The sequence below is a fragment of the Ips typographus genome, unplaced genomic scaffold (genome assembly GCF_016097725.1).
Source record: "Ips typographus isolate SLU unplaced genomic scaffold, UJ_Ityp_2.0 IpsContig82, whole genome shotgun sequence".
NCBI lineage: Eukaryota > Metazoa > Arthropoda > Insecta > Coleoptera > Curculionidae > Ips > Ips typographus.
In genome coordinates, this window is record NW_028098581.1 from 276,081 (window position 1) to 348,169 (window position 72,089).

At 37.3% G+C, this 72,089-nt stretch overlaps 1 protein-coding gene and 2 long non-coding RNA genes across 4 annotated transcripts; 2 read left to right on the forward strand and 1 right to left on the reverse strand.

The window, feature by feature from the left end:
* Window positions 1–11,110: 11,110 nt before the first annotated feature.
* On the reverse strand, window positions 11,111–12,650 carry LOC145739966 (uncharacterized). Of its 2 annotated transcripts, none has more exons than XR_014181310.1 (3): window positions 12,501–12,650; window positions 11,613–12,415; window positions 11,111–11,558 (listed from the first exon to the last, which is right to left on the reverse strand). It is a non-coding gene; the product is annotated as an uncharacterized LOC145739966 (long non-coding RNA). The 2 variants fall into 2 exon arrangements; XR_014181309.1 differs by having other exon boundaries at window positions 12,472–12,650.
* A 559-nt stretch (window positions 12,651–13,209) lies between these two features.
* On the forward strand, window positions 13,210–28,704 carry LOC145739965 (uncharacterized). Its single transcript, XR_014181308.1, has 4 exons — window positions 13,210–13,513; window positions 13,603–13,798; window positions 26,731–28,501; window positions 28,566–28,704. It is a non-coding gene; the product is annotated as an uncharacterized LOC145739965 (long non-coding RNA).
* A 2,317-nt stretch (window positions 28,705–31,021) lies between these two features.
* Window positions 31,022–31,709, forward strand: LOC145739964 (uncharacterized). Its single transcript, XM_081995288.1, has 2 exons — window positions 31,022–31,221; window positions 31,338–31,709. The coding sequence occupies exon 2, from the start codon at window positions 31,338–31,340 to the stop codon at window positions 31,701–31,703; it is 366 nt and encodes a 121-aa protein (XP_081851414.1). The 5' UTR covers window positions 31,022–31,221; the 3' UTR covers window positions 31,704–31,709.
* Window positions 31,710–72,089: the final 40,380 nt, after the last annotated feature.

Genomic DNA, 72,089 nt, shown 5'->3' on the forward strand with positions numbered 1-72,089 from the left:
TTTTGTTTTTTGTTTATCAATCCCAATCCTCTGACCGGTTTCGCCGTATTACGGCTCATAAGAGAGGCTATAGGGCTTGATAACCAAAGAACAAAACCTTCGTTCCAGTATAGTCAACTGGATGCCAGAAATGATAGTTGTGTGCAACATCTGGTGACATCTGTACTCAACTCTATGAGTTAGAAAATACAGATGGCGTTCCAAAATCTAGGAACAGCACCATTAATGCCGCATCATTCGGTAAACACCGATCTGATTGGTTGAAAATGGTGAGGTTTTGTTTTTTGTTTATCAATCCCAATCCTCTGACCGGTTTCGCCGTATTACGGCTCATCAGAGAGGCTATAGGGCTTGATAACCAAAGAACAAAACCTTCGTTCCAGTATAGTCAACTGGATGCCAGAAATGATAGTTGTGTGCAACATCTGGTGACATCTGTACTCAACTCTATGAGTTAGAAAATACAGATGGCGTTCCAAAATCTAGGAACAGCACCATTAATGCCGCATCATTCGGAGAGTTGAGTACAGATGTCACCAGATGTTGCACACAACTATCATTTCTGGCATCCAGTTGACTATACTGGAACGAAGGTTTTGTTCTTTGGTTATCAAGCCCTATAGCCTCTCTGATGAGCCGTAATACGGCGAAACCGGTCAGAGGATTGGGATTGATAAACAAAAAACAAAACCTCACCATTTTCAACCAATCAGATCGGTGTTTACCGAATGATGCGGCATTAATGGTGCTGTTCCTAGATTTTGGAACGCCATCTGTATTTTCTAACTCATAGAGTTGAGTACAGATGTCACCAGATGTTGCACACAACTATCATACTTGAATATACTGTGATGCATTATATTAATTTCTGCAAAACTGATCGCGGTCTGAACATTGGATTTTATTTCATTTAGCACGCGAAGATTGTTTTCAATATTATCAAGTAACGTGATAACGTATAATGTTGTACCTGTAGACTGGGTCATACGTGATAATTCGTTAATCTTGATTTGTATATTTTGCTGATTTATTTTTATGTCGCTTAACTTAGAGTCAACGTCTTCAGTCAGCTGCTTAACTATAGTTTGCGTGGCAGTTATGTCTTTATCAATTGTTAATTGATTTTCATGAAGAATGTTAATATATTTGTCATATCGGTCTCCATCATCTGCGTCTAATGTACCATACAGATATTTGTGAGCTTTTCCTAGGAAGTTGAATAAACCTCTTTTATTTCTATTACTAGGAGTAGTATAGTGATTTACAAATGATTTAATTGAATTCACTTGATCAAACAAATCGTTAATTCTTATCTTTAAAAGGTTGTACAAAGGTTTGTTTGAATTGTCTAAGGTTTTGTTGGTTTGTAAAAGTGTTTTTTCAGTTGTCCTTAAACATTCTTTAATGTTGGTGAGATTGATATGGTAATAAATATGGTAATTACTTATCACTATATAACTAGTTCCTTGCGAAATTGGTAGTAATGGATTATTTAATTCTTCAATCCGGTACTGAGCGTTGGTGAGTAACGGTAGAAATATGAAGAATAGTCTCTATTCTGTTAATGTTTATTTAGGTTGTAACTTCTTTTTCAATTTTACTGGTTTAGATATTAGTTGTTTAGTACCTACGGGTATTTCAGGGTCATTTTCGCGTTTTTCATTTAATTTACTCAAAACGTTTGCCTTTTTTGCATTTAATTTTGACGTAATGTTTTTATTAAGTGTTTTAAATGTTTCCGCTAGTTCGTGAACATAGTCAGTTTGAATTTGATTTAGGTTTTTCTCAAAATTCAATTGATAATTTAGATTTCCTTTAATTATTTGAAAGGGTGTATATTCGTGTGAAGAATGTATACTGTTGTTATAAGTAAAATGTAACTCAATTTGATATGTTTTACATAAGTCTTGTACTAAGTGACTTTTAAATGATTGTGCATTGTCAGTAGTTATCTTACTTGGTGTTCCATGATGTGAAAAGAACTTGATTAAGTTTTGACATATTTCTATAGCATTTTCATTTATTTGGTATGCCATAGCAAATTTAGAAAAGTTGTCAATTATCGTTAGGAACTTTTGTCCTGATACAGAATATGTATCCATGTAAATGTGTTCAAATGGTTTTGTTCCTATCGGTGTTGGTTTAAAAATTACTTTGTAAGGGTGTCTTTCGTATTTTGTACGTTGACATACTTCACAAGTACTGACGTAATTTATTACATCTTTTTCTAAGCTAGGCCAATAATATGTTTGTTTTATATTTTTAATGTTCTCTGTCATTCCTCGATGTGACGTTTTGGTTGTATGATACCTTTCGATTATTTCTTTTTGATCATTTGAATTTGTAACATCTTCGAGTAGAATGTTAGAAATGAATAGCTTGAACATATTATGTCTAAATGTTTCTTGAAAAATCCTGATAATTACTGGCTCTAATTCTTTATTAGGGAAGTGTAAACAGTAAGTATCTGGTGGTAAATAATCTCTGAAAAGTTCTTGTATTTGTTCAGTAATTGGATCTTTGTTTATAAAGATGATTATTCGATTTTTCGTATCAAACAATTTAGTTTTGTTAATATACGGTTTTTCTTTATCTGTCCATTTGAATATTAATTGATTTGTGTAAGTATTTAAACTCTTATGGACGTAAGGTGCTCCTAAAATAGGATTTTCATGTGATGTGTGTATTGTTATCGTATCTGAGTTATCTTCTCTTATTGGATTTTCAGTGATTTCTTCAGTTATTCCTTCACTAGCTGTGTCTGTTGTTGATGAATTTTTGTTTGTTGGAATTGGGGATCTTATTTTAATATCCGATATTATTTGAATTTTTGGCTTAGGTTTGATCTTCTGTGGGTTTGAATTGAATACATTCTCTTGAGTTTCAAAGAAATGTTTTACTCTATCAAGCCATAAGTATTCATCTTTAATTTTGTCTTCTTCACTTTTATCGCATGTAGCAGACATGTGTGTCAGTGGGGAATTTGTCACATCTATAGGGTAAATTTCCTTAGGTGGGCGCGAAAGTGCATCCGCATTGGAATTTTGCGTTCCTTTTTTGTACTGAATAGTGTAATCGTACTCTTGCAGTTTTAATCTCCATCTGACTAACTTTGAGTTTGGCTCTTTTATAGAAAATAACCATTGGAGTGGTTTATGGTCAGTTACAATCATAAATTTACGTCCGAATAGGTATGGTCTAAAGTATTTAGTAGCCCATACTTTCTCAATCGTAGAATAGTTACATTCAGCTGGGTTTAGAGTTCGACTGGCATAGGCAATTGGTAAGTCAGTTCCAACTGATCCTTGGGATAGAACAGCGCCGATTGCATAGTCTGATGCGTCCGTTGTTAAAATAAAAGGTTTCTGAAAGTCAGGGTGTTGTAGTATTGGATCATTTGTTAAAATATTTTTACATAAATTAACAGCGTTTATGAATGGTTTATCATGAACAATTTTTACGTTCTTTTTTAAACAGTGAGTCAAAGGTTTGGTAATTTTGGCAAAGTTTTTTATGAATTTTCTGTAGTAACCTACAAGACCTAAAAAAGATGTAATTTCTTTTGGAGTACTTGGTATTTTAAAATTTTGAATTGCTTGAATTTTGTTTTTATTGGGTTTTATTCCTTCGGGAGTTACAACATGTCCAAGAAATTTAACAGTTTTTCTCATGAATTCAGATTTGTCTAATTGAATTTTTATGTTAAAGGAATTAAGACGATCAAATACTAATTTTAAAGAATCTAAATGTTCTTGAAGGCTTGTGGAATATATGATAATGTCGTCCATATACACTAAACATATTTTTCCTTGTAATCCGCGTAAAACGTTATCCATTGCACGTTGGAATGTAGAGGGTGCATTTTTTAGTCCAAATGGCATTCGATTATATTCGTAATGTCCATGTTCTACGTTAAAGGCTGTTTTAGGGATACTTTTTAAGTCCATCTCAATCTGGTGGAATCCACTTGCTAAATCAATGGTGGTAAAGTATTGACATCTCCCTAATTTATCTAGTATGTCAGAAATATTAGGTAAGGGGTAGTGATCATCAATAGTTTTTTCGTTTAGCTTTCTGTAGTCAACTACTAATCTCCATTTTCTTTGATTAGAAGCGTCCAATTTCTTTGGTACAATCCAAACTGGTGAGCTCCAAGGTGAGTTAGATGGTCGTATGATTCCGTCATTTAACATTTGATTAATTTGTTTATTCACTTCGTCTTTATGTATATGTGGATATCTATAACTTTTGGCATGTACTGGTATTTCATCAGTAGTGTTAATTACATGTTTTACTTGATTTGAAAATGTTAATTTGTCTCCAGGTTTATGTAAAATTGATTCATAATTTTTCATTAATTTAAAAAGTTTAAATTTTTCTTCTTGATTTAAATGGTCATGTCTTATTAGATTATTAAAATCAATATTACAAGAAATGTTTTTTTGCTGAATTGATTGATTGAATATTTCAAAATTAAAAATTTCAAAATTTTTAAGATTAATAGGTTCTAAGGGCATGTTTTCATTTATATCGCAATTTACCGTAAGAATTTTATTCGTATGATTAAAAACATCTAGCGTATAGCTTTGGTTATTAATCGTCACTAAAGTAGGTTGAATTTCAATTTCACTGTCACAATAATAGGGCATAGTCCAAGTGGTGTCATTTGGTAACTTGGTTTTGAAGGTTGTCCGTTGAATAGTCTTAGGTGGAATTTCAATCATGTAATGATCAAAGTATTTTCTATATTGAAACGGAATTTGCAAGTAGTGATTAATTAGTTGATTATTTTTTAAATCAATATTTAATTGCAACTTTCGCAAATCATTTAGTCCAAGAATTCCATCAAAGTATTCATGAAAGGGATAAAGAATAAATTCGATTGGTTCTGTTATACCGTAGCATAAGAATAATGGAATTTTTGCTTTTTGTGTAGCTTTTCTTGATCCTGCACAAGTTTGTAAAGTGCTCGTGTGAGTAACAATTGCTTCAGAAAAATGTTCTTCGGCTATTGAGGGTCTAAGAAGGGATGCATGTGAACCAGTATCAATCAATAATCGAATATTGTAACTAGGGATTTCGACATATGGTAGTTGATTGATTTGTAAGCTATTTAAGCTTAAACAACATTGGTTTCTTCCGAGGCTTGTAATTGAAAATTTTCCATCTGTTCTACAAGACTTTGTTCTTCTGATGATTCATCATCAAAATTTTCAGGGTAATAATTCTTATTAAATTCATCATTTGGATTAAATAACAAATTTTTACAATCACGGTTTTCTTCGCTTTCTACATGAGTTAGCTCTTGAAAAGTGAAGTTCGGATTTCCGGTTTTTTGGAAATGAGATTGAAAAGGTCTTTGGGGTGCAAAATTGGATTTTTGTGGCAAATTTCGATTAATCGTACTCACTCCAGACATTGGTTGTGGAAACGATTGTTTGAAAGGTGGTCTTTGCTGATTTGAAGTTGAAGGCTGATTTGGTGGTTTGAATGTTCGTTGAGGTTGCGATTGAAATCTGGGTTGAAACATTGGGGAATTGTGTAGATTTTCTCGCCCATTAAATGGTTTTGCAAAGTTTGAAACGTGTGGATGCTGCATTGGCTTTGTGAAAGGATTATGCGTTGTTTGATTAGAAGATTTATTATTAAATTTGGAATGATTTTGGATGTAATTGTTTTTGAAATTTGTTTGACTAGTTAACACTTCGTAATTATTAATTATCTCAATTGCGTTTTCCAAATTCTGAGGGTTTTGAACTATCAATAAGGTTCTCAGTTCACTGGAAATATTTGCTAACAAATTTTGAGTTGCTGTTAACTCATTTTGAGAAATTAAAATTGCTCGTGCTTCAGCATTCTGAACTTCGGTACAAATCTTAGTGTTTACTTTCGTGACTAAGGCTTTGAGTTTCTGAATGTAATCTTGAGTAGATTCATTCTTCCTTGACAAGAAAATTAATTGTTGCTGTAAGTTTGCTCTAGTGATCGGGTCACTGAACTTTTGTTGTAATGCTAACTTAATTTCAGGCCAGGTTTTTAAATCTGGTCGAGTTAGTAAAAAGTCTTCGGCTGATTGTACAATTTTGGATCTAATAGCGAGCATAACATACTCTTGCTGAGATAAATCATTATTAAAATATCTGCTATGAAAAGTGTCAATTTGATTTAAAAAGAACTCCAATCTGGAAGGTGTTCCGTCAAAGTTTTTTAATAGCGTAACAGTTGATCTCAAAGCGTCGGCCATGTTTGTTGGTCTTAAATTAGTTTGAGGACTACTGTCTAAATTAAAATCTACGTTAGTTATAGGTAATGGATAATTTATAGAAATATCCGAATAAATTTTCTCAATATCAGAACTTGAAGTTGAAGCTTCTGAATTGAAACTTAAATTATTACTTGTGTTTTTTGTATAAGAGATTTCCTCTAGAACTCTTTTAGTTTGAGCTTTAAATTTGCTCATTAAAACTTAAATTTAAATTCACTTCCTAAATAACAGGTTGTACAACTATAAGAAACAATCAACTCACGGATTGATTTCAAGTCTTCTTCCTGTGTCAAACGGGACGTCGCTAAGAAGATACACTCCCTAGGTTGGTTGCAGTGGACACTAGCATAGGCCAATTTGTCCAGGCTGGCTATCTCGTTATGGTTGACCAAGAGCGATGTTGCCAGGAGTCACAAGCTATCTCTCCGCAGGGGTTATCACAAGGGTGATTCCTTTCTTAACTGTTGAAACAGAAGGCACAGGTCACTCCGCAATCCAAGATGGATAATTCCGAACACAACACAGCACAAAACTATCGTTGCACTCCGACACAAAATAACCGTACTCTGAAAGGAATCCTACCGACTGCGCCAATTTTATTTACTTTTCGGCAACTAGCGTTTTTTAAAAATAAAACTCGAAAAGCAATATGTGTATTACCGCACTGGTTAAGACAGAAATTATGACTAAAATGTAATGCTGTGCTGCATCATTTATATAGATTACAGTAAATGCTGACGGTGCAACGTCTGAAGAACAATATTATAATGATAAAATAATATAAATGGTCATATAATTCTTCCTTGCATACATTATCACGATTCACCAAATCAAAACTAGTATTGTATGCATTAAATTGCAAATGTAATACATGTTTAGAGATTTGTTTGTTTGTATGTATGTATACATACAATGTACACAATAACTAAAATATACATTTACAGAACACATTAGTAGACCCTCTAGTTAACGGTAAATACATGTTTTCTTAAAGTTCGAAAAAAATAAGTTTTTTCAGACTATTACTAAGAATTTTGTGAGACCAATGGGACATGTAAACTATCTAATACATATAGTACTAAATTTTATTTATTCTTATTTAAAATTAAACTGTAAGTACAAGTTTTAATTATTCAAAAGGGAGGATCATTCATTTTGAGTATCACCAAGAATCTTTTTAATTTTTAATTTTAGGTACATCATTTTGTTTTTTACTGTAGATATTTAAAAAAGATATTGGTCAATGAATTTAATAAAATATTTAAATTATATTCACAATTATGTGTATTGCAGCTATGCCCCTCAAATATTCAAATATTTGATAAGTTTAACAAAGTATATGTAGTTAAAATGGATTTTTGGGAAGTACAAGTAAAAAAAATATTCTGCTTCTGCTTCTTCTACTAAACTTTTTATGGTTAAATATGTAAAATCTGTATACAGTACTACATCTTTGTTGGGGTAGCAAAGCCCACTATTCATAAAATTAATGGAACAGTCCTCTTCTTGAATTAAATAGACTTTGCAATACTCACATTTTGTTTTTTTTATTGCAGCGTGAGCAGCATAACCTGCTATGTATACTACAAAAGCTTACATTCTTTCATCAATGTCATCCAAATGATCTTGATCTATTTCTGTGACGGTAATGTCTGGTGTAGTCCTGACCAAATTCAATGTAACTGTTGGAGGATCAATAAATTCCAATAAATCTTGTCTTGAAATTGGAATGGATCCAAACTTCCGTGACTTCCGCGGTATGTCACTTTGAACCCTTAATTGGCTCTCTGATTCTTAGATTTGTCATAATGACACATGGTAGTTGGAACCAGATTGATACCTAATAGATAAGTAAAATTGGAAGTAAAGCATATGATGGTGTTGTTTTTTGCCCAACCATCAGTCGGCTTATTTTCATTTTTTATCCAAACTTTGTCATTGATAAGTAATGCTTACTTACTGTTCTTGATACTTAATATACTATTACAAATTTAGTGAGATGTGTACAAGAAACTATTAAACTGTATTATTACATTGACAGAAATGGTTTCAATAACCTTGATGTCCAGTATCTTATTTACTGTTAGGTCATCCACCTCATCAAATAATCGCGTGCAGTTTTGGATGACCCAGTTGTCGTATTTACGTCGTCAAAACCAAAAAAAATTAATAAGTGTGGAGGATTTGTGAATAGCATAATGCAAAATGTAGTGTGGAATAATGTACAGGGTTACTGATTGAATATAGACCACCCCAATACAAGTTTTATTTTTAGTATTAGAGAAAAACTTTCAATACGAAAGTGATACAAAGGTACTGATACTACTACTGTCGGATGTGTTTTCTTCGCTAAACAAGAAGAAACATACATTAGCGATGTGTCTAGATTTATCAAAAGCTTTCGATACCGTAAATCTTAAAGAACTATTGGAAAGATATGGGATTAGAGGTCGTGCACATGAGCTTATCAAGTCGTACTTGACGTGTAGAACGCAGCAGATAGTAGAACGTGATCATGAAGGGCAATTAATAAAATCTAATAAAATTGGCATTTAAAGGGGGGTGCATACTGAGGCCACTCCTTTATATTATTTAGTTTCTGGGGAAAACACCGACTTATATGCGGATAATACTACGCCAATTTTTAGCGAAAAAAAACGGTGTTGACTTCTGTTGAAACGGTTATAAACAGGTTTAATGACTATTTTTGCAATAATGACTTGGTCTTATATGAGTATGAGTCTGATAGAGTCATGTAAGCCTGTATTTGTATGTAACCAAATTTTGACTGTCACTTGTTTGTACATTATGGAGTGTGTTTTGTTTGTTTTTAGAAATAATAAGGATTTGTTTGAAGCATTTAGATGTGGACCATAGCTATAATACTAGATATGCGTCTAATCTTATTTGCGAAAGATATGTGTTTAGTTTTCTTCAGAGAAATGTTACATTTACAATGATAAAGATATATAATTTGCTTCCTGAAAAATAGCGCTTAATGACTTGGAATAGTGTGAATAGTATTTTAAAACATTTTTTACAAAACAAAGAAACATGTTCAATATCATTCATTAACATAATAATTTGTCCAGTTTTACTGCTAACTTTTTTTTTCTGGAAATCCGCTATTTCTAAATACCTATCCTGAAGTTGGTTGTAAATCCGCTATTTCTAAATACCTATCCTGAAGTTGGTTGACTTCAGCAACCGGGTTTTGAAAAAAAAAGCATTGGGAGGAGTTAGTTGAAATTTTTGGGGACGAGAAACTTAATGATGAGGAAAAGAGAAAACTAGGTAATTAAAATAACCTACCCCCAGAAGAATATGTCAACACTTTATTATATATTTTATATATGGTACTTTATTTTATCTAGTTTAGATGCAATTATTCTTATTTCTTGGAAAGTAGAGAGAAAAGAGAAGCTGAGGCGGAAGGAGACTCAGATCTTCTGTTAAAATATTTCGCACAGTAGTTGGTGCAATGACAAGCTCCACAGCAATAGGAGTACTATTACATGGGAAGTTGACTTCTGCCAAACTGCAAACTGCCGTTTCGCGCTGCTCTTGATTTTCATTTCGAGGATGACGGATACTTTCGGGAGGCTGCGGAAAATCGTGATCTCTACATTTGGTACAGTTTTGGGTACACCCAGTATTTTCAAATCTATGGACCATATCTTTAATTGTCGTACTCGCTGGCACAGGTCGATTTTCAAACATAAATATGAATCTTCCGATAATTTCCTCCACTGCACAACCAGAATAGTACCATTTAATAATTTGTACTCGTTCTTCGACGGAAAACATCTTGAAAACAAAAAATGTTGCCAAAATAGTATATTTTCGACGACTTACTTTGAAAGTACCTCATGTACGCTTCCATTTAGAAGCAGAAAGGGGTTATTTGCCGCGCGCGAGCAGAAAGAGAGATTTTCTGCTCTAGAGCGTTTTCGCTTTCTACTAACAATCTACTCACCAACTTTTTTCGGCGTTTCCATAACAACGCTTGACATACCTGTTTGAAATAACCACATTCCGTCAAAGTGATTTATCGGTGACAATGAGTTCGAGCGACGAAAATGATGCGAGTTGTCCTTCTAATCCACCCCACAGCAGTCGTCGAAAAAATATCGTCTATATTTCGAGCCAAAAGTACTTTTGCCGAAAGAAAGCGAAAACGCTCTAGAGCAGAAAATCTCTCTTTCTGCTCGCGCGCGGCAAATAACCCCTTTCTGCTTCTAAATGGAAGCGTACATGAGGTACTTTCAAAGTAAGTCGTCGAAAATAGTATATTCTATATTCATTATCATTAAGTCGTCGAAAAATGTAATTTTAAAAGCATTTTAAGCCTTACCTTTATCTGGGGCGCAAACCGTTAATTAGGTAATTTATTTCACTAATCTAACTAATAAATATTCAGTAATGTAATATGTATAATAATAGTGTAATAGGTAGTAGGTGGTAGTATAAGGACGTAATAAAACAGAACAAGAAAACTTCAATTTGCAAATACAAAATGTTTATTTGAAAAACAAAGGATAAACGACATGTCATTTGAAAATAATCCCGCGTTGATTTTTGAGTTGGGCCGAATACTTTTGACAGGCTGCGTTCAGAATTTTTGATTATCCGTAATTGTTTTATAATGACTATGATTTCGAGTTTGCGTACTAAAGAACTAATAGAATACTATTAAGATAAGTGGTCTAAATGATAATGTATTAATAATTCAATTAATTGTACCAAACTAGCCTAGTCTAGATTTTTGAAATTTTGAGAGAATCCTGCTACAAAATAAAATTTTAAATTTTGTGGCTTTTTTAATAAAACCCACACTTTTACAAACAATTTTAATACATTTATTTACATACATACTATTTAAAAGAACAGATTTTTACTTAAAGACAGTTCAATAATGTTAAATTAAATATTTAGTAGCATTCCATAACTTTCTTACATCAGTAACATCAATAGAAGGAAATTAAGAAAAATATTAAGTAACATTTATTTTTATAAAACTGCCCTTTGATTCTCCTCTTGTATGTTATAAACATGGTGGGTTTTACATTATACTGTAGATTGTCAACACAAGTTCCTTTAGTTATACTAAACAGCATGTTTTTAAACAAAATAGAAGTGTATGTTTCCATTCATTAGAAGGTCAAAAATATTCTCAGTGCAGACAAACATGTTCAATAAAAACACAAAAGCATGTCATTAGTATTACATACATACATACATTATTACTGACCAATTGCTACTTGTGTGGAGCAGCATGTATGGACATGGTTTGCTACAAATATCATGCTCATAAAATAGCAATACATATTTAGATTTTTTACTATACCTACTATCTGGAGCATAGGTGAAGGGGGGCATGCTTTTGGCACATCTGAAGAGCGGTTGCTTATGAGCAAGCCATAAAGTACATAGTGTCTACTTAAAGCAGGCATGCCTATTGCTAGGAAATGTGAACAGCTGAAGGGTACAATGATTCTTGGCATATGCTAAGAAGCAGGCCTTTTTATGAGCGTCTGCACCTTCACTTTGGGTACAGTGGCAGATAGATATGTTGATTGAAAACTTTTTGTTATTGTATTTCCTATGATAAAACACACTATTATACTTACAAATAACCATATTACATTATTTTATGAACTGATATAATTATAGACTTGATATAATAATTATTAAGTACATCGTTGGTTGCATTCCTTAGCAATACAGATAGTGGGAGAATGAATTCTGTGTTACAACCTTCTGTGTGCATGATCTGAAACTACAACTGTAAATTAAAAAGCACAGTCATTAGCCAACTTTACACTTCATTTTACAGCAACCAAGTTGGGTTTACAATTTAATTAAAATGGAGCACTGATCTAAGTATTATATCTTTTGGCAAATTGATTGAACACAACCTGAACACTGGATCAGATGGCTTGTATATTGTCTAGTGAACTGAAGCTTTTAGATGTTTCACACCTTATTATATCATTGTCATTCAACTAAGTAACTTTGCTAATAACAACAGAATACTGTACACCCCATTTGTTAGCTGGTTCCTTAAATGTGGCTTTGTTGGTAACTGGACTCTAGACTCAATAAAAGTTGCGATGTTGTATGGCTAAGCTAGCAAATCGGCTTTACTACCTAAAAATAACTTATTAATAACACTACACTAGAGGAGTCTCTTGCTATTCTCTCACTGATGAATTGTCTGGGGGGAGTTTCCTACCTTAAATTGAGAAGGCCACCAACTAGAGGAACTCTTACTATTGTGTAAATAGTGTTATTTGTTCATGTTTTCCTAAAATCTTACAATAATAGGACTAATAGGAGTACATTCTGGTATTAATATGCCTGTCACTATAAATGATTTCTTGTTTACTTTTAATTTGACAATTGAGGTTAGATTTTAATCGCAGATGACAGATGAAATATAGGGAGGTGTGGTAGCGCTATAGCAATTCGACTGCTAAATGAAAAATAAATAATTTCATTCAAATTGTTAAACAAATAGACAGAAATCGGACTAAATACAGCTCGCTGACCGAAGACAGATTATCCAAATGTTTCTCTGTCCGTTACACGGTTTTCCTATGGTCGGTTTTGGATTTACCATACGTGTATAAGCCATAATCTACATGTTAAAAAAAAAGAAACAACTCGAAATTCGTGGATACCTAAAGTTAACAAGACCCAAACCATGGACAACGGCTGTTCCCTCTGGCTCCCCTTCAACCTTCCACCTGGGTTTTAATTGCATATTGTACACCCGAGCACCCACTGTGACGTCATGCAGCGTATCGCTTTATCCCAAACTCGGCTGAATATCTTCGATCTGTCATTTCTGTTGTGTTGCGATTTACGATGTCAACTAAAGGCGTGTTTTGGCTTGGCGTCAGTGTTTACTGGAGTGTTTACAATGCCTGTCTCATTTTAACTCATTCTGATATAAAAAGACGCCCTATGCTACTACAACTTAAAACTCAGGTTAGTAGTCCGTCAAAATACGCCTTAAACTTCCAACTTGTCAGCTGTCAGCTTGTCACTATGCATTGCTAGCTTTTTGTCGTGTTGTCATGAAAAAAATTGCCATGCATGCAGCATGCAGCTTAAAATAATTGTAGTTTATTTTAATTTATATTACAACTATCTAATAATTGACGAAGATTATACACTAAAATCAAGGAAATGTAGAGTTTTTGATATGCATAAGCACAATGGATACAACGGCTGCTTGCCCAGGTAAGATAACACTGATTACAGTGGCAAATTGATACATAACCTGTGTAACCAACATGGCTGCATTACTACAAATTTAACAAATCTTACAGAATCTTATCCCCTATATGCTGAATACTTCCCCATTTTTCATCTGGATGAGAAAGCACAACTTCTTTGAAGAAATTGTCCTATTTGAGGCCCATATTACCCACCAAGAAGTGCAACATATCAATAAAGTTGAAGAGCCAAATCATGTGCAATTTTTGCAACTACATTACAATGGTGGATAAAAAAGTAAGTTTTAAGGTGAGTTAACTGATTTTACTTAAATTAAAGGTGGGTTTATGCAGACGTTAAATTAAAGCAAATTAGAATTATACTAAATGAAAGTAAGGTTTGTAGTTACATTCAATTTTCAGTGCAATTTAGATGCCATCTTATTTTTAGTTCTTTTTTGATGAAATCCATGTCAGATTGTTTATTTAACTTACTTTTACCAAAATAAGGGTGGATGAATCACTTTCACACAGGAAAAACTCCTATGGCATTCTCCATACTAAACATAAATGACTTGTTTTTGAGCGGTACCAGCACCACCCGCCTGATTGTTGAACATTTTGTTTGGTGCCTAACAACCCTAGCAATGTTGTCAAACAGAACTGTTTTTCTGTTCAAAATTAGTAAAGTAATTCTAAAAATTGATTTTTAATTTCTTAAAATGTAAGTTTCCATATTTTTTCTCTTTTTCAGATCTTAATAATTATTGCTACATATATGAATCGGCCACTATGGTTAGCACTAGGTTACCATGCATCTTTTTCAATACATTTACAAAAAATAAACATTGCCCCTTGTACTAATCTGACACTAAGGTTAACATTGTCAACTGTAATTATAGATAGTAAAGTGTCACTTTGCATGTAAAAACTAAAAATACTTATTTAATTTACAAATTTTCAAGTTATTTAACTATTAAACCCTTCATGTACTTGGTGTAACCTGACCACTTTCAAAGGCATTTTTTTACTATTCTTTTCCCAACAAACAGCTCCAACCACCCATTTTTGGGTGGAACTAAGTTAAATAAACAATATGACATCAATTTCATCAACACAAACAACAAAAATATGGTTGCACCTATATCGCACCAGACCCAAAAATATACAGGGTGTTACAAATTTGAGTCGTTAGCATTGCTATCTCAGAAACTATAGTTGCGAAAGCTTTGGTAAAATGGAGGCAAAGTTGCGCCAAAAAATGGTCATTACTTCGGGAGATATCTGATAAAAACCACAAAAGTAAAATTTCTATTTTATTTTTTTACTACTTTATTATTGATTATTTTGGAAAATCAATGGCACCTTCTGGAGACACTTTTTTATGCTCTTCAAGAAAACAGCTTTAGTTTTCAGCTCCGACGTTTCGTTTTTTAGATACCATCAACAACTTCATTTCTTCAAATACGGACCTGAACTTTTTATTTCATTTTTTAGGAGCTACACTTACTTACCTCCCAAAACTAATGATGTGCCACACTTGTCAAAAAATTATACCTAGTGTACTTAGGTACTTGTTTTTTTTTTTTTAATCCATTTGTAATTCATATGTTGTCATAATGAGTAGATAATTTAGATTGATATGATTTAAGATTTAGGTTTTGCTCTTTTTAACACTAAAAATAAAGTTTAAGCTGTTTCATCAAAATTCAACCTCAAATTCAAACATGTGAGTATTTGAAAAATAAATAATTCACCAAAAAACCAACCAGCAATGAACCTAATTATTAAATTATATCAAACTAAATTATCTACTTATTATGACAACATATCAATTTCAATTGCTTAATTTATTTAAAAAACTTTAAGTACCAAGTATGTACATAATACACTAGATATACTTTTTTGACAAGTGTGACACATCATTGGTTTCAGAAGGTCTGTAGCTACTAAAAAACGAAATAAAAAGTTTAGGTCGGTATTTGAAACATTGAAGTTGATGATGGTATCTAAAAAACAAAACGTCGGAGCTGAAAACGAAAGCTGTTTTCTTGAAGAGCATAAAAAAGTGCCTCCACAAGGTGCTATTGATTTTACAAAATAATCGCTAATAAATTTTAGCAAAAAACGTTAAATGCAAAACTAGTAGATATTTAGGTCTACTTTATTCTTAGATAAACAGTTATTATACAGGGTGTCCCAAATTTGAGTAACAAACCAAACAAACTTATGTTTTTTTAAATACAGTGACCAACTTTTTATACGCTATTTGAATTCTACGTCAAATTCTAGGCCTAATGGATGTAGAATGTCTGTATCCATATTCAACTGTTTCCACAGCAGCATCCTTGATTGATTCAATTTTGACCTCCTCCTTAACTTCCTTATTTTTGATTTCAGCAAAAAACGTTAAATACAAAACTAGTAGATATTTAGGTCTACTTTATTCTTAGAGAACCAGTTATTATACAGGGTGTCCCAAATTTGAGTAACGAAACAAACTTATGTTTTTTTTAAATACAATGACCAACTTTTTATCTTCTTCTTAGTTCTAGGCCTAACTGATGTAAAATGTCTGTATCTATATTCAACTGTTTCCGAAGCAGCATCTGTTACTTTAACAATGTTGCCTCAACTATGTGATTAAGGGTTTATTTAGTTACTCAAATTTGGGACACCCTGTATAATAACTGTTTATCTAAGAATAAAGTAGACTTAAATATCTACATCTAAATTGATACAACATGTTTTTTTACTAAAATCAAAAATAACGAAGTTAAGGAGGAGGTCAGAATTCAATCAATCAAGGACACTGCTGCGGAAACAGTTGAATATCGATACAGACATTTTACATCAGTAACGCCTATTTGACGCAGAATTTAAATATCGGATAAAAAGTTGATCATTGTATTTAAAAAAAACATAAGTTTACTTCGTTACGCAAATTGGGACACCCTGTATAATAACTGTTTATCTAAGAATAAAGTAGATCTAAATGTCTACTAGTTTCGTAATTAACGTTTTTCCCTAAAACCAAAATTAAGGAAGTAAGGGGGTGGTCAAAATTCAATCAATCAAGGACGCCGCTGCGGAAACAGTTCAATATCGATACAGACATTTTACATCAATTAGGCCTAGAACTTGATGTAGAATTTAAATATCGATTAAAAAGTCGGTCATTGCATTTAAAAAAAGACATAAGTTCGTTTGTTACTCAAATTTGGGACACCCTGTATATTAACTGTTCATCTAAGAATAAAGTAGACCTAAATATCTACTAGTTTTGTATTTAACGTTTTTTGCTAAAATCAAAATTAAGGAAGTTAAGGGGGTGGTCAAAATTCAATCAATCACCCTGTACATTGGTATAAACAACTTTTGATGTACTAATTTGTTTTCACAGGTTTTTTTTACCTTGTGCTTAATTGTTTGATTACAGTTTTTGTTTTGTGTTTTGTTATTTGCTCAATTCACTTATGTCAGTTTCCCCAACTTTGGCTAAGTAGATTATAAGGACATCTCAGATAAGTTTACTTTAGACTGTTGTTGCATAGTTATTTTGCATCGGATCTGTCACATTCAAACTTGAACTGAGCTAGTTGTACCGGGTGACCCAATGAGACTGTTTCTCGACCATATCTCGGGAACCGTTCGTTGTATAACTTTGGTGTAAAAAAAATTATTGGGTAAATCGGCCATGAAGAATCGCAGGAAAATATTTTCAAGATCTAAAAATAACCACCAGACGGCATAACTGACATTTAAATTTTAAAATCGCATTTTCTCTAAATTTCTCATAATAAACTAAAAAGTTTTTTTCACATTTTGAAAGAGAACCAGTTTATCTATAATTTTGGTTAAATAAAATGTTCAGTTATTTGAAAAACAAAGATGGTGTGGGGTGTTTAATTGTTTTTGCAATAACCTGCTTTAACTTTTTAACGGTTTGACCGATTTTAACAAATTTGGTATCGTCGAAAAGAGCATTCTTTGGGCAATCAGAATCAACTAAAATATAGTTATTTTAGTTGAACCTTTCTCCGCCAGGGGGCTAGTTATGACACCATGACCCAAATACTAAAAAAAAATCAGAAAAGTCAAATGAAATGATATGACTTTTTCTTTATGAAAAAGTAGCCAAATAACATCCAAATAGGCTAGGGAAAACCGTTTTTCAAAATCTCGATCCTAACCTAACCTCAAATATTGGAAAAATTAGATTAATGGATCTTTGAAGGCCAAGGATCGCGCGGTAAATGTTCTAAAACTATTAAATATTTAGCTACAAAATGAATAAGATGTTAAAGAGGCAATTGTGAGTTTAAATAGAATTCATTTAGGCATTATTTAAAAAAACATATATCATCAGAACATTCATGTTGCTCCAAAGGGACTAAACGCATCCTGAACTTATTAAGTCACTTTAATATTACTCTTGAAATTCTTACTTACCTTTAGTTTAGCAAAGAAGCCTAAAAACCCAAATAAATATACTATAACCAAATTACACATATTTTGGAACCATTAACAAAGATTTTTTGTCAAATTTGATGCCCCAAATCTAACATTTTGGGTAAAATTTTAAAATGTTTTTTTTTTTTTGCGATTTTTTTATCTCTGGGGAAGGATTAAGGATATAGTCTTTGCAACAAGGCCAACTTCCCGCGAGGATATGATTGCAAGAATTAGAAATGCCATCTTGAACATCCCAAGAGCTGAAATTGAGGCGTCTTCAGATGTGCATTCAAAATAACGGAGGCCATTTTGAACACCTGAGTCGCCATTAGATCTCTTTCTTTTTCCGTCTCATGGGTTTTATTAAAAAACGAAAAAAAAAACAGTTTAAAATTTTACGCAAAATGATTTGGGCATCAAATTTGACAAAAAGACTTTGTTAATGATTCCAAAGTATGTGAAATTTGGATATAGTTATTTATTTGGGTTTTTAGGCTTCTTTTTTAAACTAAAAGTAAGTAAGAATTCCAAGAGTAATATTAAAGTGACTTAATAAGTTCAGGATGCGTTTAGTCCCTTTGGAGCAACATGAATGTTCTGATGATATATATTTTTTTAAATAATGCCTAAATAAATTCTATTTAGACTCACAACTGCCTCTTTAACATCTTATTCATTTTGTAGCTAAATATTTAATAGTTTAAAACATTTACCACGCGATCCTTGGCTTTCAAAGATTCATTAATCTAATTTTTCCAATATTTGATGTTAGGATCGAGATTTTGAAAAACGGTTTTCCCTGGCCTATTTGGATGTTATTAGGCTATATCTATATTTGGACATATCATTTCATTTGATTGTTCTGATTTTGTTTAGTATATGGGTCATGGTGTCAAAACTAGCCCTCTGGCGGAGAAAGGTTCAACTAAAATAACTATATTTTGGTTGACTTATTGCCCAAAGGATTGTTACGGTCTGGGCCTACTATGCTCGATACTTTTTAACGAGCGCTCGCTTCGGGATGAAACCGATGCGCCGCAATATCTGGCCGGGCGCGTATTAAAGTAGGCCACAGTTAGGAAGCGCTACCTGGAAGATTCTTGAATGGTCAAGGCAACCCGCGAAGCGTTTCGCGGTCATTCTAGAACGTGGTTTGCGAATATAAAAGACGCGGTGTCAACCGCAGTAGTAGTGAATTTGGGAACGCGGTTAAGTTTAAATAGTGGAATAATTGTGGAATTGTAGTAGTGTTTTTAGTAGCTGTGTTAATTATTGTACGGAGTGTTTTGAAGTGTAATAAATTTATTAATTGTTGAGTTAAATTGACTTTGTGTGAACCCACGGGAAAATCGTAACAAATGCTCTTTTCAACGATACGAAATTTGTTAAAATCGGTCAAACCGTTAAAAAGTTAAAGCAGGTTATTGCAAAATCAATTGAACACCCCACACCATCTTTGTTTTTCAAATAACTGAAAATTTTATTTAACGAAAATTATAGATAAACTGGTTCTCTTTCAAAATGTGAAAAAAACTTTTTAGTTCATTATGGGAAATTTAGAGAAAATGCGATTTTAAAATTTAAGATGGCAGTTACGCCCTCTGGTGGTTGTTTTTAGAACTAGAAAATATTTTCCAGCGATTCTTCATGGCCCAATAATTTTTTTTACACGAAAGTCCTACGACGAATGGCTCCCGAGATATGGCCGAGAAACAGTCTTATTGGGTCAACCGGTACATACTTAAATTTGTCTTGGAAGTGTGGGGGAAACAGGCATTAGGCCCACAGAGCCCTTTGTCGGAAAAATCTGACAAAGGAAGAAAACATTAATCAAGATAAGATGTAATTGACATTTGTCATTTGTCCAAATCCTATTCAGGCTATGTGCTATAAGCAAATAATAATAATAAGTAATATTAAGTTAAGAAAGTTAAAAGTTGACCAACTTCTTAATTTAACTTATCTAAACTTAATAGAAAATTCAGTTGCATAAATGCATGTTGCAATTACACATGTTGATGTTTCTTAGTACTAAATTAGTTTAGCTTAATTCTATTTTAATGTCCTGCATAAATTCACCTTTTACAGCATTGCTGTTTTCATTATTGTTTTACATTTAACACAGTAATCGTCATTATACACTTTAGTAAACCGAATTGCTCAACATTGAATTAATATGTATTATACAGGGTGTTTTTTAATGATTGCAAAAAATTATTTAAAAATCTATTCTACATCGAAAAATAATGACAGTTTATTTATACAGGGTGTTACAAATTTGATGCATTAGCATTGTTATCTCAGAAACTATAGTTGATAGAGCTTTAATTAAATTGAGGCAAAGTTGCGCATTTTATTGCTAAATAATTTGGTGAAAAAATTTAAAAATTTTTTATTACTTTGGGAGATATCCGACAAAAATCGAAAAAGTTTTGGGAAATCAATGCACCTTCTGGAGGCACTTTTTTATGCTCCTCAAGAAAATAGTTTTAGTTTTCAGCTCCGACGTTTCGTTTTTTAGATACCATCATCAACTTATTTTAATTAAATTAATTTAATTTTTCAAATACGGACCTAAACTTTTTATTTTGTTTTTTAGTAGCTACAGACCTTCCGAAACCAATGATATATCACGTCAAAAAAATATATCTAATGTATTACGTACTTGGTACTTTAAGTATTTTAAATAAATTAAGCAATTGAAATTGATATGTTGTCATAATGAGTAAATAATTTACTTTGATAAAATTCAAAATTAGGTTCATTGCTCCTTTGAAAAAAAGAGAGTTTCTTATAGTACTTTTCAATTCATTAATTTAAAAAAATATGTTTTTGGTTAATTATGTATTTTTCAGACACTCACGTGTTTGATTTCGAGGTTGAGTTTTGATGAAACAGCTTAAACTTTATTTTTAGTGTTAGAGCAAAACCTAATTCTTAAATCATGTCAAACTAAATTATCTACTCATTATGACAACATATGAATTCCAAAGGCATATTTAAAAAAAAAATAGGTACTTAAGTACAGCAGATATAATTTTTTGACAAGTGTGGCACATCATTAGTTTCAAGAGGTCTGTAGCTACTAAAAAACGAAATAAAAAGTTCAGGTCCGTATTGAAAAATTTAAGTTGATGATGGTATCTAAAAATCGAAACGTCGGAGCTGAAAACTAACTATTTTCTTAAAGAGCCTAAAAAAGTGCCTCCTGAAGGTGCCATTGATTTTCCAAAATAATCAATAATAAAGTAGTAAAAAAATAAAATAGGAATTTGACTTTCGCTTTTTGTCGGATATCTCCGGAAGTAATGAAATTTTTTTTTAACCAAATTGTTTAGCATTAAAATGCGCAACTTTGCCTTCATTTAACTAAAGCTCTATCAACTATAGTTCCTGAGATAGCAATGTTTTTGCATCAAATTTGTAACTGTACAAACCATATTTCAAAAATGCTTTGTTATGAAATTAATGAAATACTTGAGTGTTAGTTCTGTGTTATTGTTTGGGGTTTAAGGCCTTCTTTCTCCTTCCACAAACTTTTTAATGGTGCCACAATGATTTTTTTATGAAATATTTCTGTTAATTTAGAAACTTTTTTGCTTCTTTAGTTTTTTCTGTACTTGTCACAGTTTTCGAGAAAATAACAAATTTACAATTTTACAAATTTGTCAGAAAAAACATACCAATTTCTCTATCAATGTGCATTATGAAATTGAGATGTTTTTTCTGAAAATAAAAATTAAATCTGCTTGAAAACAGTTACCGATACTGAAGAAATAAATGATTTTCTTCCAAACACCCTGTATTTCTTTAACAAAGCATTTTTGAAATATGATCTACACAGGATAATTCAAATTCGACCCTCACCATTGGGATCTCAGAAGCCATAAGAGATACGAGAAAGTTTAAATTTGGGTAAAGTTGCGCAATTTAAAGCTCAACCAAATACCGTTTTAAAAATTTCGATTTTCCGAGTGCTTCCGAAGATATCCGAAAAAATCTGTAAAATTGATTTTTTGTTTTTATTTATTTCTAGCCTTATTTGAAGAGATATCCCAAATCTAAAAGCATCTTTTCTTTGTCATTTTCCCCAGCTATTCGATGATAGATTCCAATTTGCCACACGACGTTTCGTTTTTTGGCAGTCATCATCAATTTTCTTTTTTTTTATGGGCACCATATTGGATTTTTAGCCCACCAAATAGTACGTTTTATTCTGATTTTAGTGATGTATAATGACTTATGATTTGCTTCATAAATGACAAAATAAAATTCAATAAAAACTAATTCTACTTTAGTTGGCTTTGAGTTAATGAGACGTTTTATGAAATGTCATTATTTGACAGTACTTGTCAAACACGATAATTCGGACGATTATTAGAGCAAGTCAAGTTAAAAATGTATCTAGAAAAGAAACCGGCGCACAAAATGTTATTATTATACAAGGATTGCTGCAAAATTTAGGTTAATCAGAAGAGATTTGGTAGCATCTCTAACTTAAACCGGTCATTTATGTTTCCAAGAGAAAGATCATTATTTTAGGAACTTCATTTTTTGCCAAATTGATTTTTTTTGTAATGTTAATTGCAAGTTTAAATGATTTAATATGGGATTTTGAAAAACATCAAATCAAGCTATGTTTTGGTTAAGTTTTAACTAAATAAAGTTATGTGGTGCTGTTGGCTTACTGATTACAGTTTGTTTGCACTTATATTATTAACTTAGTACCAAATTTGTGTTGAAGCTTAAAATAATATTGCCTCGTTTTTCCTCATTGTGTCTAAGTATGTTCAGGCCAATTGCGTGTGACAAGTACTACCAAGTAATCTTCATAAAACCTCTCATAACCTCAAAGCCAACAAAGGTAAAATTAGTTTTTATTCAATTGTTTTGTTATTTATGGAGCAAATCATAACTGATTATACATCACTAAAATCAGCATAAAACGTACTATTTGGTGGGTTAAAAATCCAATATGGCCCCCATAAGAAAAAAGAAAGTTGATGATGGCTGCCAAAAAACGTCGGCCGGCAAATATGAATCTATCATCGAATAGCTGGGAAAAAGTGGCAATGAAAAGATGCTATTAGTTTTGGAATATCTCTTCAAATAAGGTTAGAAATAAATAAAATTAAAAATTGAAATTTTCAGTTTTTTTAAATATCTTCGGAAGTACTCGGAAAATCAAAATGTTTACTACTGCATTTGGTTGAGCTTTAAATGACGCAACTTTGTCCCAATTTAAACTTTCTCCCAATGGTGAGGGTCGAATTTGAATTACCTGTATAGCAAACTGGCATTATTTCTTGATGTATAATCGATGATTAAATTTTTTGCAATTGTTAAAAAACACCATGTATGTACTGTTGTCTAAAGACATGTTTAAAGTAATAGTAATAATGAGGTATAGTCTGATTATTATAACTTTAGTTGCATATCATAACAGAGGTGATTGTATTGCCAACCAAATTTACACAACATGACAATAACATTGCATAGATATGGAACACCGTTTTCCTCTTTAATGAGTTGAAGTGTAAAGTAATGTTTGCATGATCTGAAGTTTAAACCACACTATTGTCTGGTTACTTACATGATTATTTCAGGCAACTACTAAGCAAGGGCCGTTTTGACATACAAAAAATTTGCCCTATAAATCAATTTTTTTTTAAGATTATTTTTTTATTAGACCTTTGTTAACTTTTCCACATAATCGCCATTTAATTTCTAGCACCTTGACATACGGATAATAAAAGGTGTCTAAACTAGAGGATTTGCTTAATTAGTATATTAAGTGAGGCGGCCATTTCCGTAACGTTGCGAGTGACAAATTATAAAATTTTCAGTAGGTAAAAAATATATTTTTTAATGAAATATGTTTAATACGTTTAAAGGTATTATATTGCCAGGACTAACGTGACGTGTTGAATTGAATGCAAGTTTACTGCCTGGGATCTCGTTTCAGTGTGAAATAAAACACATAGTTACACACCATTAAATTTTATTAAATAAGTTCCTTAACCTAAACAACTCATAACTTACTAACTAATAAAATAAGCGGTTTACTAATCTTATAAAAACGTTACTAACTTCCAATAAAATCATAATTAAATAGGTGTAAGATCAATACACAAAAATAAAGTACAATAGTACTTACACTTCTAATGAAGATAGAATCTTGGAGAGAGGCTTGTCACTTGTAGCGCCATTTTCCGAGTTTCTGCTAGGCAAAGCAGGACTGACTGAAATTATCCCCTCTCTAGGATATAACTTCATGCCAAACACTGGTTCCACGGTAGGTTATACTCCGGTGCATAGTTTAGCTATTGCATCATAAGTGCAGGTGCATTTTAACCGCATTCCACATTTTTTATGTTTCCGTTCAAGTGAAATAAATTTCATTTATTTCTATCGTGACAATATAATACAGACATAACGTAAAAGATCGATAAACAATGGCTAGTTAAAAAATAGTCTAAAGGCAAAACGCTGTAAGGGTCAGAGTTTTGAACTGCTGTTTCCTATGGTCGAAATTCTTTTCAAGATAAATTTGGACACCCAGGTGATCCGAATTTCTCTTAAAAAAGCTTCTTAGCTTTACCGTCCAGAACGGGGAGCATTTGTTCGATCTCATTTTTTACGAAATACTAAAGTGAGTTTTAGTTTTTTGAAGCTGCATCGTTTTAAAGCTAATGCTACTTCAGGTTTGAGTACATTGGTCTGATTCCATCCAGCGACCTCACTATGTCCTTAAGCCACCATCACAATACCAAATTTACCTTTCGTTGTTGAAGTTGCGTAGCTGTTGAAATTTGTTTGTATTGAGTTTTACAGCGCCTTAAAAATAAGCATTTCCGGCGTTTTCACGGCAAAGTTACATTTTCTCTATTATTAATTCGAGAAAAAGATAGTATTCGGAGTAGAATAATGAAAAATAAATTGCTAGCAATTGCTCAACTCTACGTTTCATATAATTGCATAGCGGTACATACAACGTCATGACTTGCATCTCTCTTTTTATTGCGAAACGTGCTTTACTCGTATTGTTGACAGTTACCTTCAAAGATTTATGAAAATATCTGCAGCGGTTTTGAAGAAAAATAAATTCAGATTTGTTTATCCAAATTTAAGCAGCCTGTATAATAGGTTTTTTAAGGTCTTTTAGTAATAATTAGTTGTTTTAAAGTATGTCTTTGCACCATAATTATTTAGCAATAAAATGCGCATCTTTGCCTCCATCTCTCTCTATCAACTATAGTTTCTGAGATAGCAATGCTAATGCATCGAATTCGTAACACCCTGTGTAATAATTTTTTTAAACAAAGTCGGAATTAGTTTTTGAAAATGTTTGTTGGTTGTTCCGCTTATTTGTAGGTACCACCTTTTTTGTGAAGGTGCGGTAATAGTATATTCAAAAACTACTTTGCTTAATGCACACTTTACACTTTTTGGTCGGCTGTTGTTGAATTATTATAGGGGTTAAGGCAATGTTCAGTTGGATGATTAAAATAATGTTTCCTACGATCGTGTGGAAAAGTGTACTTTGCCGTACGATTTTTCAAAGCGGAAGTAGCACTTTTCCGCTGTAGTGCGGTAATAGTATATTTTATTAGTACAAAAATAAAGGTTTTTCCGTTCGCGTATAACTAATTCAGGTGTGAGGCAAAGCCGAACACCGGAAGACATGCAAACACGGAAAACCTATTTTTGGACGAATTATGAACGATATTTTTCATTATACTTCTTTAAAAACGAGGGAATAAAAACCAGACTTAAAAAAAAATGTCGACCCGAGTGTATTTATTGTACTCTTGCTATACTGTGGTAATGATTCCATCGTTCATGTTGTTTTGATGTATTATAATTTGAAAGTAACTAAAGTTAAAGTATTTTGTAATATATTCTTATATTTGATTTCGGGAGATTTATTACTCTTTTTTAAAATAATTGTTTCAAAACCATAAAATTTTTATCCTGCATTCTAAACAAAAATTACAATTAACAAAATTTCTTATTTAAAATTAAATATAAAAAAATCTCAACTATCTCGCTTATTTTCATAGATATAAAGTTGTGTTTTTTGCGACAGTTTGCTACTTTTGTTTGAAATTACACATGGCTACAGCAGAATTCTCATAACATTTTTTTGTTAGGGAAAAATTGAAAAATATCACTTTTGAGGTATCTCAGATATAATTTAAACTTTTTGAAGAAGTTAAAACGGATTTTTAAAGACATTTTCTGTAGAATCCAGTGACGTAGTAAATTTCTAGCGTCGTCGGTTTTTGAACTATGGTACAAACATTTGATTTTTTTTTAATGGAAACACTTAATGATTTAAAACCGCGAATATTTTTTGTCACTATTAAAAATTCCATTGTTGAACTGACGCTTTAACGGAATCTAGGAACTGATATGATGTGGTATAGTAATGTTTTGTTTTTTTTTGGGACGCTATTAATACGTTCCAACTCATAGACTTGAGTACAGATGGAACCAAATATTGCATGGGTTTTGTTCTTTGGTTACCAAGCCTCTATGGCCTGATGAGCCGTAGTACGGCGAAACGCATCAGAGGATTGGGATTAATAAACAAAAAATAAAATCTTACCATTTTTGTGATACGTTGTGAGTTAGGCGTAGGACTGTCAAACGCAGATTTTGATACAGATATTTTTTATTTATAAAATAATCACCTTTTAAAAATCGCAGAAGCAAGTGTTTGTTTTGCAAGCTTAGAGATTGGTTTCAAATACATACTAAAATTAATATATTTTTTTGTTCCAGATATTGTCCCGGTGGTGAGAAGCAAAACTAGTCGTCCAGGTGAAGAGTGGAATTCCTGTTTTTTTTATTAATAAATTGAAGATGGAGGCGGGGGTTGTGGGTAGTTTTATTTGCTTTATTGTTCTGCCATATGCAGCATTGAGCAATTACCGAGAACATATATTTTAGTTCCACATTAATGAAAACGTATTACTACTGTTACGTAATTTATTGATTCGACATCTTCACAATATTTGGCTCAAGAATTTTTATTTAATGTCTGAATAAAAGGCGAAGTATTAGGAAAAGTGTCATTCTTTTTAATGTCAATCTACGCATGGCGAACTGAGTAACTGTGCAGAAGTTGACATTGGGAGTGAACATAGACCAGCAATCAGCCATTTATATCTATCAAACGTACGATTTACTTTTCAACTGATTGACATTCTGCAGCAAAATCATTCGAGGAATAAATACGATTGCCACCTTTTTTATAAAAGAAAATCGTCTCTTGGAAAATAGGGGAGCAAAAACACAGTAAACGAAAATTTGTCGAGAGGTTAATAGGTACTTAGGTGATTTTTTCAATCGCTTTTTTATGCAAGATAATTAAAAACACACAAAACATTTATAAATCCAAATTAAAACTTTATTAAAGAACGAACTCTAAAACTTAACTAATTGCATATTATGTCAACATTTACAATAGTATTTTGTATTGAATTTTGCAGACTTTAAAAGTTCTGGTTTATCACTTAACGGTGAATACAATTCCGGACAGGAGGGCATAATGCTAGAACGTATGCAAAGTTCTGCTGTCACCATTTCAGTTATATAACCGGTTCATTAAGTTGAAAATCTTTCCCATAAGCATTGCTACAAGGAACTGATATCACTATCTGAACTATTTGTTTCAAAGTTAGATCTTCCACATTTTTGGCAAAGTGCACCACTTGTCTGCGGCAGAAATATCATCGTTTATGAAAGACGCAGATGCCTTTTTCGAGCAGACAAAATTTGTCAAGCTCTCCACCTGGTTTTCATTAAAACCCTTAAATGCATGACTTTTTTTTTTAATTCCGATTATCATAAATACTGTACTTTGCATTGGTCTTAATATGGGAAAAATAAGGAAAAAATCTACATTATGTTTTTTTACTTTATTTTTAGAAAAAACTGTTTGTTGCCAAATGGCAACATCATGTATTACAAGCCAAGAGACTCACATGTGAAAATTTTTAAAACAGTTGTTCTTCCGATTTAAACAAAGATCTGAACACCGCATTTTTCGCATTTGGTATGCGTAAAACCTTTACATTTTGGAAACTTGCACCTCATCTTGGCTTCTTGAAGGACTGGCCAGTGCCCCGTTTGGTCAGTACGAACTTCCATGGGCGGCAGGTGCTTCATTGGACCCCTTGTTCTTTTTTCTTTCAATTCGTTTTCCAGGCTAGTACTCGGACGACCGCGTTTGCTAGAGAGAGCTCTGACATTACACAAATTATAAGCAACTTCTGCTCTAAATTGAGCTTGGATTTTTGGCTTGAAACCAGGCTGCGTTTTCGAAAGCACTCGTTTGTAGAGTAGCCAGGCATTTACCAAACTCAAATCCAGGAGATGATAGAAAATACGCATGTACCATTTGCGGCTTTTCAGTTTTATCTTATATCTTCCCATGAAGCTGTCTAGTAAATCAACGCCCCCCATATGTCGGTTATACTCGGAAACAATGAATGGGCACTCAACTTCCACAGATTTTTTCTCTTTGCGATCGAATCGTTTCACTTTGGAGGTAGGTTTTTTTCCTGCGAAAGATGACGCTAAAGTTACATATTTATTATCTTTCCACACAACAGTAGAAATGTCATCACCGTCCACTAATGCAACCAACTCGTGGCTTGTCCCACGTTCCGCTTTCTTCATAGCAGCTTCCAGTGGCAATTTGCAATTTGGTATTCTGTTTCGCCGTATTGTGCCGAGAGAAAGAATTCCTTCTTTGGCCAAATGTACCATCAGCTGCAAAGATGTGTAGTAATTGTCGTGATACAGTCTGTAATTCTTTTGGCGAGGAATAATTCTGGCTAAGCGTAGAACCAAATTGGAAGTAACACCAAAATTGGGTTCATCATCAGGTTGATCAAATTTTTGCTCACCAGTATAAATTTCGAATTTATAAGCAAACCCCGAATGGCCTGACATCACAAAAAATTTGAAGCCCCATTTATGAGGGTTCATTGGCATATATTGCTTCGCATTATTATTATTTTTCTCCGTATGAACGTACAGGCCCATCGGGAGTTCCAACAACAATAATGGCTCATCATAGTTCGTCCTCTTTCTTACATAGCCCTCAGTGTTACATGAAATATAAGACAAAAGGTTAGTATGTGTTACTTAAGGCTTAATATACAATATTATGTCTTATAACAAAATTAATTTGAGCATCATTCGTAACCTTTATTTATTTGTTAGTATGTACGATCCATTTTTCATTAAAAAATAAAAAATGGAACGTGTGAAATTCATTTTCCAAATGCTGTAAAGCAAGGAATCCCGTGTATGTATCGCGTAATCAAAATTAGTCGAACTTTTATGTTAGTAGCTCGTTATCAACCAACAAGATTGTCGGAGCGTCGTGTCAGGAATATTCGCCTCTTCAGCGAAACATTTTTTATCACACCTATTAGTTCATGGCGCTAAAAAAATAATTGGATTAATTTCATGACTAGATTATACTCGCTATTTGGGGATAATATGACATCATACATTCCAAATTTTTTTTTATTATATACTTTTTTTTTATATATATCATCCACTTGTGTATATCACGTCTGTATCAACATATGCATATATATATAGCCATTAAAATACAAAACAATAATAAGGTAACATAAATTAAATTGTAGACCTCATAGCTGCTGATAAGTAGCATATGGCCCCATGTCGTTAAACGATTCTAATTGCGCGATAAACGGCTGTGTTACCGCGTGTCTAAGAACTTCTTCAGTTTGTTGCTGAATAATGGGTCCCCCTTCTTGCACCTGCGCCAGGTTTTCCGGATTCGGGCATAGTGCCGGATTGCGGTCGACCTGACTTGTGTGTGATTCAGGAGGTCCAAATGCACCTCCAGAAGATGTGCCAGCAGAACTGATTTCTGATGTTTCATCCCTTTCTTGTGTTTGGGGCACTACTGGTACCCGAAACTGATATGTCATATCATTTACATAAGCATGCGGATATGGCGGATGACCTGGTTGACTCAAAAATTGAGTTCTCCCGTACACACATGTAGCACAAGGACATCCTTGCACAAATACATTTTCCCATGCTCGCCAAAAATCCTCAGGTCGATATTGAGGTTGTTGGGGTGATATGCAAATTGCACAATCACATGCCGAAAACGGAATACCCCCTTGACGTACTTTCTCGCTTAGTAGAAGTATGGTATACTCCGTATGAATGATTTGAGTCCACAGGCCAAGTAGAGATTTTGTAATCCCCAATAATTGTATTGGTACCACTTGATCAAACTCTCCTTGCAGTTCCCACAACTGGTACAGTGCCAATTTGTATAAATACAGTTTGGTGTTTATTTCGGTAACACACCTAATATAAAACAAGAAATTCACTATCCATTCCATTTTTGGCACTTTCGCGAAAATTATAGGTTAACTTCACCCAAATGTTACTTCACGACCGATTTCTAAAATGACACTGTAAATTGTTGTCCCATTCGGGTTTATTTAAACCAATCTAGTAATTAGTCATTATTCATAACTGCGCGTAGCGATGAATCAAATTTGTCTTATCGCTCGCGAATTAGTTGCTTTCTTTACCAAATGCATAAACAACTATATGGTCAAGGTGATTATTACACCGACAACATCATTATTTATCTTTATTCGTTTGTAGGTACCTACATCACAATAACAATATTCAATGTTTTTATTTCCATTACATGTAACCATTTTTTATCTCATAGGGAAAATTAAACTGATATCTATTCTTGAATTTTAAGAATTTGCGCAATAAAAATTCAGACGCAGATAACAGAATAAAATCCTTGGGCCCTGTAAAAATAGGTACATAGCTCAATATGTGGAGCCGTACATTATAATTGTTACTTTGTTTTAAACATTATGCTTAATTGCATTTTTGCATTTTATGCATTAATCGGTCTGCAATGAACAATGTCTGGTCTCATTAAGATATTATTCCGAACTGGCCAAATCAGCGAATCCCATGGGTTTAAGCATGGTGCACCATGTAACTGTTGGGAAAACATTTCTCTGATAACCTTAACATTTGACAAGTTCATCGTCTGGAAGCATTTTGCTAATTTCAGCATCCTGGCTTTCCGGTGGAGAGGGATCTGAATTGTATTTATACGGTTTTCTTATCACATTCTCCACAGTTCGTCCTCTGACCCACACGAAACTTTACCGTGCATTTTTGTCGTGTGTTTCGTAGTGCATTTATAGTCTTTTGTAGTGCATTGTGTCATTTTTAAAAGTAAGTATAAGTGGTTTTTTTTTTTTCCTTTTATTCATCATTTCCATATATTTTTCCTTCCAAAGAAAAATTCTCTTTGTTTCGCTATCCAATGTTAACAATATCCTCCCTTTCAGATGGAACCTGGAAATGAAGTCGACACCGAAAAGGGCCGGGGCCGCGGTGCCCGTCTGATGGCCCTATTGGCTGCCCAGCGGGCCCGACGAACCGTGGGTGCGTCCAGCCTAAAACTGGGGCCTGGAGTGGAAGCTGGTCCTTCTGCGACCAGCGAGGTGGAGGCTCCCCCTCAGGTGGCAGGTGAGGTGGAGGCTCCTCCTGGGGTTCCAGCATCCCCAGAAGAAGAAAAAATAGAAGAGGAAGGCGGCGTCAACGACGCCTCAACAGCGGTGGCGCCGCGTTTGGCTGTCGAAGCCATAGGCAGCAATGCAAAAACAGTAAACTTTTATTTTTTTAAAATAAAGAAAACAAAAGTAAATTATTAACCGAAATGCTTGTATTATTTTTGTTGCGGGGTTCCTTCTGGTGTCCATGGGTCATGGTAATGTAAAATTCTGCTTACATGGACCACTTCAGTTTTAGATTTTGGCGAAATGCCCTTTCGTATTTCATAGTCCACATCAGACATTTTCCGATTTATGTAATAAGGACCAAACCATCTAAGCAGTAATTTTTCACTTTTTCCTACTTTCCTGATAGGGGTGAAAACTTTTACTTGGTCCCCCACTTCAAATTCAACATGGCGGTGTTTACAATCATAACGTAATTTATCTATGTCTTGACGCCGTTTTATATTTTCAACTGCCAAATTTCTGACTGCCAAACCAATGTCTCTAATTTGGTCGCTATTACTACTTTCTAAGGGTGGCAACAAGTTTGCTTCTGTTGGTAAAATAGGTTCACGACCGTACACCAGCATGAATGGTGAGAATTTAGTACTATCTTGTTTTGCAGAATTGTACGCAAAAGTCACATGTGGAAGATATTCATCCCAATTTGATTGATCAGTATTAGTATACATAGATAACATATTGGCTAAAGTTTTATTAAATCTTTCTGTTAAGCCATTAGTTGCGGGATGATATGCAGTAGTAAACTGACTCGTTGTCCCCATCTTTTTTAGCAATTCCGTAACCAATTCTGATTGAAAAACTTTCCCTCTATCGCTTAACAATTCCTTGGGTGCACCGTGTTTTGTAATAATTCTCTCCAGTATAAATTTCGCTACAGGTCCGGCTTTGCCGCTCGGTAATGCGTCAGTCTCCGCCCACCTTGTGGCGTAATCTGTCGCTACCACTATCATGGTTTTTCCGCTGCTACTTCTGCGAAACGGACCTAACAAATCTATCCCAACTTTTTCAAATGGGGTGCCAACTGGAATAGGATGTAACAGACCGATAGGCTTTTGATTTTGTTGGCCTTTCCTGGCCTGACAATCCGGGCATCCTTTTACAAAACGTTCCACGTCCTTTTGCAACCCTTGCCAATAGTATCTTTGTTTTATCTTTGCTAGGGTTTTTGACAATCCCAAATGGCCACTCAGCGGTTCTGAGTGGTGGGAGTACAAAATTTCCCCTATTAACTGTTGCGGTATCACTAAAAGTTTAGTCCGGCCCACTTCATGCGGGTTTATACGGTACAAAACTTCTGACTCAAGTCTAAAATTTTTCGCTTGCTTACGTATACCAATTGTAGCTTCTTCAGGATGTTTTATAGCCTGAATTATTTCCAAAATGTTTTTATCTTTTGCTTGCAATTCCGCAATGTTACGCATATCCAATAGAAAGGTTGGTATTTCGTCAATTTCTTGTACTTTCGTATTTGCTGGCAAAACAGGATATCTGCTTACGCAGTCTGCATCTCTGTGAGCAATTCCTGATTTATGATGTACTGTGTAGTCAAATTCTGATAACTTTAACGCCCAACGCGCTAAACGTCCAGTAGTCTCTTTCAAGGTTTTTAACCAACATAGCGCATGATGATCAGTCACTATTTTTATAGGTTTTCCATAAATAAAATGTCTAAAATAGGATAGCGCCCATATAGCTGCTAACCCTTCAAGTTCTGTTATCGAATAATTCTTCTCAGCTTTACTAAGGCTTCTACTTGCATATGCTATTGGGTGTAACGCATTTTCATGATCTTCCTGCAATAATATTGCTCCGATTCCATCTTTACATGCATCTACCCTCAATTCACATCCTTTATTTGGTTGAAAATGTGCCAAAACTGGTTCACTAATCAATTTTTGTTTTAGTGTTTCAAATGCTTTGTCATGTATATCCTGCCAATCAAATTTATTTTGTTTCTTTGTTAGATCATGTAAGGGACGTGCAATTTTTGCAAAATTTTCTATAAATTTCCGGTAGTAGTTACAAAGTCCCAAAAAACTTTGTACACCCTTTACATTTTTTGGCCTTGGAAAATTTTCGATTGAAGCTAATTTCGATTTATCTGGAAAAATTCCATCTTTCGAAATTGTATAACCAAGAATATTAATTTTTTCTTTTAAATATTCACATTTTTTAGGTTTTAGTGTTAAGCCTGCACTTCGGAGTCTATTGAAAACTTTACGTAATTTTTCCACATGTTCATCTATCGTTTTAGAAAAAATTATAATGTCGTCCATGTAAATTAAAACTTCTTTCCATTTTAAATCTCTAAACACTACATCTCCTAACTGTTTTCTTGCCGGAGCATTGCACAATCCAAAAGGCATCACATTAAATTCCCATAATCCGTGACCTGGCGCTGTAAAGGCAGTAAGTGGCTTACTTTCTTCTTTTACTTTGACTTGCCGATAACCTGAATACATGTCCAACGATGAGAAATATTTGGCGTTTCCTAAGTACGTCAAAATATCCTCAATATTAGATCCTGACCATGAATTTTTTACTGTCACATTGTTTAACTTGCGATAATCCACGCAAAATCGTGTCTCTCCAGACTTTTTCTTTACTAATACGACGGGACTTGCCCAGGGCGAGTTACTTTGCCTTATTATGTCGTATTGTTCCATTTCTCTTATCTGCTCATCTATTATCTCTCTTTCTTTTTGTGCCACTCTGTAAGGTTTCTGTTTTATCGGTTTAGCATTCCCTACATCGATTTCATGTTCAATGACATCGGTTTTTCCCATATATTTTGGTGTCTTAGAAAAAACGTCACTATATTCTGACAGTAATGTCTGCAATTTGTTACACAATTCTGGGTTCGTTATATTGCTTAGGTTATGGTCATTCATGGTAATCATCTCTTTATCATCCTCAGTTTCATAAATACAATGAACTGGAATTTCTGCTATATTCATTTCTATATTTTTCTCTAAATAACCAATTGTGGAATTTTTCAATATGAACATTTTTCCAAACCTCATATTATTAATTTTGATGTACCATTTGCCATTTTTCACAAAAATATTTGAACAAATCAACCCTCTTGGTCGTAGGTATTTATTGTTCTCGATAAAGCAGTACTTCGTGAACTCGTGCGGAGATAAGGCACAGTTCAGTCGTACCGTTATCTCGCGACCAACCTCGACCATGTAGTCGGTTTCAAGTGCAACCTTCAAATTTCGCGCGGTTGACTCAATCTCGACGTTCGCAAATACCTTATTAGTATCTTCCATTTGTTCTATTTTCCCTATGTTGCTGTTGACATTGTTGCCAAAATGTAAAATCAATGGGTCAAGTTCATGGTATAATGTCACAGTATTGGTATTATAGTCAATCAATGATTTTTTACTAGCCAAAAAGTTATGTCCCAAAATTAAGGCTTTTGATAAATTTTGCACCACTAGTGCCTCAACGGAAATAATTGTGCCCTTAATTTTTATAATTACCTCAGAATTGCCGAGAGGTTGAACTGGATAACCTCCTGCGGTTATCAGTTGTATATTGTCTTGTAACCGTCTCATGTTACTGATATAATCTATGTCGACTACATTTTTACAAGCTCCTGTATCAAGTATAACAGGGACGTTATCTTTATCGTTAACCGTGATATGTACTATTAATGTCTTAGTGGTGCCCGTAGATGATAATTGGACAATTTCGTTCGGGCTTCTTAATTTTGAAACTGTCCTCTGTCGTTTGGGTTTCTTCGGCCTTGAGGTGCATTCCTTTGGAAAGGCCTGTTATTGAAATTACAAGACACGTGACCGGGCCTACGGCAATCAATGCAAATAACCCGGCCGTCGTGCGTTCTCGTACGAGGCAAACAATTATTGTTATTATTATTTCTCCAGTTCTGATTAGAAAACTGATTTCTGTTCCCATTAAAAGTATCCTGGTTCCGGGGTTGTTGCGAATTGTTTCTTACAAATTGTCGCCCCCTATTGAATGAGTTGTTCCTCGGACTATTTTGATTTGGTCTAAAATTATTCACCCTTGGAACATAGGTACTTCGTGTCTGATTTTGAACCGTATTTGAAAAATTTCTATTAAAAAATGTCCGTGGCCTGGTGTCATTCCAGGTCCTTTGTCGGTTTGTTGGGTTATTACCATTGTTACTGTTTACTGCCGCAGATACTGACAATAAAGCTGTACTTTGTGTCATTTGATTCACTAGTGTCCTTTCTTTTATATCGCTTATTTTAATGACCAATTGCTTTAAATCGTTAAAATTTCTATTGCTAGAACTAAGCAAATAATACATCTCATAGTAAGACGGATGTAAACCATTTTCAAAATGATCCCTAAATGCGTCAAAAGTCATTTCTGGGTCAATCTCGTTTGCGATTGCCAATAGATCATAATAGTACTTTTTAATATCCTCGACGTCCTGCTGTTTGCGGGTGTTTAATCTAAATTTTAACTTTCGGAGTGGCTGTTCTCCTGAAAACTCTTTCAAAAAACCTGATTTAATATTCAGCCATGTTTTCATCTGATTCTCTGGCTCACTAATATAATTACTAAACCACGTATGGGCTGGACCTTCCACAAAATTAGCCAAATAAGATATTTTATGATTTTCTGACCAGCTATTCACAATCGCTGCTTTTTCGTATTTATTTATAAAAATACTGGGAGAGTCAATAGAAGGGTTAAATGTAGATGGGCATGTAAACTTTGGGGTGGCAGGAGTTTTTGGCTCAGCCAAAGCTGCTTGTAAAGTCATGTTAGCCATTACTGGAGTATTGTTAGGACGTATGGCACGGTTTCTTTCTCGAATTACAGGGGGTGGGCAAGGATTATTACAACCTTGTAATAAATCCGTGGGGCGGGATGAGGTAGGCTCTGGCACTACCACTTCTAAGGGACTTTCTTGCCAGAACTCTTCTGATTCTCGCGGTTTAGGCGGAGTCCTACTCAATGAAGCTCTTGGCTTAAAAAACTGTTCTGGGGATCGTGACCTTGCTTTAGAATCTTTAGCTTTCTGAACTCGGGAAGTCGAAGCTTTGGTTGTTTGAATTCGCGGGGTTTCAACTTGAGCACTTACGACAGTTTTTTCGAAAGGGCTGTTCTCGTCCTCACTACTTGTTAAACTGTGAATAAAAGTTGTTCTGTCAACTTCTGGGGCCCCTGCAGATATCGATGCCTGCACAGAAGCAGAGGAACCGACAGTTGAGCTATGATGCGCGGGTTTAAACTCTTTCAACTCTTTTAAGACTTTTTCGGGGTTTTTTCCTTGGGCTAGTGCTTGTTGCAAAACAAATTTTTCTTTGTCTGATATACTTTGAGCTCTACTGCGAGTTCGTACTCGTGATTTGTCACTTGGTTCACTCATGTAAAATTTAATATGAAATGTTTGGCATTATTTTTCAAGTTTTCGGTCAAAATTTAAACGATTTTTTTTTTAAACAATTTGATTATTCCTAGCAATTTCTTTGCGAATTTGCTTGTTCATCAAACTAATAATTTTTTTGACGCTAAAATACACAAGCATTAATACCCCCATGCACAGAAAAATAATAATTAAAATTTCCTTTGCCGACCATGAATTATCTTTTCCTGAACTATTTGATACACCTCCACTGTTTCCCGCTTGGGAAATAATAATTTCCTCCTCTTTTGAAGATGTACCACCCATATTAAACCAAAATTTTATCAAATGAGCGCTTCAATAGCACAGGTAATCCCCAAAAAATCACTAAATAAATCAACGTTACTATCCCTAGCCAAAAGAAAATAATACCTAAAATTTCTTTTATAGCCCACACATTATTTTCCTGATTCTTTATCATACCCCAAAAAATAAAAATAAATAAAAAACTCAACTATTGTTTTTTATCCATCCCAAAACAGACCGGCGCCTCCACGAAATGTCACGTTTAATTTATGAGCCCTTCTGGGTTCACCAATTAAACTGACTCACGACGTTAAACGTCGCGCCGGGATCTCAGTTTTAGGGATGAAATCAAACGCTGAGTTTTTCTCATACAACACTTAAATCTATTAAATATAGTATACACAAATGGATGCACAATACGGTTGTAAACATACAAAAAGTTGACAATTAACAATTGTACTTACATAGTCATAAGCTAAGGACTTAGCTTTTCCTGGCGATGGCTTGGTCACTTCGCGTTTGAATAACTTTGGAGAACGGACTAATTAACTTGATCTTTTCCCGAGGAGAGTCGACATTTCGACTTCTCGGGTCAGCTGGTCGCACTACCGTTGATCGGTTCACACTTATCCTATACTGCTAAAATCGGCGTATTTTATACCCGATTGATCGGCTGACGCAGTTTGTTATTGTCGCTTGTTTTTCACATTTCTGCAAAGCAGGTGGTGGTGACTCATCACCGATACGGTGCACTCGGTGCATGACACATTCGGTGCATCGTGATGCGACCTTGCCTCGTGCGCTTATTATTTCGCAATCCTCGAATACTTTTATGTTTTTTAAGTTAATCAGTCCATCTTTCCAATTAACGGATTTTCCATTCGTGACAATATAATGTCTAACCTTCGTTGAACACATTTGTTCATCAATGCTAAGATATTGTTCTAAAGCCACCGAAGAAAATCTTTTGTTCAAGTATTCAACGAGAGGTCTAATCTTATAAAGCCTATCGTGTCCTGGTTGGTCACGAGAAATGAAGGTGGAATTGTTGTTGAAATGAATAAACTGGCGTATTTTTTCAAATTTGTTCACTGACATCACATCTGCAATAGGTGCAAATCTCAACTCTTCACTCCAGAATGATCTGATGTTGGGCATGTGTACCAGAGATGTATGAATAATTATGCCAAAGTAATTCTTCATGCCGTTCTCTGTAAAAACGGTTGGTCTTTCAGGCTTAGTTTGCACTGAATATAAGTTGGTTTCTTCAGTAGTCTGTAACGGGTTACTCCTGACATCAACGCCAGATTTTAAATTAAACCCGTAAATCTTAAATAAATATTCAGTATATGTATACTAGTATCTACATAGAACGCATTGCACGATAATACAAAAGCCTGTAAACTATAATCACACAACACTTACAATTAAATAGAAACAAACAAAACTAAACTTACATCAGACAGGCCTGTCAACGCAACTTACACACTAAGTCTTATTAGTGGCGAGGTAATTCAAAAACGTGCCACGGGTGATCGTCCATTAGTCAGGGTGACACACTTGTCCATCCAGGAATTTCGTGCTGTACCAAATACACTCTTATACGCAGGAGTCCGTTTACAGTGTCCAGTAGTAACTTTTCCTCGTCAATGTTAAACTTGGAGCAATCAAAAGCTGTAAAAGGTTGTAAATTCCCCATCTTATTCACCTAACAACATAATTATTTACCTGGAAGATTTGGCCGACATGCCCTGTGTTATCCAGCTATTTTATCTTATACAGTCTTAATTAATATAAATACTATTGTGATTTATAATATTGTTTAAATTTCTTAAACACCAGATAATTTCGCCTACTACTACGAAATCTCGATTCCAACAGACCTGCACGAACCACTTTTAACCGACAATCTTTTTTTACCTTACAAGTCTTAGCTATTAGTTCTTCTGAGAAAAAGAATGAGAAAAACTGAGAAGGAGTTTCTAATGACATTATTTCAGCAGACAACTCAGTATCCCCATAAAACCGTAACTGATCCTCATTCAACTCCAAAGATTTTGATTTTCAGTCAATGTCTTTTTTTAGTGCCTTTTTCTGTTTGGAAGACAAAAAAGTCGACAATGGCAAATCGTCATCATCATCGGACTGCTGGTTGACTTCTTCAACTTCCAGTGTTACCTCACTTTGATCATGGTTTTCATCATCAAAATCACTTTCTGGTATAAAAGAACAGTCCTCCAAACTGTCTGCATCGCTTACATCGCATCCGTCATCACTCAGACCGGTAAAATTCTCCCAATAGGCCGCAAGGTCCTGGTCTGTGAGTAGCTTATTTTTGCTCATACTAGAGGATAAAAAACAGAAATATCTTTAGAAAACTTATTATAAATGCATAATGTTACCGATCGGCAACTTCTAGAAAAAACATGAAATAGAAAAAATGCATAGTGTTGCCGTTTGGTAACAAAACAAAGGTAACGTTATGAAAGCCTGAAATCTGCTCTATTTCTTGTTTTCTATGACATTTTGACGTAACTTGTCAAGTAAGGGAGTAATTTAGTGTCAAAGCAACGAGTGTCACAAAATATGTTATTATAATATGGTGAAGGAACTTTGACGCCAACACCAGATCTCTCCTGGTGGATTATTAGTTTTAAATTAAACTAGATTGTAGTGACGTCACAAATTTTCCAATTAGAAATATTTGCAATTTTATGTGTTTTTTTTTTTTTTAAAGTCTTTTTTTTCGCGCATCCACCAATTGTCAAGAAACTTTTACATTCTTTTGTATGTATTGATGGAAAAACTTTCTTCTTGACAAATGGGTAAAAAAAAACATCTGAATAAGTATTTTTTTTTTGTCGAAAAATTACTAACTATCTATAATGATGGGCGGAAGAATCGGCGTTGCGACCTTTGGAAGAACATTTGCTGGATGACTGAAACAGCGATTTTCTGACACCATCTAAATCGCTGGGTTTATGCTGACTGTGGATCCTGGGTTTGATCGGAGTCTTCGGAGTGCTCGGCTGCAAACAAAATATCGCATTTAAACCAACAAAACGACTGACACCTGTCAAATATCTTAATGTTGGCATGAAAATTGCATTCTTTTTCCAAGAGTCAAACAGAGAAACATTTTGATTCGTAAGTCACAACCTGTCAAAGTTGTAAAAATTGGTCATGTTTTGCAAATTAGACATTTTCGGTTAAATCTACTTACTGGTCATTTTGACCACCCTGTATAGTGTTTTTTTCTTCAAATGTCAAATAACCAAGTAATTTACTGTTAAATCCCAGTTGTTTGAATTTGACTGTCAGCGCCCATAACTCTGTTATTTTGACTGTTACAGGGTGGTTCAATATACCAATGTGTAGCTCTTGATATTCTCTTTTGACCACCCGGTATAGTGTTTTTTCCTAAAATGTGGAATAAGTGTACTAAATTTTTGCCACGCAACATATTATATGCATAATACATACCTTTCAAAACTCAAACCACAATTTTTACATCACTCAGTAAAACTCTGTTCAAATATACCACGTGTTGAAATTGAATAACACAAACGGATTGAATCAGGCGTGCCTAGTGAGCAAAATGGTCGCTTGTCCTTCCTACGCACTCCACTTGCAGCGATTTGATCGCGGCATGTAATTAGGAGGTATGTAGACAGGCGGACACACCATGCAATCAGTTCAATATTTGCCGTCCCCTGCGTTCCAGTATGATAACTAGCTATATGTTGCCAAAAAGCAACAACATGAATTTATTAAGTAACATTTGAACAAAATGCATATCTAAAATTTCCGTAAAATATTAATACTAAATACAAAATCCATAAGAATAAACTTACCATTAGTAGCTCGATGATAATCCTCCTCATTTAACTCAAACGTTATCAATGAGTTGGTTTCAGGATCCTGAACCTCTAAAATGTTTTTTGTGGAAGCCATTGATGAATGATTGATGAATTTTATGAATATAAACTAAACTCTGTTGTCTGTATTTACAAATAAAAATAAAATTTGAGGTTATGTGTTGTAACGAAGTTACTAATTATTTCGCTGATTTAATTAAAATACGCGTGACCTTCACTGCTGGGTGCTAGACCACGGCCGTCGTGGCGTCGATTCTATCGGAACCGTCCGGGGCCGTTCGAAATGGTTCGGTGGGCGCTGGGAGTGGGTACCGCCACTAACAGCCCCCACCGTGGGTTTTGTGTATAAAAGAAGGCCCCGAACCGGAAAATAGGGATTTTTCGATCATCAAAAGATCGAAACCAGCTAGCTAAGCCGATCCGTGCCGACCGTTATCTCTTATCTCCGCGAATTTGTAAGTAAAAAATAGACACATACCGACCGTCCGGTATTTGTTCTGTTTGCTGTGTAAAACCCGTACCGTTAACTATAGTTATTTTAATAGACTGTAAATTGGGGCATTTTTAGTATTTTCCCGGGGTTCCCGTTTGGGGGATTTTCAGTATTTCTCCGGGGATTTTCATTTGGGACATTTGCTATATTTTTCCGGGGTTTTCCGTTAGAGGGTATTTCTGGTGAAACGGCGCCGGCTTCAGTTACTTTGTTTGTGAAACAGTCAGGTAATCCTTCTGGTCCTGTTCCTGTTTGTTGAACACCGGGGAAACGGTGTAGCAAGCGGGAACGGTGAAACCTGTGACTCGTTTGCTTAGCTCCGGGGAAACGGAGCAGTAAACGGGTTTGGGGATACTGGAGGGATTAGCGGCTGTGTGACTGGCAACGCCACGAGACTTCAAACCTCTGTTGCATGCTTGGGGAAACAGTGTGCAACGGAGGCTCTATCTGTCGAACCCCGGGGAATCGGGGAGAGGCACCTAGAAGTTAGGTCGAGTGACGGGAACACCGCTGGTCACGTAATTGGGCCTCATTGGGTTTTGGAACGAATTCCGGCGCCGAATAGTCAGTTTTACATAACCGTACCGTACCGCCGTTCTTTCACCGGGTCACAGTCAGTTTTAATCTACCGTAGTCAGGCTAATCAGTAGTGAAGGGTCCGTAGGTAGTTTTCATTATCGTTACACGCTTTCCCCGTACCACCGTATAAGGTAATTTCCGTTTCATTGGGTATTCGTTACCGTGAGTATTTACTGTAAGTATTGAGAGCCGTAATACAGTGCAATTAGTGAAAACAGTTGTTTTAATTTTGTTTTCTTCCCGAACCCTTTGGAACTTTTCTCCAGCTGTCTAAAGGCTACCCAGGTACCGCAAAGTGGACCTTCAGCCACTATAAATAACGAAGGTGGCGCCCGAGGCAACGTAACCGAAGAAAACCGCGAGAAAAGCGCTACAAATTTGGCGCCCGAGCAGGGACCGATTTTTTTTTCCCCTTTATTATAGACTGTTTTCTTTTGCCGGTTTTCTTTAGCTGAAGAGAGATGGACGAGGAAGGCTACAGCGGAGACAGGGCCGCTGGTGGAGTGACCGAGGGTCGAGACAGCGACAACATGGAGTTGTCAGTAGTACCGGGACCGACTGACGTGAGGGTGAGTTGGATTTACGGGTTGAAAAAGGAAGAGTTGCAGGGTCAACTCAGTAAGTTTTGCCTGGATGTGACTGGGACCGTGGAAATGTTGCGTAGACGACTGGTGCGTTACATGCGTGAGGGTGTGGCAACACCGTCCCCACACTTGCAACAGTTTGCGTTTCCGGCAGTACCAGTTGTTGGGTTTCCAAACCACCCACTGTCACCGCCAACCACTACCGCCGTAACGTCGACGACCACCCGGTATTTTACGACTGTTACAGGTACTTCGGTGGTGACAACGCCTCCTGTCACCATGACAGGCTTGCCAGCCGTCACGTTTGCCCTGTCGCCGACCGTTCACCCACCGCCCGCCGTTTCTGGATCCCCGTTTACCACCGTACCGCCGCCGACTGCCCATGTGCAAGTACACAACTGGAAAGTGTACTTTGATGGCCGAAACGACCCCGTTGCATTTGTGGAGCGTGTCCAAGAGCTCTGTGACGCTCAAGGCATTTCCATGGACGTTTTATTGCCACATATGCCTGATTTGTTACAGGGTGAGGCCGCTTTGTGGTTCCGTAACAACAGAGGAAGTTGGCGATCCTGGGGGCAGTTTCTGGCTGATTTTCGCAGCTTCTACTTCCCCATAAATTATGCCGAAGATTTGGAGCTGGAAATCAGTCGGCGACGTCAGCGACCGAATGAATCGGCTGGTGCGTATATAACTGAGCTGCAGACGTTAATCCGCCGTCATGGGGGAATTAGCCCGGAAGAAGAGCTGAGGTGGCTCTATCGTAATTTGTTGCCGGAGTACCGACAACAAATCCGTCGGGGCGATTTTTCGGATCGCACCAGCTTTGCTCGATCAGTTCGAGAAACCGAACTATTGTTCAAGGAGCTGCACTCACCGCCGCCGCCTATAATTCCCGCCTCCGTACCGTCGTCACGGCCATTCTCAGGGCCCCGAAATTTTACTAACACCCGTCAATTTTCAGATAATCAAGCAAACCGGGCAATTAGGCCAACGGCAGTGCCGCCAGCTAGACCATCCACTGGGACCGAAGAACGGGCCGGACCAAGCCAACAGGCTCCGGAAAACGGCCCTCAATGTTGGAACTGCGGACAAAAAGGCCATTACCGTTCGGCCTGCAGAAACCAGGCAAGGCTGTTTTGCTCCCGTTGTGGCAAGGCCGGTGTATTGAGCCGGGATTGCACCTGCCAGGCGGGAAACTAGATCGGTGTTGCATTGCAGCAAGGTCCGTCCAGCACCGTCAAACCGAAACCTTGCCTGTCCGTACAAAGGAAGATTGCCGTCCGCACCTGCCTGTTACAATCTTAGAAAAACCGTTTAGGGCATTAATAGATACCGGAGCAGCTCATTCTTTCATAGGTGACGCCGTTAGGGAGTTGTGCGTTGCTAAACGGTCGCAACAGATCACCCCGCACACCAGCTCCGCTCAAGTTGCTAGTGGAGGCGTGGTCAAGATCACCGAAGCTTTCCGGCTTACCGTCTCTATTAATGATCTTAGTTTGCAGGCAGATCTGAGCTATTTGCCAAATCTCACTTCCGACGTTGTGTTTGGCATGGATTTGTTAAAACAACATGCTTTTCAGATTGATCTAAGCACCAGTCAGGTTTCCGTAGTACCGCTGCCTCTTCCATGCAGTCCGTTGGGTCTTACCGCACCGCCAAAACTGTTGTTAACCGCCGATGAAGAGGACCGACTTCAGAACTTTTTGGCCGCCGAACTACCCGGTTTTGAGACAATAGAGGGCACAACACCGCTGATTTACCACCACATTAACTTGACACAGAGCGACCCAATAAAACAGAGATACCACCCCCGCAATCCGAAAATGCAGGAAGTGATCAACACCGAGGTTGATCGGATGCTGGAAGAGGGCGTTATTGAGCCTTCCATGAGCCCCTGGAGCTCGCCGGTGGTGATTGTCAAGAAAAAGGATGGTAAGCACCGGTTCTGTATCGATTTTCAGAAAGTGAATTCTGTGTCTCGTCCGGACGCGTACCCGTTGCCATTTATCAACGCAATACTAGACAAGCTGCGCAGAGCCAGATACATTTCTAGTATAGACTTGAAACAGGGTTATTGGCAAGTACCGTTGACGGAAGAAAGTAAACCGATTACCGCGTTTACCGTACCGGGTAGAGGCCTGTTCCAGTTCCGAGTAATGCCGTTTGGTCTTCATTCCGCCCCCGCCACCTTTCAGCGCCTAATGGACCGTGTGATCGGGCCTGAGTTAGAGCCGTACTGTTTCGCCTATTTAGATGATATAATAGTACTGGGCGAGACATTTAACGAGCATTTACACTTTTTAAAACAGGTGTTTGACCGTCTACGAGCCGCCAACCTGAAACTGAATCCAGAGAAGTGTCAATTCGGGCGCCGGTCGCTCCGATATTTGGGTCACTTTGTCACATCCGAGGGAATCCGCACTGACCCGGAAAAGGTCTCGGCAATACTCAGTTTACCGCCGCCGACTAACGTGAGGGGCGTCCGAAGATTTCTGGGAATTGCATCGTGGTACCGCCGTTTTGTGGAAAATTTCTCACAATTAGCCGCCCCGTTGAACCACCTGTTAAAGAAAAACGTACGCTGGCAGTGGCAGGAAGAACAGCAGGCTGCATTTGAACAGTTAAAAATCCGGCTTACAGAGGCTCCCGTATTAACATGTCCTGACTTTACCAAGCCGTTTATTTTACAGACTGACGCCTCCGACGCTGGGTTAGGGGCAGCTCTAATTCAGCATGACACCGATGGTGACCATGTCATAGCGTACGCCAGCCGTAGTCTGTCCGCCGCCGAAAAGAAGTACTCCGTGACTGAAAAAGAGTGTCTGGCCATAGTTTGGGGCACCGAAAAGATGAGACCGTACTTAGAGGGCTACCGGTTTACCGTAGTGACTGACCACCAGTCGCTCCGCTGGTTACACTCCTTAAAGAGCCCGTCCGGCCGTTTGGCTCGATGGAGTGTGTATTTGCAACAGTTTGACTTCGAAATTAAATACCGTAAGGGAATACTTAATAAGGTAGCCGATGCTTTGTCTAGGAGTCCGGTAGGCAAGCCTGAAGACGATGTGGACCCCGTTTCCGCTCTCGAAGACTTCGTACCTTGTCCTTGGTACAGTTCGAAGAAAACCGCCGTGGAAAAGAACCCCGAAGCTTTTCCGGATTTTTGTGTGCGCAATGGCCGTCTCTATCGACATTTCTGGGACATGACCGACTTGACTGAGAACGAAATGGCCGATCCATGGAAGGTTTGCGTGCCTAAAGATGCTCGAAGAGCTGTACTGGATGAAAACCACTCTCAACCGACCGCCGGCCATCAGGGCATAGCCAAGACAATAGCCCGCATTGCCCGCCGCTATTATTGGCCAGGGATGTTCCGAGATACCGCTCGGTTCGTCCGGAATTGCTCTGTTTGTCAGCGATTTAAGGGTGAATCCCAGAAACCGCCTGGAAAGATGCAACCGTCCCGCAACTGTCAACCGTGGGAAACCGTTAGCACTGACCTAGTGGGGCCGTTACCGAGGTCCTCTAAGGGTAACTCTTATTTGGTTGTGTTTCAGGATAGGTTTACAAAGTGGGTCCAGTGCAAAGCCATCCGCAAAGCTACCGCCAAGGCCGTCAGTCAAGCTTTACACGAGGAAGTCTTAATGCGCTTTGGGTGTCCGAAAACCGTAATTTCCGACAACGGGACCCAGTTTACTGGTAAACTGTTCCGTGGTTTACTGAAGGAAATGGGAATAAACCACCGTCTGACTCCGCCGTACACACCGCAAGCAAACCCGGTAGAGCGTACAAATAAAACTTTGAAAACTATGGTGGCTTCCTTTTGTGAGGAAAACCACAGAAAGTGGGATGTTTATCTTACAGATTTGGTTTTCGCCGTGAACACGTCCCGGCATGAGTCTACAGGGTTTACTCCGGCTTTTCTGAACTTTGGCCGAGAGTTGGAGCCGCCCGCTGCATTGTCCCGTCCGCCCGTCACCGACCTTACAAACGACCGCCCGCCCGTCACCGACCTTACAAACGACTGCCCGCCCGTCACCGAACTTACAAACGACCGCCCGCCCGCCGAAACCGACTACCAAGGCTATACCGAACATCTCCGAAAGCTTGCTGAAGTTTATGAGTTGGTCCGAGTTAATCTGGGCCGAGCTTTCTCCGCTCAGAGCCGTAACTACAATTTGCGCCGACGAGAATGGAGATGTAAAGTTGGGGACCGAGTTATGAAACGGGAAAATCCGTTGTCATCCGCCGACAAGGGTTTTGCTGCAAAGTTAGCCCCGAAGTTTTCCGGACCGTACTTGGTAAAACGAGTTGTGTCACCGGTGGTGTACGACTTAAGGGATGAGAACGGAAAATGGTACCGCCGTATACATATCAAGGACTTAAAACCATTAAGTTCTGCGGAGCCGATATGAGCGACAGTGACGCGTCGTCCGATGTGTTGGTGGTGGTCCCAACGGGAGGTGACCCCTTTTATCGGGAGGTGGACCGCCACGCACCGTCGCCGCCGCCCCCGAGCCGACCCGAGACGCCAGTGGCAATCCGACGCCTCCGAGAGGAGACCAGGTGGATGGAGGACCATCGGGTGACGGTGCACACCGACTCGTGCTGGAGGTGCGGTCACCGGGGGCACTACCGGACGGAGTGCCAGCTGTCACCGCTGCTTTTTTGCTCGCAGTGTGGGAGGCTGGGTGTCACCACCCGTCGATGCTGCCCACAGCCGCTGCCGCCTCCGCCGCCACCGCGACCTTCGCGCTCCCGCAGGTCGCCCGCCGATCCGTCTCCCGTTCGCCGCCGATCGTCGTCCCGGGGTTGCCCACGGTGTGGGTGCACCGAAAGACGCCACCGCTTGGTCGATTAGGTTAAGTTAGGTTAAGCTTAAATTACCGTTAATTACCGTTAGAGTTTTTTTTTAGTTTTTTTTTAGATTTCTTTACCTGGTTCGTTAAATAAAAAAAAAATATTATGTTGGGGTAAATATTTTTTTTTTCCGTAAAAAGGGGGGGTGTGTAACGAAGTTACTAATTATTTCGCTGATTTAATTAAAATACGCGTGACCTTCACTGCTGGGTGCTAGACCACGGCCGTCGTGGCGTCGATTCTATCGGAACCGTCCGGGGCCGTTCGAAATGGTTCGGTGGGCGCTGGGAGTGGGTACCGCCACTAACAGCCCCCACCGTGGGTTTTGTGTATAAAAGAAGGCCCCGAACCGGAAAATAGGGATTTTTCGATCATCAAAAGATCGAAACCAGCTAGCTAAGCCGATCCGTGCCGACCGTTATCTCTTATCTCCGCGAATTTGTAAGTAAAAAATAGACACATACCGACCGTCCGGTATTTGTTCTGTTTGCTGTGTAAAACCCGTACCGTTAACTATAGTTATTTTAATAGACTGTAAATTGGGGCATTTTTAGTATTTTCCCGGGGTTCCCGTTTGGGGGATTTTCAGTATTTCTCCGGGGATTTTCATTTGGGACATTTGCTATATTTTTCCGGGGTTTTCCGTTAGAGGGTATTTCTGGTGAAACGGCGCCGGCTTCAGTTACTTTGTTTGTGAAACAGTCAGGTAATCCTTCTGGTCCTGTTCCTGTTTGTTGAACACCGGGGAAACGGTGTAGCAAGCGGGAACGGTGAAACCTGTGACTCGTTTGCTTAGCTCCGGGGAAACGGAGCAGTAAACGGGTTTGGGGATACTGGAGGGATTAGCGGCTGTGTGACTGGCAACGCCACGAGACTTCAAACCTCTGTTGCATGCTTGGGGAAACAGTGTGCAACGGAGGCTCTATCTGTCGAACCCCGGGGAATCGGGGAGAGGCACCTAGAAGTTAGGTCGAGTGACGGGAACACCGCTGGTCACGTAATTGGGCCTCATTGGGTTTTGGAACGAATTCCGGCGCCGAATAGTCAGTTTTACATAACCGTACCGTACCGCCGTTCTTTCACCGGGTCACAGTCAGTTTTAATCTACCGTAGTCAGGCTAATCAGTAGTGAAGGGTCCGTAGGTAGTTTTCATTATCGTTACACGCTTTCCCCGTACCACCGTATAAGGTAATTTCCGTTTCATTGGGTATTCGTTACCGTGAGTATTTACTGTAAGTATTGAGAGCCGTAATACAGTGCAATTAGTGAAAACAGTTGTTTTAATTTTGTTTTCTTCCCGAACCCTTTGGAACTTTTCTCCAGCTGTCTAAAGGCTACCCAGGTACCGCAAAGTGGACCTTCAGCCACTATAAATAACGAAGGTGGCGCCCGAGGCAACGTAACCGAAGAAAACCGCGAGAAAAGCGCTACAGTGTGTTGTGATTATAACGCGTTTTGATCCGAAATCACATGTCGAAAGAAAGCAGCTCGGGTACCGTTTACAAATATGACAAATGCACTCTCAAATGTCAATTTTGTATATGACAGATAACAGGTGGTACCAGTCGCAATTTACAATGTGACAATCACGTGGCAAGCAGTTATCTGCACTCAAGGTGGCAGTCCGATCAGCTTCAACTTTAAAATGAACGAAGGGGCGGGACCAACTTTTTCTTAGGAGACCATTAAAATCCGTCTTTGTCTAAATCACATGTTTTGTGTATTATTTTTCTTTGTCGATTTTTACTATTTCTCGTAGAAACGTTTATGAATGAACACATTACACTGACTCTATACAGAAACAGTGGCGACACATGACTTGGCTTTGGGGGCCATGTTTGTGCTAAAATTTTGCGCGGGAATTTTTTTCCCATAAGAAGTAATGTAAAATGACTTTTTTTAAATTTAAATTTTTGACTTTATAATAGCAGATTTGATCGACTTATTGTGGCAAATATTTTCTTTAAAGTATTGTTTCTTCAATATCTGTGAAATAAACCCGATTTTTGTATGATTAATTCCAAGTTTGAGGTTAGGTTAGATGCATGTTAGATGTTTGATATTTTTGTTAATGTTTTAAGTTATTGATATGTGTGGCTATATAATCTCTAAAAAAAATCTGACTTCAGGTTTAGGAGTATCAGGTATTTACTTACAAGACACAAGGGGTTTTCTTAAGTACAGCAGATATAATTTTTTGACAAGTGTGGCACATCATTAGTTTCAAGAGGTCTGTAGCTACTAAAAAACGAAATAAAAAGTTCAGGTCCGTATTGAAAAATTTAAGTTGATGATGGTATCTAAAAATCGAAACGTCGGAGCTGAAAACTAACTATTTTCTTAAAGAGCCTAAAAAAGTGCCTCCTGAAGGTGCCATTGATTTTCCAAAATAATCAATAATAAAGTAGTAAAAAAATAAAATAGGAATTTGACTTTCGCTTTTTGTCGGATATCTCCGGAAGTAATGAAAATTTTTTTTAACCAAATTGTTTAGCATTAAAATGCGCAACTTTGCCTTCATTTAACTAAAGCTCTTCATCAAAAGAAGAAGAAGTTATTATTTCTCAAGCGGGTAATAGCGGAGGTATTTCTAATACAGCGTCTCAAGAAAAAGATAATTCATGGTCGGCTAAGGAAATTTTGATGATTATTTTTTTGTGCATGGGGGTATTAATGCTGGTGTATTTTAGCATTAGAAAGATTATTAGTTTGATGAATAAACAAATTCGCAAAGAAATTGCTAGGAATAATCAAATCGTTTAAATTTTGTCCAAAAGCTTGAAAAATCGAAATAATTAAAAATACTGCCAAACATTTCGTATTAATTTTACATGAGTGAACCAAGTGACAAATCACGAGTACGAACTCGCAGTAGAGCTCAAAGTGTATCAGACAAAGAAAAATTTGTTTTGCAACAAGCACTAGCCCAAGGGAAAAACCCCGAAAAAGTCCTAAAAGAGTTGAGAGAGTTTAAACCCGCACATCATAGCTCAACTGTCGGTTCTTCTGCTTCTGCAGGTGCCCCAGAAGTTGACAAAACAACTTCTAGTGTCAGTTTAACAAGTAGTGAGGACGAGAATAGCCCTTTCGAAAAAACTATCGTAAGTGCTCAAATTGAGACCCCGCGAATTCAAACAACAAAAGCTTCGACTTCCCGAGTTCAGAAAGCTAAAGATTCCAAAGCAGGATCACGATCCCCAGAACAGTTTTTTAAGCCAAGAGCTTCATTGAGTAGGACTCCGCCTAAACCGCGAGAATCAGAAGAGTTCTGGCAAGAAAGTCCCTTAGAAGTGGTAGTGCCAGAGCCTACCTTATCCCGCCCCGCAGATTTATTACAAGGTTGTAATAATCCTTGCCCACCCCCTGTAATTCGAGAGAGAAACAGTGATATACGTCCTAACAATCCTGCAGCAATGGCTAACATGACGTTACAGGTAGCTTTGGCTGAGCCAAAAACTCCAGCCACACCAAAGTTTACATGCCCGCCTACATTTAACCCATCTATAGACTCTCCCATTATTTTTGTGAATAAATATGAAAAAGCAGCGATTGCAAACAGCTGGTCGGAAAACCACAAAATTTCCTACTTAGCAAATTTCTTGGAAGGCCCGGCTCAGACTTGGTTTGATGGTTATATTAACGAACCGGCAAACCAGGCAACAACATGGACAAATATAAAAACGGACTTTTTAAAAGAATTTTCTGGTGAACAGCCATTAAGAAAACTAAAGTTTCGATTAAATACACGAAAACATCAAGACAATGAGGATGTTAAAAAATATTATTTTGATTTACTTGCGTTGGCAACGGAAATTGACCCGACAATGTCTTTTGACACGTTTAGGGACCATTTTGAAAATGGTTTACACCCATCCTACTATGAGATGTATTACTTGCTGAGTTCAGGTAATCAAAATTTTAATGACTTAAAACAGCTAGTGTTAAAGCTGAGTGACATTAAAGAGAGAACCCTGGTGAATCAGATGACACGTGATACGGCACTGCTTTCCGTGTCCGATGCGTTAAATAACGAGAATCAAATAGTCAGGAGCGGACCGGGAAATACAACAAATTTTCCACGCAGAGATGGCAATCCAAATAGAAATCGAGTCTATTATAATAGTAATAGCACAAGAAGAAATTTCAGAGATAACAGGAATGTCGCCAGTAACGGTCCGAACAGGAATTTTGTCAATTATCGTGGAAATTTTACAAGAAATATACCACCAAGGAACAATGCCATTAATAATGATTCAAATAATGGCGGTCAACGGCCTTATTACCAAAATCAGAATATGCAAAGGAATAGAAATAATGAGTATAGAGGTCCAAACTATGGAAACAGAGCACCTTACCGAAATCAAGGTAATAGCTATTTACCGAATACAAGAACACACGATGGACGCATTAGATGCATTAATTGCAAAAGAATTGGGCATGCATCGTGCAACTGGAATGCAAACAGTTCCAGAAATAATTCAGATAACCGTCGAAATGATCGGGTATATCAAAACCCAAACGAAAGAGGACAATTTCGTCAATAGGAAGCCCTAACGAGATTGTCCACCTGTCATCAAAGGGCGTCAAAGGAGGGTTATTGTATGTGCATTTAAAAGTAAATAATCAAGAAAATGTAAATGTCGTTCTGGACACCGGAGCGTGTAAAAATATTGTGGATTTAAATTATATTAATAACATGTATCCTTTGGAAAATGATGTTGAATTAATTACTGCAGGCAGTTACCCTCTTACACCTATTGGAAATTCACAAGTGACGATTGAAGTTAATAATAAAGAGATACGCGTTGAAGCATTAGTGGTAAAAAATTTGTCCAAAGCTTTAATTTTGGGACATTACTTTTTGACGACGACAAAGTCAGTCATTGACTATAATAACAATAAAGTAACATTGCAGCATGGTTCGGACAAATTAATCCTAAATTTTGGAGATTATGATTCAACTGAAGAATGCGAGCCACAGCAAGACTTGTTTGTAAACATAACAAACGAGCCAACAGTAAATTACCTGAAAATTACCGTCGCTAACGATTACGTGTTGAAGCCCGGGAATGATATAATTACCCGATTGAACTTGAACCTACGACCGTCTGACTTGGCGGAATATTGTTTTATTGAGAAAGACAGTTTTTTACGACCGAGAAGTCTTATTTGCGTAGGATTACCGTTTTTGCAGAATGGACATTTTTATATTAAGCTTAAAAATGTCGGTCATCGTAGAATTTTTGTAATAAAAAATTCCCTATTCCCTATTTTATGATCCCTGGACCCCAGAATGCACGCCTTTATAAGAGGACAAGATGGGAAAAACACACAAAAAAGACAACTTTGAATAACTAAAGAGTATATTACTACTAAAGAAAAAAAAAAGAAACAAACAAACGAAATAAGATAAAATAATAATAATAAAAAAAAAAATAAAATAATAACAATAATAAGAGAAAAAAAAATACAATTAAAATTACACATTTACAAAAAATACAATAAAATTGATAAAAAAAAAGTAATGTGAAAAAAAAAAAAAAAAAAAACTCAGTAATGGTGGTGGTGGAAGTAGATGCGGTGACCAGTACCATTTATGGTTACCTGGTCACCAGACCACCAAGTTGGAGAATTGCTGTCTCCTGAGGTTGTCTCCTCAATATTGTTGTCCGCCGTCGGAGCAGGAATCCCGTTCGGGAGCCGCTCTTTGCGGACCGGGGGCGTCGATGGCCTCGATGGTACTGGTGACCCCCACGCAGAAGTGTTGGATGAGGGTGTAGGATAGGTAACACCCTGGTGGCGCCCAATGGACGGTGAAGCGGACCTGGCACCGATGTCCCTGTCATTACCAGACCAAACGTCGGCGAGCCTTTCACCAGGGCGGCGCATCGTTAAAAGTCTCCGGAAGTGCCGGAGACGGCAACCCCTTCCAAACCCAGTTTGGTTGTCACTTGGGGGGCAAGATTGTGGATCTTTAGTTTTCAAAAGAACAACAAATTGGATTACTTTATAATGTGAATAACAAAGCCAACAAATTTACTTACGGTTCATGGTAAAAACACTAAACAAGTTAAAAAAAAAACACAAGCTACTACACTCAAATGGAGTTGAAGGAAAAAACAACTGCACTCGCAAAGGCACACAAGAAAGTGACTGGAGAGGAAAAAAGTGAAGGACCGTTTCGTCCATAAAATGACAAAACTGCTGTGAATGCAGTGCTGTATAAGTAAAATAAATAAACGATAATAAGGCACCGTCTATCCCTAACTGACATAAAGATTGTAACACTTTGTATACAAAGTAATAATTTTGTTGAAGTGGAAATATTACGTTTGTTGGGTACAAACTTCACATACCGAGTGGTACCTAAATTTGAAGTTACTGAGCTCAGGGATTTTTATTCTCTTATCCGCGTCTGAATTTAATGGCCAATTGAAAGATTCACGAACGGATATTAGTCTAATTTTCCGCAGTTACACCAAAAGTGTGTAAAATGACTATCTAAGCGCGCGTGTTACAAGTTATTTGACTACAATGGAAAAAATGATATAATTAAAATGGCATACTTAAACAAAAAAATACGAGGGACGTTAAATATATCGGAAAATGCCGTAGGTGCCGAACAAGTAAATACTTGAATAAATATAAATGTCAGGGGTATGTGATAATGGGGGGATAGACAGATTAAAATAACGAGTTTTCGTTTTATTTTAGTGTTGGATATTTTTGAATATCAGCATAATGTATTCGGTCGGGAAAAAAATGTATCAAATGAATAATATGCGACCGCACTTGTCCCGTAAAAGTGCTGACATGAAATTAAGAGAATATAAATAATTACATCGCTGTGATTTGCATTTTAGTTAGCGAAGTACCGTGATAGTACCGCGAGTGCATTTCCTTGAAAAAAATACTGATCGAGAGTTTATAAAAAATGGAGTGGATTGTGATGTTTTTATATTATGCCCGATGTATTTCGGACATAAATGTCAAGTTACATTTATATGACATGGCTTTATACCATTTATGGGAGTTACATCAAGAAATACAGCGACCAGGAATAGTGTATTTGGGAGTCACAAAGGCGTTACTAGCACTGTGGACCCAAATAATTCACATGGAATACCAGATGATTCATATTGATTTATTGGTGAGACAAGGAAGAAACCCTACGGAAAGATGTGGTTGTGCAATCTGCGCACCTCCGAGGGTGCCGTTCTATCAACCAAGACAATTTTGGGAAATTTGGGGAAGTCTGTTTGTGGATGGTTGCGCATGCAATGTTCGTTCGTTCAGAAGGAATTCACAATTCAGGCGGCGTGAACTACATGAACCTCCCCGACCCCATTTGCCACCAAGAATGATGGGACATGCATTTAGGGTGCCATCAAGAAGTGAACCTACATTAGTTGAAGTGCCGAGGGTGACTTTGCGACAGAATTGGAACCCCGTTGAGCCACCACTAAATACAGCAAACATGACAAATTGGACTCGGCAGGTGATTGCCACTCCTCTTAGAAGACAAATAAATCGTACACGTGTACGTGGTACGGCACCATATCAAGTGCCTATACGTGAGGAAAGAAATGAGGACCAGTTAAACACTGATCAGGCGAAACCCGGAGAGACCCAAACCGAACAAGACAAGTGAAACAGTTATTGTTCAATATTTTATATCAATATTATATACTATATATTTAAAGTTTATCTATATAATAATGACTATTGTAGCACGAAGAAAATAAATGATATTTAACCATTTTTCTTGTTTAATTAAAGGTAAGATGGGTAAAGTTAATACAGGCGTAATAAGTTTTAAAAGGCGTCAAGTACGTCACTGTTATTAATATGATAATGATGACACAAGCGTTACCCTGACCTACCTCAAAACCGCTGACAAGACAAAATAAACCGAGTATAGGTTGTTTACACTACTTAGGTAGAGTGCATTTCAAACCATAGGGTCATTAGACAACCGTAAATTTTGTTTTGTTTATTTTTGTTTATTTTTGTTTTGTGTTTACGTTTTGATAATTTACTTTCTTATTTTTGTTTACAGATAATCTAGGGAAGAAGCAATCAAACGTTATCGTCAATTTATTTTTTGTTTTGGATAAATAAAATATTTCTCCGCACGGATTTGAAATGAAATTAGAACGGTCAATGTTCCAGTTTTTAAAACAACTTAGTTGATATGGAAATTGGGACATTAGTTAAACATATGCAGAAGTTATTGCAATCGGTGGGCGTGTGAATAAAATTCACTCGGTTGAAGGTTATTAATTTGATTGAAATATAAAAGAAATATGCGTGTAATATTATATATTATTATATGTTATTATTAAGCCTTAAGTAACGCATATTAACCTTTGTTCTTATTTTCATTTCATGTAAAAACCGCTTGAGGGAGCCATAAGAAGCCAATGTACTAAATGGCGCTGTGCAAAGCCAATATTGGACGACCATTGAAGATGACATTTAACAGTATCACCAGAGTCAACCACATGATGAAAATGAAGCCTAAGCAGAAGAGACTATGGAGTATGGAATGGACATTGCTAGACTTCAGCTACTGGACTATTTGGTGACCAGTGGAAGACGATATGTTAAGTCATAGTCAGGGCAATGTATGATTGTGACAAACATTTTTGTGCGAACAATGGCGCAATAAAAGTCGCAACATCAGAGCTACTTATATTGAAATATATGGTGCATATTTAAGGGCTACCCAAGGTTTCAAATGTGTTATGTTAATTTAAGGGTTACTTTAATGATTAGGATTACTATAATTTTTGGGTACGACGAAGCGATGACGGAAAATGGAGAAAGTAAGCATTTTAGAAAATATATGATAAAAAGTAAAATTAAAAATTTTCGCTTACTCCATTTTTCAAATGATATTATAATAAGATGAATTTTATATAAGGATAGCGGTAACTTAGGTTAGTAATTAGAATTGTCAAATATAGGAATTACCTCTCTTGGTTTAAACTGGAGGGCCAGTTTCATGGAGAAGGAGCAAATGTCACGAAGGATAATAAATCAAATTTATTTCACTTGAAAGGAAACATTAAAAAATGTGGAATGTTTATATTACTTGAGCGGAAACATTAAAATTGTGGAATGCGGTCGGAGTGCAACTGCAATTAAGATGCATTTGCTGAATTTGCGAAATAATGTGGAATGTTTTCCAAGTACCGATGGTCGAAGGTCGTCACGAGTTGTCGGCTAGACGAGGCCAGGTCTGGGAGTTTTGATTGGTGGAACCAGTGTCTGGAATACTATAAAAAGAGGTTGCACCCTAGAGAGGGGTTCAGTCAGTTCAGTCCAGTTCTGTCCAGTCAGTCCAGTTTTGCTGTGCACCACGTTGGTGATCGAACCGCAAATGTCAATTAGTCGCAATGTCCGTAACGCTCAAGTAAAGTTAATCGCGAACCGCGCTCCAAGTGACAAGCCTCTCTCCAAGATTCTGTCTTCTATAGAGATGTAAGTATGTTTATTGTACTTCTATGTTGTGTATTAATTTACGCCTGGTTTATTATGATTTTATTGGGAGTTAGTAACGTTTTCGTTGGGTTAGGAAACCTGTTATTTTACTAGTTAGTAAGTTAGGAGTTGTTAGGTTTAAGTACGTATTCAATAGAACTTGATGGTAAAGTTAACTGTGTTTTATTTTCACGCTGAAACGAGATCCCAGGCAAATAAGTTGAATTAAATTCAACACGTCACGCTAGTCGTGACAATAGTAAAATCAGTCGATCACTTTCACAAGTACTTGTACGGACAGGAATTTTTGATAAGGACTGACCATGCGGCACTCAAGTGGCTCCTCGGAATGAAACAACCGGAAGGACAAGTAGCAAGATGGCTTGAAAAACTCCAGCAGTATAATTTCAACATCAAGCATCGACCCGGAAAGCTGCATAATAACGCAGATGCTCTATCAAGAAGACCTTGCGCCGAAGGATGCAAACATTGCCAGAAAGCGGAACAACGTGAAGGCGTTGTGTCCATCAGAATGGTTCAGCTGAAGACCGATGACGAATGGAGTCCCGATGAGATTAGGAAGGATCAACTAGAAGACAGCGACATAGGCCCATTGTTGTTGAGAAAGGAACAAAGCGAGCCAAGACCAACATGGCAAGAAATCTCTAGCAAAGGCCTGACGTTCAAAGCACTTTGGGCTCAGTGGGACTCGCTTGTGGTTGAAGGCAGCTTGCTAAAAAGAGCTTGGGAGAGTGCCGATGGAAAAGAGATAAGGAAGCAGCTGGTAGTTCCCAGAGGAAGGGTCGACCACGTACTGGAGGAAATGCATAATGGAAAGACTGGTGCTCATTTGGGAGTAAATAAGACTTTGGACAAAATCCGGCAACGCTTTTACTGGGTGAACTACTGCCAAGACGTGAAATCATGGTGTCGACAATGTTCCATTTGTGCAGCTAGCCACGGACCACAGACGAGATCCCGGGGACCTATGAAGCAGTACAACGTAGGATTGCCGTTCGAACGTTTAGCCATAGACGTCGCTGGGCCTTTTCCTGAGACCAACAGAGGCAACAAGTACATTCTTGTTGCCATGGATTACTTTAGCAAATGGCCTGAGGTGTTTGCGATTCCAAATCAGGAAGCCAGCACAGTCGCTGATATTCTCGTCGAAAATGTCTTCAGTAGATTTGGTGTGCCGTTGGAGTTACACTCTGATCAGGGGCGAAACTTTGAGTCCAAGCTCTTTCAGAGGCTCTGTGACCTGCTAGGCATTAGGAAGACCCGAACAACGCCGCTTCATCCTCAGTCGGATGGAATGGTCGAGAGATTTAATAAGACCATAGAGCAACATCCCTCAAAGGTGGTTGATCAGCATGAGAAAGATTGGGACCAGCATATTCCGCTCTTCTTGATGGCTTATAGAGCAGCAGTCCACAACTCAACGGGACAGTCACCATCTAAAGTTCTGTTTGGTCGAGAACTGCGACTTCCATGTGATGTGGTGTTCGGATCTCCAACAGGCCAAAGCACGAACATTGAGAACTACGTTGACAAGTTGCAAGACAGATTACTGAACATCCATGATCTGGTCAGGGAAAGTTTGAATCTAGCTAGCGATAAGATGAAAGCTCGTTATGATCTGAGGGCCAATTCGGGAGGGTTCCAGAAGGATGATAAAGTTTGGTTGTTTAACCCTCAGAGAAAGAAAGGCAAATCACCGAAATTAACACCTGTTTGGGAGGGACCTTACAATGTGGTAAAAAGGTTAAACGACGTCGTGTACAGAGTCCAACGCAGCCCCAAAGCCAAGATGAAAATTGTCCATCTGGACAGACTCAAGAAATACCACGGATTAGATGAAGCGGATCGGGACGATCAGCTTTAAGAGGGGGGCAGTGTTACGGTCTGGGCCTACTATGCTCGATACTTCTTAACAAGCGCTCGCTTCGGGATGAAACCGATGCGCCGTAATATCTGGCCGGGCGCGTATTAAAGTAGGCCACAGTTAGGAAGCGCCGGACCTGGAACAATCGTTAATATTCGACGCAAATCGCGAAGCGTTTCGCGGTCATTCTAGAACGTGGTTTGCGAATATAAAAGACGCGGTGTAAACCGCGGGATTAGTGAATTTGGGAACGCGGTTAAGTTTAAATAGCGGAGTAATTGTGGAATTGTAGTAGTGTTTTTAGTAGCTGTGTTTAATTATTGTACGGAGTGTTTTGAAGTGTAAATAAATTTATTAATTGTTAAGTTAAACTGACTTTGTGTGAACCCACGGGAAAATCGTAACATTATGTTTAGTTCAGTATTTATAAGTTATACATTTACTACATACACTATGTCTGAAAATAAATAAAAGAGGCAAATGATAAAATAATTTTAAACTTACCGAATTCTTTTCTTTCCTCGTCACTCAAATTTTCAAAATTTTCCTTCAACTGGGCACAAATACTCCTCCACGCTTCTGTTTTTTTATTGCGATTTCTATAATCCTCGATAGCTTTGTCCCAGATTTCTGGTTTATCTTGAACTAAACTAATCAGAATTTCAGAATCTATTTCTTCTATTTCTTTTGACATATTCAAATTCTCGTAGCTACACTGCAGAGTATACACACCGTCGTCGCTCGTCAACAGACTACACGCTACTACTTGCAAACAACACAATATAGACCAATGGAACGATTAAACACCCGGATCATGTAAACGTATTCATTGTACTCTGTGGTCGGCTAGAGCGCTGTTCGGGCAATCGCCCGTCCGAGCTCCGTGAGTTCTAGCGGGTACATCCGGGCATTTTGTATGCTCGGACGGCGATTTACCCGTGTCCGGAAGATGTGAAAGAACCTATGCTAAACTGTGTACTGCTACTTGTCCGGCTGACGGAGGAAAACTCGGACGGACAAACACCCTGACCGTGTGAAAGAGGCCTAAGGCACTGTTCGTTATTATTTTGGTTTTCTTCTCCCAATAACAAGAAAAATTTAAATTATAAGCGTTTGTAGCTTTACAACACACTCCCTTGTAGTGATAAGCAACTTTTTTGTAAAACTCATCAACAAAACCTTCATGACATTCAATGCAAATATTCATAATTAAATTTATAGATCTTATCTGAAGAACATAATGGAAATTACAAAACACTATTGATTCATGGTGTCGTACAGCACGATTCCATAACCACCAATCCTTATCGCGTTGATTAACAACTCCAGTAATATTTTGGACACGCTTGTCAACTGGAGCTTCATAGAAATCATTCACTTCCTTTATTCTTAATGTCACGTCAATATTTGGATTATAAGTGCAACAGCTATACGTCTCACTTACGACATCTTCTCCTACTTCGTCTTCTAAGGCGTTGTCGTTATTATTTTGGTTTTCTTCTCCCAATAACAAGAAAAATTTAAATTATAAGCGTTTGTAGCTTTACAACACACATCGCAATTCATATGAAAAAGTCATGTTCATGCACTAGCAAAAATAACACTCCCTTGTAGTGATAAGCAACTTTTTTGTAAAACTCATCAACAAAACCTTCAAGACATTCAATGCAAATATTCATAATTAAATTTATAGATCTTATCTGAAGAACATAATGAAGATTACAAAACACTATTGATTCATGGTGTCGTACAGCACGATTCCATAACCACCAATCCTTATCGCGTTGATTAACAACTCCAGTAATATTTTGGACACGCTTGTCAACTGGAGCTTCATAGAAATCATTCACTTCCTTTATTCTTAATGTCACGTCAATATTTGGATTATAAGTGCAACAGCTATACGTCTCACTTACGACATCTTCTCCTATTTCGTCTTCTAAGGCGCCGTCGTTATTATTTTGGTTTTCTTCTCCCTATAACAAGAAAAATTTAAATTATAAGCGTTTGTACCTTTACAACACATCGCAATTCATATGAAAAAAGTCATGTTCATGCACTAGAAAAAAAGACACTCCCTTGTAGTGATAAGCAACTTTTTTGTAAAACTCATCAACAAAACCTTCATGACATTCAATGCAAATATTCAAAATTAAATTTATAGATCTTATCTGAAGAACATAATGGAAATTACAAAACACTATTGATTCATGGTGTCGTACAGCACGATTCCATAACCACCAATCCTTATCGCGTTGATTAACAACTCGAGTAATATTTGGACTCGCTTGTCAACTGGAGCTTCATAGAAATCATTCACTTCCTTTATTCTTAACACGTTCACTACCACTGTATTTTCGAGAAGAGTTACTGACAGCCCAATGCAGTATCTCACTTAATTTCTTAACAAAAAATTTTTTTAAAAATCTGTATACCAAGTCACACATGGTGAACACGATAATACCACAGTATAGCCAGTATACAGTAAAGACACTCTCGGATTTTCCTTTGAAGTCGGGCCCTCAATAGCTTGCCGCCGTTTGCTCCGCCTACCAATTATCTCTTGGTTTACGAGGGTCAAAATTTGTCGCGCGCTGCGAGTCGCTGAAGCGCACACTTGAACTGTGTATACAAGGCCGGTTCAAAAACTATTTTGCTTAATGCACATTTTACGGTTTTTGTTCGGCTGTTGTTGTTGAATTAATATGCGTGTTAAAAAAATGTTCAGTTGAATGATTAAAATAGTAAGTACAAGCCAATAAATAAATAATAGGTATATTAAATATATAATATAATAACCACTGTGTTATAAATTCTTTTTCTTTTTTCTTTTCCACAATGGGAATGACAAATTGGTACTGAACAGTAGTCACCAGGCATTATTATTTATAATAAAAATCTTAGTATTAGTGGTATTTGTTAAAAGTTATGACAAACACAAAACCAAGCCACCCGATATCAATAGGTTAAATATACGCTACGAAACGCAGCGGCACGTCGCCGATTCACCGTGTACTTGGCTCAGCCTGAAACTGGCCTGACATGGGCGCGGGGCAAGGAATGGTCACGTTTCGATGCCGACGCGAGTGTCCCTACTGTATACTGGCTATACTGTGATAATACCGAGAAAACACTGTGTTACACCTGTGACACTGGGCCCACAGTACGATTTTGATTCACATGTCGGAGAGTCACACTGGTGTGACATGTCCACAATGCATGTCACACAACTGTGACATGATTTTTTTGTTTGATTTTCTTCTGAATGTGTCAATGTAGTATCTAAATTCAAATACGAAACAAACGAGCTTTATTCCAGTCAGTAAATTAGTAAGCAAACACGGAAAAGTATCTACAAGGAAAATCAAAAATAAAAATAAAACTTACTAACTACTACCTAATTGCAGTGGAATTTCTTGAAACATTGATCAGCGCAAAGGCCAACTTCATTTTGGTTATCATCCATACAAATGGAACATACATACCAAGTCATTTGCCGTTTCTTATTGTTTTTATAAGATTCTCTGCAGCGCTTTCTTTTCGAAACCCTTTTCGTAAAATGCAATTGTTCTGGTCCAGTTTTCTTCTTTTTCGGAGTCCTATTTACCAAGAATGATTCAATTATTTTTTCTCTAGCCTCCAAATACGTTAATTTTCTTGTGTTGCGAGATTTTACATAATTATTATATAGCCAACATGAGTTCCATATTGAAACATCAAGAAGATGAAAAAACACCTTCATATACCACCGAATAGATTTCCTGGCAGTTACATAATAGGAGACCATTTGGTCGGTTCTGTCAATTCCGGACATATTCTGGTTATAATCATGAAGTAGCTCAGGCTTTTCCTTCTCGACCCCCGCGTTTATTTGTTATTTTCTTTATATTTGCTTTGTGTTTTGTGGATATTGCTAAAACATCCCTCTTATCCTTGCATTTCAAGACTAAGATATTGCCACGTCTTTGCCAAATATACCCTCCACGTGTAGTTTTGTTTTGATAACTTTAGTAGGTAGCTTTTTCCTGTTAGCTCTCAGCGTCCCTACTAGATGAGTTTTTCTATCTAATAAATAGGAGCATAATTGAATGCTGGTATAAAAATTATCAACAAAAAGTGTATGGCCTTTTCCCAAGTAGTCTTCCATGAATTTACTGACAACTGCATTTGCATGGCCAACTGCATTTGCATGGCCAACTGAATTGTCTACTGTGAGTTTTCCACAATATATCATTGTATTCAATACAAAACCGTCTGTAGTACACAGGTCATAAAATTTTATCCCGTACTTTGCAGCTTTAAGGTACGCGTCCACTAATCGGTATCGGCACGGACGGTACGCATCGCACGAATCGCATTTCCAATCAACTAAATAGAATCAAATACGACTGCGTTCACCTATCGTCATCGCACTTTGGCATTTCTGATCGGGATTCCAAAGACGAAATCAAAATCCGATCCCGACGATGCGTACCGTCCGTTCCGATACCGATTAGTGGACGCGTACCTTTATTGGGGATATATTGGCGAAAAGACAATCTGCCACGCCAAAGCAAAAGAGCTTCATCCAGAGATAAGTTTTCTGATGGAGCGTATATATTTTTTATATTTTTCAATAAGTGGTCAAGAACCTGATCAATTTTATGTAGTTTGCTTGATTGATCGTCAACATCGCTATAAAAGCAGACACACCTCATGAGTAGCTCAAATCGATTCCTACTCATTTGTTTACCAAATATGGGATGAAGATAAAGCGGATTCTGTCGCCAGTAAGACTTTATACTAGGCATATGGACGTTACCCATCAAAATACATAAAGCTAAAAAACACTTCATTTCTCCTATATCAGTGTCTTCTCATTTACTCAGAGAAGATTTTCTACGTTGACATGCTTGTTTGAATTTATTGGCCCTTTCGTTTGTCCAATTCACAATTTTTGCGATCAGATTTTCGTCAAATATTTGCAAAAATACATCAAGAAATTCACCCGATGGAAAATTCTTTTTCAAACCTGCTACTCCAGCAAAAGGAAAAATGAAAGGGTCATCCTCCGTGTCCGTCCAGTCACCGTCGTTCTCATTTCCCGAATTTCTGTTGGTAGCACTACTTTAATCTACGTTGTTTGCAGCTTCATCGCTTCCTCTTCGCTTGAAGACTCTGACGGCTCATACTCGCTTCCCGAATCCTGATAGGGTTCAACGTCTGATGTTTCCGAATCACTTTCTTGCTGATCGGTTTCTTCATCTGTTTGCATATTATATTCAGAAATGTTCGGTTAATCGTCGTTCATAAGAAGCGCATGCAGCTCCTTTTCACTCAAGGGACGGTTCCTGTCCATTTATGAAAATACGTAGTTGTTCCTAAAAAAAGCTTTCGAATAACACTGTGTAGCGACCAGGTATGCAGCCCACCGTACAAGCCGGTGTAAGGCGGGTTGCAGGGACTTTAAAGTGACAGACTGACGTTTGACAGTGCCTTTTCGGAAGAATTGACAGAACTGACGTGTGACAAGAGAGGATTAAGAAGGTTGTGGTGGACGAATGTTGTTGTAGTTAGTTTTTAATACTTTAAAATTAGAAATAAAGGATTTAAAACGTAACCGGCTACAAAGTGGCTGCCCAACGTGGTGCCGGTAAATCCTTTTTCGTGTATTAGTGTTTTTTCTCAGACTTTTCGGAGCAATCTTGTGATTCTCTGCGTCTGCTTTTCGGCTTAGTTTGCCGCCAATCCACCAACGTTTTGGTGCCCTGTTAATGGAAAAAGACAGTTCCCGAACTCCAGCGATACCTCAGACGTTGAATCTGCAAAAAGCCACAACCCAACGTTGAATTATCCACCATGGCAACCAACATCGTAATGACACAGGAATTGTTACAACAACGGCTTGCTGGAGTAATGACAAACGTTCCCCGTAACGTGGAACCGGTGCCTGCACTCATACCAGAAGGAAACTTTGTGGACTGCAAATCGCGCTTTTCGGGCAAACGTACAGACAGTGTTGATGCCTTTATCGATGGCATTTCAGTGTACAAACAGTGTGCAAATGTATCTGATGCAATGCACTTCTCGGTTTATCCATGCTATTAGACAGTGATGCTGCAACCTGGTGGCAAGGTGCAAAAACAACTGTGACAACATGGAAAGATGCCATGGAAGCTTTGCAACATGCTTTTGGAAGAAACCAGCCTCCATATCAAATTTACCGTGAACTGTTCTCCACAGAACAAGGTAAGGAGCCTACAGATATATTTGTGAATAAAGCAAGAGCCCTTTTGTCCAAATTACCATCAGCTGATGAGCCTATACCTTTAAAGAGTCAAATTGACATGATATATGGCCTATTACATAGTCGTATTAGACGAAATGTCCCACGTGATTCCATTAATTCTTTTGAAACGTTAATTACAAAAGGCTTAGAGCTGTTGAAGCTAAACTTCTCAGAAAACTTTGACAGTAATCTCAGTAACTCTTCGCCCAAAGTGAAGATGAGGAGAAATTTAAACTTTCACGGCCGAATGCACATTTGCCATAATTTTGGTCACACTATTGAAGCTGTCGTAAATATGCGTTCTACAAAACCTACGGAAGTTGTCAATACTTCCACCTCGAGTCCACAGCGAAACCCAGTTTTTCTTGCTATGGATGTGGACTTGCTGGTTACCTTACGCAGTAACTGTCCACAGTGCCGAAGAACTCAAAGACCCAGTCCATCTGAGACCAATCTGTGATGTTTTAAACCTTGAAATGTTGCTCAAGTTCATATTCCAAATGAAAACACCCCTTCTTGAGATTGAAATTGCAGGAGTGCGAGGCCTTTGTCTACTGTCGATACTGGAGCAAAGTACCGTATTGCCGGTGAAAAAGCTGTATCAACATCTAAAACAAGTTAGCTGTCCCTCTACGAAAATAAGTTGGACAGTTTCTTTTGCAGATGGGGAACCTCGTAATTACATGCTGTTCGCTTCGAATGTCAAGTACAAGTGCAGAGCAAACTTTGAGAATGTTCTTTATTGCAATGCCTGAGTATACAAACTCAAAACAGTACTAGGATGTGACTTCATACAAATGTCAAAATATTATTTTGGATATACCTCGAATGAGATGGGCCTTTGCAGAAGAACCTGGAAATTTCACAATTTTGTACACCACCATCTCAGTCGAATCCGATTGTGAAATTAATATTTTAAATCAACACCTACACCTTCGAGATGGATGAAGTAGTGGAGACATAATCGAGGATGAACCACGCTGCAGCTAGAAAATTTAATATTACTCAACAATGATGTTTTTTGAAGTTTTTTCAGAACCGACTCCGTAACGCAGAAGCACTCCATCAATCTAACTTCGACTGAACCAACGTCATCGCCGCCCTATCGCATGGTCACCTATGAAGAAGGAATACCTGAAGAGGAGCTCGATAAAGGATTCAGGGAAGGAGTAATCGAAGAGTGTGGTCTCCATAGTCAGCGCCAGTGGTTTTAGTACCCAAAAAGAACGGCAAACTGCGCGTTTGCGTGGACTACCGTGCTTTAAATCGCATTACTATTTCTGACTGTTATCCAATACCACGAATGGACGATCTTCTTCATGCCACGGATCTAATCCGTTATGTTCTACTATAGACCTGCGGTCAGGATATTGGCAGTGTCAGTGAAACCCTCCGATAGAGACAAAACTGCTTTTGTCTCTCCATTTGGCACTTTTCGTTTCAAGCGCATGCCTTTCGGGCTTAAGACAGCACCAGCGATCTTTCAGAGGTTAATTGACAAATTCGAACAGGATTACATGATATTACAATACTTGCTTTCTCGACGATATTATTATATTATCGCCATCTTTTCAGAAGGCATATTGAGGACCTAAACAAAGTGTTTGCAAGACTGAGGCAATTTAAACTTACTGCTAATCGCGAGAATGTGTTCGTTTTTATGTGCAAATGTAAATACCTTGGACACAGACTTACACGTGAAGGCATTGCAGGCGGATCCAGATAAAGTTACTGCCATAGCTGACCTACCACCGCCAAGAAATGTAAAGCACTTACTTAGCTTCATACAAACTGGCCTCCTGGTTTCGACGCTTTATTCCAGAGTTTGCTGGAACAGCAAGCCACTTACGGAATTGACTAAGAAGAACGCTGTGTGGAGATGGGACAGACTCAACAAAACTCGTTTTGACACTTTGAACGACTACTTACTAGTGCCCAATACTGCGTCAGGCCGATCCAACTCAACCTTATGTGCTACGAAACGGATGCAAGTTCATACGCAATCGGAGCATGTCTGCTCCAGGGGGAGGGACCTAACGACGCCCTGTTTGAATATCAGCCGCCTTCTCACGCAAGCCGAAAGGAATTACTCTACAACGGAGCGTGAAGCCCTAGCAGTCGTGTTTGCTGTTCAAAAAGTTTCGAGATACATCGAAGATGTAAAATCCGCATACTCACAGATCATCAGCCACTACGTTGGTTGATGACACTTAAAATCTCCAAGTGGACGTTAGCACGATGGCCTTATTGCTACAAGGATTGACTTAGATATTGAATATTACACCAGGACGATGTACATGTGGTTGCTGATACATTATCTAGGCCGCCATGCACCGAGGAAGCTGAATTTTGTGGTATTTGCTCAGTTACCATCGACCTGCCTAAAATGCCACTTGAAGACCTGCGTAAGAAGCAACTCAATGATCCTGATGTTGTTAAAATCATTAACTGTTCGAAAATCCTGAAAATCAAGTTGACCTAAAACGAGGGACAGAGCGGGGATTCATTATGATGAATGGCGTGCTTTTATCGTTACTCGTCTGATACTGACCTCGGAGGACGCTCAACTTGTAGTACCAAAGAGTATATTTCAGAAATTCCTTCGAATGTCATGACCCCCAGTTGCCGGTCATTATGGCCTTGACAAGACATTGCATCGAGTTTCATCCAAGTACTATTGGGCGACTATGAGACGCGACGTCAGCGAACCACATTAAGAAGTGCATCCAATGCCAACGGTTCAAACAGACAACAGAAAACCAGCTGGCTTTCTGCAGACTCCTGTGCTAGCTCAACGATTCGAGGTGTTGTCCGTGGACTTGTTTGGTCCGCTTCCGGAAGCTGAAACTGGAGAGAAGTGGGTGTTTATCATTGAAGACCCTACCACCAAATGGGTTGAACTTTTTGCACTAAAGGTAGCCACCGCCGAAGCCTGTGCACGAGTGCTTATAGATGAATTATACTTCGCTATGGAACACCACGGCGCGTCATAAGCGATAATGGCACCCAATGCGTTGCAGAAGTAATGCAGTACGTCGCATACACCCTAGGATTCGTACAAAATCTTGTGCCGCTGTATCATCCGGAAGCCAATCCGGTCGAGAGACGAAATCGTGATCTCAAAACGCAACTGGCGATATTAACGCAGCAGAATCATCGTAAGTGGAATGAACATTTACCATCTATCCGATTCGCGATAAACAGTGCCGGAACGACGCAACTGGATTAGTGCTGCACAGTTGTGCTTCGGTCGGGAATTGCGCCACCGGGCGAAGTGTACCGAGACTTCGTGGGGTTATCGAGAACGAAAACTTTAACCATCAAATCGGTTCATATCTTCGAGTGATTGCAAACAATCTGTCGCGTGCTCGTGAAATTGCGAACGTCGCCAAGATGCCTCTAAAGCACTCCCAGGACCGACATCGTCGTGAAGGCGAGAACTATCAGCCAGGCGAAAAGTTTTAATAGATGTTCATGCCTTAAGTAAGGCGTCCCTGGGTTTTCAGCGCCAAATTGCGCCTCGTCGGACGGACCTTACGTTATCCTGAAGAAGATATCAGCACCACCTATCAGATAGCTGAAGTAGGTAAAACTGATACGCCTTTGGGAACCTATCACGTATCGGCAATACGAAGATTGTCGGGAATGACGATCCAGATCCACAGCCCGTAGTCCCTATCCGCAAAAGGGACGACCTAGGAGAAGACACCATTTAAGTTGTTGGATTTTCCCGGGACGTGCAGAATCCAAAGGGGAGGATTTGTAAGCGACCAGGTATGCAGCCCACCGTACAAGCCGGTGTAGGCGGGTTGCAGGGACTTTAAAGTGACAGACTGACGTTGACAGTGCCTTTTCGGAAGAATTGACAGAACTGACGTGTGACAAGAGAGGATTAAGAAGGTTGTGGGTGGACGAAATGTTGTTGTAGTTAGTTTTTAATACTTTAAATTAGAAATAAAGGATTTAAAACGTAAACCGGCTACAACTGTTTTTATTTTTGCTTATAAATACATACTCGAAAAGACTGGTTAAACTAGAAACTAAACGTTTGTCTGATAGGCATCAAAAAGAAAAGTAAAAATTTTCTTGGAAAAGTTAACCTTCGTTATTTGTAAAGCTCATATTGCATTTATCAACTTATACATACCAAAAAGCACTATACACCCGTAATGTATATACACTTATTTTCATTGAAAATTAATAAAGGTGCCGCTGCAAAGTGATGCCAAAACAGAATACCTATAAAACAATCGAAAACAATCGAATCGGTGCAGACCACGCGATCTGGTAAAAAACATGTAAGAACACTCACGCCATCTATGAACGAAGTCGATAAATAGTGCCCTGAAACTTTTACGAGCCTCCGACCACTAAACTTACATGTCACATATATGTGTGACATGACTCAATTTTGCGTAGAACATACATGTCACACATATGTGTCGCGCGGGAGTTAACGTGTTAATATCACGTCAATCTTTGGATTATAAGTGCAACAGCTATACGTCTCACTTACGACATCTTCTCCTATTTCGTCTTCTAAGGCGCTGTCGTTATTATTTTGGTTTTCTTCTCCCATTAACAAAAAAAATTTAAATTATAAGCGTTTGTAGTTTTACAACACACATCGCAATTCATATGAAAAAAGTCATGTTCATGCACTAGCAAAAAAGACACTCCCTTGTAGTGATAAGCAAATTTTTTGTAAAACTCATCAACAAAACCTTCATGACATTCAATGCAAATATTCATAATTAAATTTAATAATAATAATAATAATAGCTTTATTGTTCAACGATACACAATTAAAGAACAATCATAGTACACGTGTGATAACGTGCACTACAAGGAAAAAGACAGATGCGTAGGTTGCATAGCTTTTTCCAAAAGCGTGCGAAAAACAGATTTTGACAAACTGAAAATATCAATTTCCAAGATAAAACTATTGTAAACATTACACATACTATATAGCGGAGATTGAACAGCCACACTAGTTCTAGCGTAAACCGTATAAAACAACTCTTTATTTCGAATATTTACTGACCTGGGAACTCGAATACTAATTAACTTTAAAAATTCAATATTATCAATTTCATTATTCAGTAAACCGTATAAATGCATTGTAGTTGAAATCCAACGTCTATTTTGTAAACTTATAGTCATATAAACATTCTGCAGAAATTCCCGTTGGTGCCATATGTAATCTCCCGTAATTCTAAAGTGTTTACATTTTAAATACCTGCTTTGAACCGACTCAAGAGAGTATACGTATTTTTCATATATGGGATTCCAAATAACACAAGCGTATTCTAATTTGCTTCTAACAAGTGTCATATAAAGAAAGTCTAAAACATCTGTTGTATCGAACATTTTTGAATTTCTGACAACAAAACCTAACAGTTTTGAAGCTCTATTAATTACATTAAAAATGTGTACAGAAAATGATAATTTACAATCAAACGTAACTCCCAGATCACAAATTTCAGTTACTCTATTCAAATCGTTGGTTACAATTCTGTAGTCAAATACCATAGGAGAGCGAGCATTCGAGAACGAAAGCACAGCACACTTGGATATATTAAAGTTTAAATCATTTATTCTACACCAATCCGACAACAAATCCAAGTCCTTCTGCAAGAGAGTGCAATCATAAAGAGAATCAACCCTCCTATATATTTTAAGGTCATCAGCGTATAATAAGATTTCCGAGTTTTGTACAGATGCAATAATGTCATTAAAATAAATTAAAAACAATAAAGGACCCAAATTACTACCCTGAGGTACGCCGGATGTACTAAAAAAAGGTTTAGATTGAAAATTATTTACACTAACAGACAATTCCCTATTTAACAAATAACTAGATAACAGGTTGACCAAACCATCTGACAGGCCATACATTTGAAGTTTCTTGATAACTTGTGCTGATTAAGTCTATCAAACGCCTTGGTCAGATCTGTGTATATGCTATCAACTTGGGACCTATTAGAAATACAATCAGATATATTGAGTCATACAGCACAAGTTAGTCACAGTTGATCGTTTAGGAAGAAAACCATGTTGTTTTACAGACAATGCGCCCTCTACATGTTTCAAAATACAATCATATAGTAGAGATTCAAAAATCTTTGCTGGAAAACATAGAATTGAAATTGCCCTATAATTATTGAGTAGACCCCTATCACCAGACTTAAATACTGGACACACTCTTGATCTTTTCCAAATGGCAGGAAATATTCCAGACTGCAAACTAAGATTGAAGATAACCAATAGTGGCTTCACCAACTCAGAGATACAACCCCTAAATATAAATCCGGGAATATATCAGGACCCTTCGAGTTTGACCTAATCTTCCGAGCAACTCCCAAAATATCACTCTCATTAAAAGATGTAATATTGAGGGTTTGGTTGACAAAATACTTATTCTGATAAAAATCATCAAACTCGGTAGTGACTACATCTGTATTAGAGTATACTGACTCAAAGTATCTGGCAAATGCGTCAGAAATTGATTGTCCGTTTCTTAGTGGCTGATTATCTAGAAACATCATGTTAGGTACTGATGAATTGCCTTTTTTGGAATTTATAAAACTCCAAAAAAGTTTGGGATTACTTTTGATTTTTTTCACATTCACAAATATACTGAGCGTAGGATGATTTAACCAAGGTTGCAACTGTATCTCTGATGGAGTCAAATTTAATCTTGTACTTAAGTTTGCCATATTTCTTAAATAGATTTTTATAGTGAAGTTTATTCTTCAATGCAGATATAATTTCTTTATTGTACCATTTATAGATCTTATCTGAAGAACATAATGGAAATTACGAAACACT

Excerpts from the sequence above, each read along its gene's own strand:
- LOC145739964 (XM_081995288.1), top strand. The coding sequence starts at position 31,338 with ATGGAACCTGGAAATGAAGTCGACACCGAAAAGGGCCGGGGCCGCGGT.